We start from the raw sequence: 72,089 nt of genomic DNA, 5'->3' as shown, positions 1-72,089 counted from the left end.
TATATAAAAAATAAATGTTATATCTGTGGAAAATTGCATTTATCTGAATGTAACTAATTATGTACATAACAGTAAATGATAACAAAGATAATTATTATTTATCAATGTTACATAGACAAGTAGGAATCTGGGACACCTAGGTCGCAAAAAATGTCCCCCTTCGATACCTACCACTGTCATAACCACAAGTTGCTCTGGACCTATTAATTAAATGAAATATACATACACCAGGAATACTGGTAAATATATAAATTTGTGGACTGTATATTAAAAATAATAAATGGTTATATATATACACAATTACATAACAGAAGGAAAATATATCTTAATATCACTCACCAATCTGACTGGAGATTAATGTGTATCATTGTGAAGGCTTACTCAGCCCTCTAACAACTTCAGACAGTATTACCAAGGCTGGCTCCTCCTCAGGAAAATTAATGAATAGAAAACGAAATAATAATTCACAAAGATAAACACTTTATTATTTATTAAAGCAAACATAAAACAATAAAACATGAAAGGTATATTCTACTTGAAAGAAAAATGAAAAATTAAATGAATAAAATAACAGTTGAACTCAACGCTAATATATATAGGGGTGTCTGGTGTTGGTGACACTGCGTGTTGTTGAAATCGTAGCAGTTGCTGATGATGGGGAGGGGTCGTAGGTGTTGGTTACAACCCACGGGTTCGTTCTTCACAGTATAGCCGTGAGTATTCTATCCCGATGACAGGAAAGCAGGTTCTTTACCGCTGCAATGATGAGTGGTTATGTCCTGCAATTTCATACAGGTGCACAGGTAATTAAATCCAAAAAGGGGAAGTCTCAGGACGTTAGTCCATCTCCATCAATTCTACTCGTTGATTGGCAGGTGACCCTCTCTGTCATCCAAGCTGGAAAGATAGACAGGTTACCCACTGCTTAAGAAATCACTCTCCATGATAAGTACAATACCTAAAAGATGTGGTGATTATTACAACAGTCAACTTAGAGCAAGACTGAAAGGACTAAGTTTATTATTGGTCAAAAGTGAAGCTTTCAACCAATAAATCCACTAGAATACAAGGCAGGCATGTACTTACAGTAGTGCTGGGAGCTGTGAGTCTAGTGATTACTGTTTGGACCAGAGCCCCACACGTCACCTTTCAGGGGGGGGGGGAAGAAGGAGGGGAAGGGATAGCGAGAACTAGACTGACCCTACCTTAACAAGCAGCTGGCAATCAAACTATCACTTTCGGGGTGGGGGAAAAAAGGCGGGAATAGTGGGAGCTAGACTTACCCTACCTTAACAAGTAGCCGGCAAGCAAACTGTCACTTTTGGGGAGGGGGAAAAAGGGGGGGATAGCGGGAGCTGGACTTACCCTTATTGTTACTATATACTCCATTGCTACTCCTATCTATTGAACTTTTCCCTCACAATCATACTCAGAAAACCTCACTCTAACTAAATCTATGAAAATAATGCTGGCCAGAATTACACACAAATCTAGAGAGCTTATCTGAGGTTCCTGGAGCTGTCTTGTCCAGTCGTCTGATATCTCAAGTTATGCAGGAATACACATCCACCAATTTCGCCTCCTATTTGAGAGGTGTCAACATAATTTTAACCTCTAGAGCACGAAAAATTCTTCCCATTACACCAACGTTTGTACAAAATTCAAAAACCAAGATGGCGAGTCTCATGCCCAGACGCAGGCTTTCCGTTTTCTATGACATAAATATTATTAAATACATTATGGCCATCTATTTATATATAAATACTGAATTTCTGGAAAATATATACAGTATTTAAAAGAGTATCTTATTATAGGATAATATTTACAAAATAAATAAAAAAATAAATTTCACTTTCTTTTGCCTACGAATGAGAATGATGGTGGTATACTAGGAGGTCAAACCATAGACCCACTAAAATGTTGACTACACATCTTACACTGCAATACGAACATTAAAAAATATTGGGGCTGACAAATAACTAGGCTGACAGACCTCCTAACTGCTTCAAATCACGTTTTACACAATGCCCAGTGTCAACCTGTAAAACAAAAAACTTCAATTTGTGTTCACAGTTTGGCTGTTAGGTTTAAAACTATTTGTTCGAGGGTCTTCAAGGCTGAATTTCACCTGAATGCTACCAGTCAAAGATTACTTTAATCCCTAAAACAGCGAGTGAGGAAAAAACATGTACGGAGACTGAAATAAAATATAAATCTCCTCTCAAGATTTCAGAGATCAAAATAGTCTCTTTTTACAAATTTTTCCTACCTTCATGTGCTTTTTTTTCAACTGAACAATGATAGCAAGTCAAATCAGCGGCCAGTTCTCTACCAACTGAGCTATCTTCCCTTAATTTCCTCTTCATTCCTCGCCTAGCTGCCGGGGTGAGTGCATGTTCCTCACAACTCTCTGTCGACAGCCAAGCTAACAACCTAGTGCTCATCATGGTCTTTGGCGTATGTCGCAGAGTAAACACTGTTGGAATTGAATTAGTGCGTGGATCCATCATGCCCACGACAATCCATGAGTTGTTGCCCTTGACTATCAGGAACACCTACGGCATTGACGAAAAGGAGCTGTACGGCGTGGCTTTAAATGGCTCGTTCAGGATATTCGTGAAATTGCTCCATGCGCAGGTATATGATGGTCTTGTTGATCGTTACCAAGATCTTAGTATGGAAGTGACCCGGAAGTGAGCGTCAGACTTGTGGACGTTTCCCATCAGTATATGTGGGCGAGGGTACGGAACGTACCTTTTGAGGTGAATGAGATCGACATTTGTCAAGCTTTTGAAAGGTATGGAGTTGTACATGTTGCCCAACAAGGTAAATGGATGACGGGTGCATATGCCGGTTACTCTGAGGGAAGTTTCTCTATTAAAATGACCCTCTGTCACCCCATACCCTCATATGTTGTCTTGGAGGACTTCAGAACTCAAGTGATGGTGACGTATGGTGGGCAGAGGAGAACCTATAGGATATGTAGAGACTATGATCATGTTGCAGCTGAGTGTGGTAGGTGGGGCCGGGCCGGGTGACCGGCTGAAGCAGCGCCCACTGGCAAGAGGCAGGACGTTCCTGAGTCTGCCCAGGCGGAGGATGGAGGGTGTGGTCAACTTTGAAGTGAAATGGTTGAGGCATCAGTGGTGGAGCCGACCCTGGATGTGCTGATACCGGAGCAGCCAGCACGGCTGGTGGAGCAGCAGGTCTCTGGGGGTGCAGAGGTTTTCACTGCGACAGTTGAGACGATGATGCAGTCATTGTTCGAGTCACCTGTGATCTCAGTGGCAGGACCATTGGGTGATCAGGAGCCTGAGTCAGAGATGGATGCTAGGCATGAGGCGGCAGTGAGCGTTGCTGGGCACGGTGTGGACGGGCTGATGCCAGGTAAGGAAGACGTGCAGCTGTTAGTGGTGGAGGTGCATCGCGAGGAGGAACCCAGTTTATCAATGGAGGAGAGTGTTGTCACCAGGAAACGGGCAGCAGCGACATCTGACTCTGACGATGTCTTAACACCGGTCCAACGCCCAGGGAAGAAGGTGTGGGCGGTGGAGGCTAGCAGTGTAGGAGGGAGGAGGCACCAGCGACAGGCGGTGCAGGATGGCCAGGGTGTCCTGCATGGTGAGCGTGGTAAGGGCAGTGAGAAGGGCCCCGATGCACATGTAAAGGGGGATGTGGGCCAGAGGGGACACGAGCATTAACTGGCCTCTGGTGTATGACGGTGAACGTTAATGGCTTGTGTGAGAGAATGAAGCATAATTGGTTTTGTATGTTCTTACATAGATACCATGTGGATGTAGCATATATTTAGGAGCATAACTGGAAAGCTGGCAAGGATTTTGAGGTGGAGGGCTATCAGAGTTTTGTGATGCATTCGGAGTGCTTTAAAGGGGGGTAGCCATCTTGATCAGGGCTGCAAGCCCATTCATATTGCTAAGGAGTGAGGGGGGGTAGATGGCAGGATCTTAAGAGTGGATAGTTTGTGGGGGGTGAGAAAGTGGTTTTTGTGTGTGTGTACACACTGGCAGAGAACAAAGTGCACATTAAGAATGCTTTTGTGAGGGAAGAGCTGGTGTATTTCTTATGATTGTTACCTTCTCTTGCAAGAGTGGGAGGAGATTGGAATTGCGTTAGAAGAGCGGATGTGGCGCCGAGGGTTTTTTGTCACTTGTTTTGGGGGAGCTTCTCCGTGATGTGCAACTGTGGGATGTGTTTGCCAGGGGTTCATGGGAAGTGGACCATACATATGTGAGGGAGGGCTATGGGGCAAGGTTAGACAGACTATATGTTACACAGCGTGTTGGTATAGAATCTGTCCATACAGTAGAGCCACCTTATTCTGATAATAGGGCAGTTGTAGCAGAGGTAGGGTGGGAGGCATTAGCTAGAAAGCAGGCGAGTTACTGGAAGTTAAATACAAGGATTCTCGGGGATGAGGAGGCAGTGGCGGGCTTTGCTGCACTATGGGAGGAGCTTAGGGAGGAGGGGAGGGTAGTTGATGACATGGTGGGATGGTGGGATAGCATTGCAAAGAAAGACTAGGATAAGACATTTTTACATATGTGAAGGGAAGAGGATAAACCACATGAGATATGGGTTGTCAAATTATCTAGAGCAGCGCTTACATGCTTGCTACAGTGGGGGTGCTTTGCAGGGAAGGTACCATATGGAGGAGATGGAGGCCCTGAAGGAGAGGTTAAGGGAGTTGCAGAATGAGAGGTTTGAAGCCGTAAGGGTGCAAGTGGGTATAGAGGAAGTGCTATGGGGGGATAGGCCTTCATCCTGTGTCCTGAGGGGTCAGCAATAACGTAGGAAGGCAACGACTCTTACGCAGTTAGAGGTGTGTGACGGGGGGGGGAGAACTACCGAGTGGGGCAGGTGCTCAGGTCGACAGAAGGCATGGGTATGTATGCTGACAGGTGGTATGCTCGTTATTGGTGTAGTTGTGGGGTGGATGAAGAGCTGTTGGAGGAAATAAGTGGCTGTGTGGGTAAACCCTTGGGAGGGAGTGATAAAATGGCTTTGGGGGGATACTGAGGAGGAGAAAATTTGGAGAGTGTTGGCTGGAATGAGCAAGGGTAAGGTGCCAGGAGTGGATGGGATTCCTTGTGAATTTTATATGTTGCATTGGGACTTGTTGCGGGTTTCTTGGTCAGGCTCCTGAATGAAATGAAGCGGGGGGGGGGAGGTAGGTTAGGCGTGGGGCAAGCGACTGAGGTAGTGGTCTTAATTCCAAAGGGATCACATCAGTGTACCCTAAAGGATTATTGTGCATTGTCGTTGATGTGCACTGACTATAAGCTCTTTGCAAAGGTGCTTGGTAACCATTTAAAATGTGTGTTTGACAGGGTGGTCTCCCCGAGCCAGTTTGGTTTGCCTGGCCGATCGATGGTGATGGGTCATGGTATCCTCCGGGATTTTGTAGCTGCTTTTGGTGGGGGGAGGGGGGTTATTAGCATTGGACTGGAGGGGGGCATATGACACTATGGAAAGGGAGGCTTTAGGTTGCATTTTACTGTCTCAGGGTTTCGGGGAGGAAATAGTGGGATGGGTGAAAACATTGTATAACCAAGCGTGTGTGCGTGTGCAAGTTAACAGGCATTTGGGGAAAGCAGTAGTGATAGGGCGGGGCCTTCGACAGGGCTGCCCACTCTCACAATTGTTGTTTGCGTGCATGCAAGACCCTTTCTATAGGTTGGTGGAGGCAAGAATATGAGGGGACAGGGGTGGGGAAGGGTGGTCATGGCCAAGTCTGGTGGGGTACGTGGATGGTGTGACACTTTTGGTGGATAAGGGGACGTGGTTGGGTGGGCTGGAGGAGGAGGTGCGGGTTTATGGAGGTGCCTCGGGAATGGTGGTGAATGTAGAGAAATTGTCAATTTTAGGGTTGGGGATGTGGGAACAGAGGGTGGATTGGGGATGTCAGATGGTGCCGACCTGTGTGGATGTTTTGAAGATATGTGATATTGTATATAGGGCAAATTTAGTTAGGGCGAGGGAGGATAATTCTGCTTGTTTGGAGGACCGTGTGGTAAAGAGATTGGGAGCACTAAGACCGAATCATCTCACTCTCCTGCAGAAGGTGATTGTGATCAATGTGCTCTTGTATAGTAAGATTTGGTTCGTCACACAAGTGTTTCTATTAACGCCGCCGGTAATTCAAAGCATCCAAAGGAGGGTGTTCAGATTTTTGTGGGGTTCTAAGTGTGAGTGGTTAAAAAGGGAGGTGGTCATGTTGCCAGTGTGAAAGGGGGGTATGGGTCTTTTGGATTTACGGCAGAGGGTTAAGTGTGTTTGCATCAGGCGTGAGGTATTGCGGGGCGGGGATTTTTGGGATGGACGGTTGGGGAAAGTTCATGAGGTGTTGCGAGGATTGTATGGGGGTGGACCTGTGTGAGTGTGAGGTGGTCTTGTGGGTGTTGGCATTGGCCCGGGAACCTGAGAAGGTTAAGGTTGGGGCAGTGTACAGGGTGATAGGGTGACAGGTGGTGCACCCAGGGGAGGGATTATACCCGATTTACGATTGGGCAAACATCTGGAGAAGAGTTAGCAGGTTGAGGTTACAGCCCAGGGTGTGGGAGGTAATGTTCTGGTTTTTGCACGGTATCTTGCCATCTGGTGTGGTACTGAGGGATCAGAGGTTGGGTGGGGAGGGGCGTTGTGGGTTGTGGGGGGGAGAGGAAATGGCTTACCATATCATGTATTTTTGTGAGGGGTTGGAATCAGGAAATGGGTGGGCAGGGTGGTGCAGAGGGTGGGGGGGAGGGATGTGTCAGTATTGCAGGTGCTGAGTTTAGATGTGGGGATGGAAGAGGGTGCGGCACGGGCGCTAGCACATGTGATGGTGGACTACGTATGCATATCCTGGTGCATGAGGGGATTGGATGTGTGGGAAGTGAGGAAGCATGTGCTGGCGGCAATGGTATTCCATACTATGTGTAGGAATAGGGATCTTTATGGGACTAGGTGGGGGAAATGTTTTTCTGAGGGTTACCGTACCCTCACGGTAAGTGAAATGCTTAGTATGTAGGGGTAGGGATTAGATCAGGGGATAGATGTTGGGCTTGCCCTCCAGTGAGCAAGGGTGAATCTGTTGGCACTCTTTATATTGTCAGTCAGCGATCCAGGGTGGAGTGTGTCACTGTCACATTTGGTGCATGTTCTGGTACGAGTGGTTGTCCTGGTTCTGTTCATGGTGTGAGTGGAGGTGTACGAATATTATGCATGGTGGCTACAAGCGCCTGCGTGCGTTAAGGTATGCCGGAATGCTGGACGGTGGCAACTGCTGCCGGAGGGGAGTTTAGGGGATTTTTGTCTACAGAAAGAAGGTTTTGAGATCTGCAATCACATCATGTTTGATCCTGATATGTCATGGTCAGTGGTGGCCACTTAGTGTGTAGGCATCATGCAAGCCAAGTCACTGGCTTAGTGTGTAAAGTATTTTATTTGTACTGGTTTTTGTTCTGCAAGTATATCTTGCATTGTAGACATGCAACCAGTGGGGGTTTTGGGGATGGGGCATGAGCCATCGGGCAGGGCCATAGGTGAAGGACCTTGTTATATATTTTTTGTGCATATTATAATCATTGGTGTCACGTGGTATGGCCGTCTATACAGATAGTGAGGGATGGATCTAGCACTGTGGCGGCAGGTGACAGCCTTTTTGTTTTTAAGTAGAATGTTGTTTGTACCAGGTTTTTATTGAGTGGTATGTGGAAAATAATTTCCCAAAAATTATGCTGTGTAAATAAACCTGATTAATACATTACTATTGCTCTAATGTGTGTTTTAAAGAAGTGAACCAACAGAGAAGCTCTGCACCTGCGCTGTCGAGCAGGGGAAGAGATGCCATTGTTTTTGAATGTGGTACAGGCACGCTAATGTAATGTGCATAAATTTTCGTCGCTCTAGGGGTTATATTGGGCTTAAAACCTCTCAAATAGGAGCCGAAATTGTTGAAATTGCAGTCCTGCATAACATGAGCATTAAGCAGATGGGCAGGACAGCTTCAGAACCCCAGCTTAGTCATGTCTATTTCGTGCTGAAATTCTGGCCAGTATTTTCTTCATAAATTTTAGACAGGGGGGTTTTGAGTATGACACACCATAATCTCCAGACTAATTGGTGAGTCTTATCATTATAAATTCTCCTTCTGTTACCTAACTGTGTATATGTAATCATTTATTAATTTTAACATACAGTCCACAAATTTATATTAATGTTTACCATAATTCCTGGTAATGTATATTTCATTTGAAATTAATATAGGTCAAGAGTGACTTATGGATATGACAGTAGTAGGTATCGAAGGGTGACATTTTTTGTGACCTAGGTGTCCTAAAATTCCTGCTTGTCTCTGTAACTTTGATAAAAAATAATTATTATTGTTACCATTTACTGGTATGTATATTATGAGTTACATCCAGGTAAATTTTAATTTTCCACATGGTACATACTAAGGGTATTTTTTAGGGTAGGGGGGTTAATGTTTTGTTATTGTCGCCCAGCTGTTCTGTAATCAGTGGCGAGAGTAGGTAGTGGATAGGTGGCAATAAATCTCATGTTGTTGAGATTATATGTATATTTATTATATGCTGTACTGAATTGTTTAAAAAAAATCCTCTTGTCACTAGGATTTAAGTACTCAGGTTATATACATCGAAAGGTGTGTATTCATCCAACTAGGTATATTTATACACCATGGGGAGGTCAAGCTGGCCATCATGGGGCTGACAGGAGCTCCCCTCTGCTGGATGCCCAACTTTGTCCTCACCCTGTCCTATGTACATATTTGCTGCTAGGTGAACAGGACAACAGGTGTAAGGACAACAGGTGTAGGACTTTTTTCGTCAGTGCCAAACGAGGGAAAGATTTGAGCCTTTAAACATGGCTGACCGGCACTCAAACAGCAGCTACTGCCAGACGTACAACTAGCGAAGTGAAATTCTCATCTTTACTGACGTTCATCTGTTGACAGTAGCATCATATCTGTACCACCATCATATCACCTGTACCAGTGCTAACGAGAGGGAAACACAGGAGACATCGTCAAATCAACAGTACAAAACTCCAAGGTATAGGACGGTTATCCCTCAGTGCCAGTCGTGGGAAAGAAGTGAATAGTTAAATAGTCAAGGTTAATATTTTAGTAGCTGACCTATATTCAGCTGACCAGTGTACAGTGAGAGAATCATAGCAGAAAAAGCCAAATATATCTATAAACTCAAGGAAAGTCAGGTGGTGTTACTCCCCTCAGTGTTTTAAAAATGGCTGAGTCAGCAAAACAGGTCAGGAGACAACAACACGACACAACCCCCGATAAATGGAATTGAGGGGGATTTGGAAGGATAAAACCATTGATTAAACCTTTCTGGTCTGCCAGAATGGAAAGGAGTTAGAAGTTAATTGGGAAGCCAGACTGTGAAGTGAGGTGGGTAGGGGAGGGTGAATAAGGGTGTTGTGAAGTTAAGGGAAAAGTGAGCAGTGAAGAGGGTTTTGAAGAGGTTAACTGTAAGGGTTTTGTGAAGTTAAGGGAAAAGTGAGCAGTGAAGAGGGTTTTGAAGAGGAAATTTTACTAGTAATTCAGTGTAATTAAAGCAGATACTAAGTGTACTAGGGACTGGAAAAGAGAAATAAATATTGTATATGAGTAAAAGAGCGAAGAGTGAAAATGGCAGGCATTAGAGGGGTACAGGCTGCCATAATTATATTTATATTTCTTCTTCAATTCCATGAAGAAAGAAATCAGTCATGGGGGGTGGAAAAGATGAATGGAGTAACAGCGCCCTGGACAGTAAAAGCCCAACAGTTGCCATCCTACCAGAAAAGTAAACCTCACTATCGCCGCAAGGTATGGCAACACCGCATACCCAAACAAAAACAATGGCACACAGCTCTTATTGTAGCGCTCTTAAGTGGTGATATCCAAATTAATCCAGGACCTCAAACTATTGTGCAGAGGCAAAACAGACAGATAAATGACGGCAATAATGACGGTCTAGTAGCTAGGGATGATAACCTTAACTCCAAGGTTACAATATAAAACGCTTAGATAGGAACAGAAAGGGTGGTGGAGTATGTGCCTACATTAGAAATGACTTAGCTTACAACCCAAGACCTGATTTAAATAACAATAAACTGGAGATTCTATGGTTTGAAGTGCTGCTTCCCAAGACCAAACCCATCTTAGTAGGAACTAGTTACCGCCCTCCTACCCAGGACCAGTTCTTAGAAGACTTTTCCAGAGTCTTGTCCGGAGTTGAAAGCAATTGCGAAACAATAATACTGGGCGACTTCAATATCTGTTTTCAGCAACAAAATAACGGGCTATGCAAAAGGTATAAGCAAATTCTAGGATTAAATAGCTACACCCAACTAATTAATAAACCAACCCGGATCACACAGTTCTCAGCCACCCTGATTGACCACATACTTTGCAACCGCGCTGAGAACATTAGTCAGTCAGGCGTCATTACCACAGGTCTTAGTGATCATTTCATCATTTACTGCACCAGGAAAATCACTAGGGATAGGATAGGCCTACACAGGACAATAAAAATGAGGTCAACTAGAAACTACAGTAAAGAAACACTGGTAAATAGGCTACACAATTGTGACTGGACAGAGATAACAAGTTGCACGGACGTAAACGATGCCTGGGAAAAATTCAAAACAATGTTCACTACCATTCTTAATAATATTGCACCAGTTAAAGAGGTTAGGATTAAACGAAGAACTGAACCCTGGATGACTACTGAGATATTAGATAATATGAAATTCAGAGACCAGCTGCTAAAAAGATTTAAAGCAAACAGACAGGATATTGCAGCACTAAATGAATTCCAAAGGGTGAGGAACAGAGTACAGAGGCTTATAAAAGGAGCAAAGGCAAAGCACTATTGCTCAAAAATTGAAGAATATAAGCATAACCCCAGAAAGCTCTGGCAACAACTAAAACAGTTGGGGTATAGCCATAAGCCAGTAGATAGGTCTAACATAGTACTCACTATCGATAATGAGGTATGCCACGAAACATCTAAGGTGGCAAATTGCTTTAATTCCTACTACACATCTGTTGCATCAACACTAGTAAGTAAACTACCAGCTGCATCAAATACCTTTAACACAGACTCTGATAAGTTTCAAACATACTATACCAATAAAGGGGTAACCCCAAACAGTTGTCAACTAGTAAGTGTATCTCATGACTTCATTCAAAAAGAACTAAGCAGGTTAAACCCAACTAAGAGCACAGGCCCTGATAACATCCCGTCTAAGTTCCTAAAAGATGGTGCTTCTGAACTGTCAATCCCTATTGCTCACATAATAAATCTATCAATCACCACTAATACCGTACCGGAGGGGTTCAAGGAGGCCAGAGTTACTCCTATCTTCAAGAAAAATAATAGGTCTGATGTAAGCAACTATAGACCTGTTAGTATATTCAGTATAATATCTAAAATTCTGGAGAGGGCAGTGTATTCTCAAGTAGTTAAGTACCTTAATGACAACAGCATTCTCCATAGCTATCAATCGGGCTTTAGAAGATCCTACTCAACCGATACCTCCCTTATTAATCTGATGGATTACCTGAGAACTGAAATGTCAAAAGGGAACCTCATAGGTATGGTAACCTTAGACCTGCAAAAGGCCTTCGATACTGTCAACCACAATATATTATGTAAGAAACTTCAAGCTATAGGTATAGGTTCTGTAGACTGGTTTAAGTCCTACCTTAGCAACAGGAGACAAATAGTCAAAATCAAAAAAACGGAATCAGAACCCCTGCCGATAACATGTGGAGTTTCCCAAGGTAGTATTCTGGGTCCCTTACTATTCTTATGTTATGTCAATGATATGCCTATCAGTGTCAAGTGCAAACTCCTACTGTATGCAGATGACAGTGCTCTGTTAGTGACAGATAAAGACCCACAAGATATTGCTAATGTTTTAACACTGGAACTGGAGTCCTGCAGCAAATGGTTAGTAGACAACAAACTATCATTACACCTAGGGAAAACTGAAGCCATTCTCTTTGGAACGAAACATAAACTGAGAAGGGTAAATAATTTTAATGTTCAGTGTAATGGGGAGTCCATCACTTTGGTTTCATCAGTTAAATATCTGGGAATCCCCTTTGACCCATGCATGTCAGGAGAATTGATAGGGAACAGTGTAGTAAAGAAAGCGAATGCCAGGCTGAAGTTCCTGTATAGACAAGCACAGTGTCTACCTACTGAGGCTCGCAGGACCCTATGTCTAGCCCTTATACAATGCTCTTCTTGGTACTCTGCCTTGACAAAAAAACTGAAAGATAGACTGCAAATCACCCAGAACAAAATCGTAAGATTCATCCTGGGGCTGGTACCAAGAGAACATGTAGGCCAGGATGAATTACAGCAGTTGGATATGCTGAATGTTGAAGACAGAGTAAAACAACTGAAGCTAAATCATGTTTATAAAATTGCTCACGAACAGTGTCCAGAATATCTTGCTGTCAATTTTGTCAAGGTTGGGAACCAAAGCAATCATAGTACTAGGGGGAGAGAGCACAACTTTGTAGTACCCACAGTCAGTGGCCAGGCTTCAAACACCTTTTATTGTACAGCAATAAAGGAATGGAACAGACTACCCACAAATGTCAAGGCCAGTCATAGCTTGAACCAGTTCAAGAAGACTGCCAAAAAGTGTCTGATGAATGAAGCAACAGAAAGGGAGGGGAATGATTTTCTATTTTTTAGCTAAAATACGTGTAAATTTTACCTTATCCCTAGTAATGACCCTCGTATTGTAGATAGTCGTAATGACCCTCGGGTAGTAGATAGTCTTAATGACCCTCGTATTGTAGATAGTCTTAATGACCCTCGTGTAGTAGATAGTCTTTTTAGTATGATAATAAGATGTTATCTTCATTATAGAATAATAAGAAAATATTATAACCTCTATATTATAATAATAAGGTAAAAGGACCCCAATGGAAATAAGTCACTCTGTCTGACTTTTTTGGGTTATCCTAGGTTCTCTACACATATGCTGCTATGTATGATAATTCTATGTAACTGTATTGTGTATACCTGAATAAATTTACTTACTTACTTACTTACACTGCGACCACAAATTCTAGTTTTTTACCGATGAATCTCCACAGATGAATCCCCACCCGTAACGTGGTTAGCTACAATCACTTATTTTCATCATATTCAAATGTCCGGTTAATATACTCCGGAACAGCCTGAATACCACTGAACGTTTTACTTAATGAGGAAAAACAATGACACCCACCGCCTGTTGGACGTCTTTATCGTCCAATATTGACCTCAGTTCAAAAATCGTCCATAAACTCATTCCAGATCCCACAACACGAGGAATAAGATAAGTGTGCTACAGAATATGCATTCCTAACACTTAGAAGACAAATGTATTACCGAAATATTTTTCTTGCAACTCTTGCTTAAAACTTTCATACGGAACCGTACAATTATCGGTAAGATATTAAAAACTAGGATAGAGAACAACAATAGCTCTATTGTCTCTCCCACCTTCACTCTTCCTGAAAACTCTCCTGAACCTCACAGCCCGCGACAATGGCGTCTTCAAGAAAAATGGTAAAGCCAGAGTTTACGTCATTCCCTGCGGTGCCTTCAGCAAGGTTTGTGTTCGTAAGACAGCTCGACACGCATTGGAGAGGGTTGATGTTCTCATAGTGGGAGAGTTGATGTTCTCACAGTGGGAGAGTTGATGTTCTCACAGTGGGAGGGTTGATGTTCTCACAGTGGGAGGGTTGATGTTCTCACAGTGAGAGAGTTGATGTTCTCACAGTGGGAGGGTTGATGTTCTCACAGTGAGAGAGTTGATGTTCTCACAGTGGGAAGGTTGATGTTCTCACAGTGGGAGAGTTGATGTTCTCATAGTGGGAAGGTTGATGTTCTCACAGTGGGAGGGTTGATGTTCTTACAGTGGGAGGGTTGATGTTCTCACAGTGGGAAGGTTGATGTTCTCACAGTGGGAGGGTTTATGTTCTCACAGTGGGAGGGTTGATGTTCTCACAGTGGGAGAGTTGATGTTCTCACAGTGGGAGAGTTGATGTTCTCACAGTGGGAAGGTTGATGTTCTCACAGTGGGAAGGTTGAAGTTCTCACAGTGGGAGGGTTGATGTTCTCACAGTGGGAAGGTTGATGTTCTCACAGTGGGAGGGTTGATGTTCTTACAGCGGGAGGGTTGATGTTCTCACAGTGGGAAGGTTGATGTTCTCACAGTGGGAGGGTTGATGTTCTCACAGTGGGAGGGTTGATGTTCTCACAGTGGGAGAGTTGATGTTCTCACAGTGGGAGAGTTGATGTTCTCACAGTGGGAATGTTGATGTTCTCACAGTGGGAAGGTTGAAGTTCTCACAGTGGGAGGGTTGATGTTCTCACAGTGGGAGAGTTGATGTTCTCACAGTGGGAAGGTCGATGTTCTCACAGTGGGAAGGTTGATGTTCTCACAGTGGGAAGGTTGATGTTCTCACAGTGGGAGGGTTGATGTTCTTACAGTGGGAGGGTTGATGTTCTCACAGTGGGAGGGTTGATGTTCTCACAGTGGAAAGGTTGATGTTCTCACGGTGGGAGGGTTGATGTTCTCACAGTGGGAGCGTTGATGTTCTCACAGTGGGAGCGTTGATGTTCTCACAGTGGAAGGGTTGATTTACTTCAGCAAAGGTCACCCCTCATGGAAGGTTCCTTGATGTTGGTGAGGGGCTCTTGATTTAGGGAATTGTATCTGTGCTCCAGTTCCCCGAATTAAGCCTGAATGCCTTCCACATCCCCCCTCCCCTGGGCGCTGTATAATCCTACGGGTTTAGCGCTTCCCCCTTGATTATAATAATAATAATCAGCAAAGGTCAGCGCTGGAGTGTCACCACGGCCATGTATTTAATATCATTTCTACCCACCTGGCAAAATATAAATTGTCTGTTATCCTCCCCTTCCTTGGATCAAACTTTATTACCTTACGTTCCCCAGGCGTTGTATCACCCTTACCTGTTGTCCATGTACATAATAACTGTATATTTAAACATATATATATATTGGAAACTGCTCTCTACGAGTTGTTTTCATGCCCAAATTTGTAAGGCGTGATAATATAGCATTTTGACAAAGGAAGTTGTATTAAAATACAGTATGTAAACTCATTATACTGTATGTGTTTATTTTTCCCTCTGGTTGCTATGCTGGTCTGCTAACAGCTAGCACAATGAGCGGGTTATTTGTGTATTGTTTCGGTCACGGTATTGTGCCTTTTTATTTTTCCTTCACTAACAAAGAGTCTTGTTGATCAAGCCAACGACCAGGATACTCGGTCTGTGACCGGGCCGCGGAGGCCCAGTCCCAGACCGGGGTCATCGTCAGGTAACGTTCGGGTGTCACAAAGGATAGCAGCACACTACTAATGTATACAGTTTTGCTGAAAAATACTATTTTCAGGAGGAAGCTAGGGTATATGACCCGAGGTGTGTATCTCTGCATATATACAATTTACTACAATCCATGTTGTATATGAATGGTATACAATACCGACAAGATGAATTAGACACTTGTGCAAAGCCTGGGTATCTTTATTTAGCGTATCTTTATCTTCATTTGGGTATCTGTCTTTAGTTGGCGAAACGTCTACAAATTAATATAACCAGAAGTTGTACGTGTGTCTAATTCTTCAGCTTTCATCCATATTTTAGGGATTAAAATATTCTTGGCTGGTGGTGGAGATCTAACGTGCAGCCTTAATGATCCTCGGGAAGTCGACAGGCTTTAAATCCAATTAACACAGCAACTAGGTTACAGGTACAGGTGAGTGGTTTGGTCATGGGGTTGTTAGGAAGGGTGGGTTGGAGGGTGGTCCGGGAGAATCAGTACCGCCCAGACAGCCATCGCGAGTGTATATACGTCACCTTCCTCTGCGCCTGCTGCAGCCTCGCAAGTGATTCATTTGGCTGACGCTGTTGCTGCTCCTGGCGGCATCTTTCCTTGACTTGCACGTTACCTACCGCACTGAACTGCTGCTTCTGCCATCTAGTGCTGCACACAATAGCTGCTGCTTGTCTAGTGGTGCCTTCCACGGGCAGTTCTCCCAGCTGCTGCTGTCTGACACTAGCTCCTGGGCTTCTTTCAGTCTGCTACAGTGAGTCCTCTTTTATTATGTAAGTGTTCAGTCACTGCTGTGTTTACGTTGTCTGCAGGAAGTGAGGGCCATGTTTGCCAATTACATAATTGTGTACAGTGAACTCTTAAAATAAAATATTCTCTATATAGTGCGATTTTTCAAATGCAATTTAAAAGTACATCTAAAACTGTAAGGCTTTTAATCGTGCTCTTCAATTTTGGATACACTTTTTAACCGCAGTTGCAAAAACATCGCACTATAAAGAAAAAATGGTTATGACTATGACCATAATTCTTAAAGGAGGTGGACGGGTAAGCCAGCGGAAGGCCTCTGTCAGATGGCCAAAAGCTCCAACGGCTGGTCATCTAAGACCAGCGTCAGGAAACACTTGTCCTGTTTCCTGATGAACATTACCTAACCTATCGTACTATAAAGAGGAGCTGTATATAGTGATTAGCAGGTTAATAACGTAGTTTATATAGTGCCACCCTTCCCTTGAAGTTCTTACATGTCACAGAAAAAATTACATTTTCATTCGTAATTTGTGAGTAGACGTTTGAAAGACGACTTTACCAATATATTGTGAATAAATGATACGATAAAGCTCATGCAGCAGGGAGAGTAGACCTAGTGGCGACCAGTGAAGAGGCGGGGCCAGGAGCTGTGACTCGACCCATGTAACCACAAACGGGTAAATATATTTTTATTGTAATATCGTGCGTCATCTGAACCCCAGCTCCCCTCCTTAAAGAAAAAAAAATACACCAAGACCTGGTCTGGGAGCGGGCCGCGGGGGCGACGACCCTCGCAACAATAAAACACTAAGTTATCTACGTGTCGAAGATTTATATCGTACCTTATTTTGTACTAAAACTAATACAGTCCACCAACCTTGGTAAAATTTACATAATACAAAATATCGTAATTTGGCCAACTTAATTTTGGAAGGAGAGGGCAATGAGTACGATGGAGAGCAACATTTACCATTTACCATGATACCGCAAACCTACTCGCAGTACGAGGTTAAAATATCCAGTACTCGTCTGTATTATTTCATGTAGGTTTATTTAAGCCATATAAGGTGTTGCTGGCATTATTAGTTTTGTTTGAGTTCGGGTTCATTTTCTTGTATCAAATATTCTAATTTCTTGGATTGTACCTGATCGTCGTCTTTTCCTATGCTTCGTATGACACTTGTGGGTTTAGTGCTTTTCCTGGATTAGTAGAATATTTCAAGTCATCAGTGTGCGATGGAAGTGATGCAGGAAGCTCGAGATATTTGTGAGGAACTTTGGAGGAAGAAATGAAAATGGAAGGTTATAAATGTTGTATGGTAAAATATAACCTAGTGCATTACTGTCGAGGCCTTAAACTAGTATACTACACTTCCCTTCGTTTGTTAGTTTAATATGTTTATTATGCACCCCATACCCATCCTGTGGGCGGTAGTCAAAAGATTACAGTGGTACATAATTGGTCCAGGGACTGGACTCCAAAGTTTTGATAGCTGAGCAAGTTACAGAGGTAATCAACTCACAATTTACAAAGGTAATGAACTCACAATTTACAAAGGTAATGAACTCCAGGTAGGTCTAGTCACAATCATGACAAGTTACAAAGGTATTTACAGATTAGAGGTACGTAATGGGTCCAGGGACTGGGCCCCCAAAGTTTTGATAGCTGAACTAGGTACACAGGTAATGAACTCAAAAGTTACGAAGGTAATGAATCCTGTAAGAATGGTTACTTACGTTTATACATGGCTACAATCATGAACAAATTATAGAGTAATGAGTAATTCACACTTCCACACCCGGTCACAACTGTTTACCTGGAGTTTACCTGGAGAGAGTTCCGGGGGTCAACGCCCCCGCGGCCCGGTCTGTGACCAGGCCTCCTGGTGGATCAGAGCCTGATCAACCAGGCTGTTGCTGCTGGCTGCACGCAAACCAACGTACGAGCCACAGCCCGGCTGATCAGGAACTGACTTTAGGTGCTTGTCCAATGCCAGCTTGAAGACTGCCAGGGGTCTGTTGGTAATCCCCCTTATGTGTGCTGGGAGGCAGTTGAACAGTCTCGGGCCCCTGACACTTATTTTTTTTTATATTTTATTTAAAAAGCACAATACACATTATACATGTATGCTATACATACGTTACATAAACTAAGACATGTTATCCATTAAATATGAAACAACAAATCCACGTTCCCTATCCCAGCACTAACTTATACTTAAGAAACACTCGTTCAACTTAAAATGGTTGCATTCCCCAAAAATTCAAACATACATGTGACTACACGAAGGACAGCCCACACCTGAACATACAGGTGGGTTTAATAAATTCATAAATACAACCAGTTTCTTACACACAAAAGGCTATATAATCCAAAGAATATCACACGTATTTACATTGTACATGAAAGTTTATATACAAAGTCATACTCATATAATCCAGTTCCCTGCCCCCTCATTTTCTTACCACAAATACAAGGATGTATAAGTGATTAATAAAATAAGAACTATACTGGATATTAACAAAAATTCCTCTACCACACAATCCCAGTACTTAAATAACACTATATCCGATGGTATATTACCACCAGTTACACATCCAACAACATGACCTACCAAATCCCCCTTTTAACAATAATTATTAAAGCCAGCGCAGACAAAAAATATTTACATGCACCGTTTTGAGAAAAACCTTAAGTAACCTAACAATCAGGGTATGCCCTTACCTCATTAAAACTTTAATGAGAATTTACCAGAAATTGGTGATGCATAAACAACAAAACAAAAATATAAAAGTACATAGGAACACAGATATGTACATTATATTACTATACACACACACCTGTATAAATGGAAGAATATACACCCACAATATTTAATCTCAATAATAATGAAACATCAACCAAGAAATTCAAACTATCAGAACATCATTGTATAACATGGATTTTACACGTAAAAATTAGAGAATACACTACATGCTACCTCGACTTTAAAACAACTTATGTAAATATTTAATATAAACCAAGACTAGAATTATCATATTGAAACATATCAAATGGGTTCTCCCCACACAAGGCCGGGGCAAAAAAGGAAACCCCCTCATTGAATACCAAACAGGTACACCCCTACCACTAACTAAATCCTAGCTTAAGATCAAACTTGTTAAAGACTGGACACAAAATCCTAATCTCCCTATCTGAAACACAAATTAAACATCCTTGACATAGTCATATTCGTCACATTAACGTGTGCAAAAGTATTACAATCCTTCTTCTATAGAGAAGTACCGTTATAAAGGAAATCACTTGTTTATTATTTATATCTCAAGAAAAGCTAAGCCACAAGGGCTATAAGGAAAGTACTTGCAACTACATGTTTGAAACTACAAAATACAAACATCATCCTATACTAACGTACTCTTGACTACAGTGTTTCCTTGCTTATTTTTTATTTTAAAACCCTTCTCAATGTCATTAAAAAGGATTACTAGTATTCCCTGGCAGTATCATTTTTGCACATGTTCAGTACTGCTTGACCTAAAAAGCCATAACAGCCGCTGAAGCCACCTATCCTCGATAGTGAGTGCAATAATATACCCAACCAAAATATGTAAATGCAAGGCATTCCAGGTGTGACTGTATGTATCCAAGGTACTGATCGCCAATATCAAATATCTCTGCAGGAACATAACCATTTCATAAATATATGCTCTCACTAGCTCACCCTCTCATCACCTTCCACACTGCTAGCCTAACCTTACACCCCCCCCCTCCCAATAAAGGAGACCCTTCCCTTGGCCTCCCCCCCCTGTTCCCTTAGAAGCTGTGCTACAGTAAAATTACGATAACCTATCGAAAAACTTGATTCCCATCTTCCCCCATATATTAACCTATTCCTACACCTTGTCCTAAAAAACCTCGCTGCTAACGCTTTTATCCTCAACTGCCCTGAAATCTGCCTCATACCCCAAGAAACATGCAAATAATCTGCCATAACATACATCAAAGCCCTGCCCACTTCGCTTGCTACCCCACTAACATCCATCGACAAAGATCTAAGAAAAGACCAACTCCCCCCCCCCCCAACATCCTAATAACCCCCGCCATCCAGACTCTCACCACTCCCAAAGATGAACAAAAATATACCACATGATATGCAGTTTCCTCCTCCCCACAGAATAAACATGTTGCCTCTCTTACCAACCCCATCTTATGCAACATGTGCTTAGATGCCACCACACCCATTAGAAAACGGTACACCAACTCCCTAACCCTTGCTGGTATCCTCAGCGTCCTGAACTCCCTCCATATGACCCTCCAGTTATACATGGGGTATACTGCGACCCCCTGCAATACACCCCTTCCCCACACCACACCCACCACTGTGTTTACCTTCAACCTTTTTACCTGCCCCACTGTCAACATGAATCTTATTACATCTTCACACTTTCTCAAATCCCTACCACTCCACCAGTTTCTAGCATCCCTCATCACCCTATCCACCCTAACACCCCTCTCCCCCCCCACCCTTAGATACCTCTGCTTAATATATAATGCCATTACCCTAGGCCCTAAGGCCAACAAACCTAGTCCCCCCCTTTTCACCTCCGTCATGACCACATCTTTGGACAACCAGGCCCTCCCAAACCCCCACACAAACCTCAACACCCTCCTCTGTATTTCCTGTATATCCTGCACCCTCAAAGGGAACACCTCCGCTACACCCCAGACCTTACTATACACCACCGAGTTAATTACCAACGCCCTCTGCTGTAACGCCACTTCACTGACCCTCAAACCTTTTAACTTGCCTATAACCCTACTCGTGACTGCTTCTGAGTTAATCCGCCTACATTCCTGCAACTGCTTCATATACCATATCCCACACACCCTAATTCTGTCACAAACCGTCCATCCCATCTCCTCCCCCAATCTCCCCCCAACCCATGTTCCTACTTCCAATAACCTAGACTTTGCTAAATTAACTACCATTCCTGAAACATTCCCAAAACTCCTTATGACCTCTCCCACCCTTCTTAAAGCCTCCCCACTCGTAACTAACACAGTTGTATCATCCACATAACCTACTATGCCCCCCATACTTCCCCCCCTACCCCCCGCAATTCCTCGTCCACAGCCTCAAAGAAAGGATGTTGCACGCATGCAAAGAGCAACTGTGACAACGGGCAACCCTGCCTTAATCCCTGTTCCATCATCACCGCCCCCCCCCAGCTTACCATTAACCTGCACCCTCATGACAGCCCCCTCATACAGAGTGCGCACCCACCTCACTACCCCCCCTCCAAAACCCAATTTCTCCAAACAGCCCCACAAAAAGTCCCTCTTCACGCAGTCATATGCCTGAGCCCAATCCAAGCCAAGGACGCCCCCTCCCCGACAGTTCTCTATAAAATCCCTTATCCCACTGTGCCCATTCTTCATAGTCCGTCCCGGAATCCCATACTGTCCCTCATGTACTCTACTCCCAATTACCTTCTTTAACCTGTTCCCCAATACCTTCGCAAAAATTTTGTAATCCGTACACATTAACGACAACGGACGATAATCTCCCAAACCCTTCTCCTCCCCTCCCTTCTTTGGCACCAAGACAACGACCCCAGTTCTCTGTGTTTGCGCCATTCTGCCCCATTTCAACATATAATTCAGAACCGCCACTAGGCACTCCCTCAGAACCTCCCAATGTGCTTTGTAAAAATCATTAGATAACCCATCTATTCCCGGTGCCTTCCCCTGACTCAACCCATTCACCACTTCCCCCGCCTCTGCCCCCGTAATGCCTCCCTCCAACAACTCCCGATCCCCCTGCCCCATACCCTGCGGAACCCTTATCGCTCTAAATGTTTCTAACCCACCCACCCCTCCCCTTCTCTTCCATTTCTCCGTAAACCAATAATCAGCATACCTACTGATAGAATCTGTGTCAGAGAGGCCCTGTCCCTTCACATAACCCTCCCCACCCTCCACAACAATATGCGCCACGGTATTCCTCAACTGTCTATCCTTGAATTTTCGGAGTACATACCCGGTTGGCTTATCACCTTTTAGTACGTCCTCCAATCCTGCCCTGACCCTGAGTGCATCAAAACGTTCATTATGCATCTCCACTAAACGACTCCTAAGTTCCCCCATAACTCCTTCCACTCCCTCCCTACCCCCCCCCCCGCATAACAATCATTCAACTGACCCTCTAAATAATTCTGCAATCCAAACCTCCAGCGTGCCCGTTCCCTGCCCCTCTTCCTAAAAAATTCTACAATTTTCACCTTTGCCTGCAACTCCCACCAATCTAGCAAATCCACCTCCTCATCCCTAGCCTCCCAAAACCCTTTCCACCATGACTGAAAAGACCGACCTTGATCTTCCTCCTGTAAAAGCCTCACATTTAATTTCCAATAGCTCTGATATATTCTCGGAATACCATCCACCCTAAGGTCAGCCAACACTGCTCTGTGGTCAGATAAACCTACGTCTACCGTTCTAACTCTCTCCACTCCTATCCCCTGCCTCACATAAATCCTATCCAACCTTGCCTCATAACTCCCCTGTACATAGGTATGCTCAACCTGATACCCCCCCCTGCCGACCACATCTACCACCCCGACATCACACAATGCATCCCTTAAGACACCCAACACGCACCCCGCCCCCCTAGGTACTACGTCTACATGCCTAATCACACAATTCCAATCACCTCCAATTATCGCTATGGCAGGTAAACCCCTGAGATAGTATAACAAAACGTCCCGAACAAAATCTGATTTTATCCTCACGTTACCAATCGCAGGCATATAAACTCCCACAAAACATACCCTACTCTCCCCCCACCACCCATCCACCCGAACAACCCTCCCCCCACCCCCCTCCTCCCACCCGATGACTCGCAATGGACTGGTCTCCTTTACTAAAACAGCCACTCCACCCTTTAAAAGCGTTGCCATGCTTACAAACAACTTATATCCTCTCAATCTCAACTCACTACCTGACTTATAGTTATGTTCCTGTAGGAAACAAACATCAACGTCATACCTTTTGAGGAACCACTCCAACCACACCCTTTTTACTTCAGTCTTTAGGCCATTAGCATTTATCGTTACACACCTGAATGGTCAAGGAAAGGCGGCTTACCTCTGTGCCGCTGTGGCTTGCTCACACTTCCCTTCAAGCTGCTCACACTTTCCTTATTACTCTTTTTAATAAGACCCCCTACCCCCCCTTGTCTCTCCCCCGATTTTTTCCTGTACTCCCCCCCCTGTAGGGGACTTGCGGACCACCTCTGCCCATGCCTTCTTACCTGGTCTTTGCCCAGGTGTTAAAACATCATCTAATTCAGTCAACCCCGCTGGCCGCTTCCTAGAGCTGCCTCCCAAAGCCATCTCTTCCTCAGGTACATCCTCCCTGTGTACCTCTGCCACTACAAGTGTATCCTTTCCAGTATTCCCTGCTACTTCCGTCTTCTCACTCAGCCCTTGCAATTGCTGCTTTTCACTGGTCCGTCCATCCATGTCCTCTCCTACCAAAGCCTCCTCTAAGAATTCCTGGAGCACTGACTCCAAGGACACCTCCTGTGTCGACTCCACCACTTCCTCCACCACCACAGGCGTTGGAGTAGGATCTCCCTCCTCCACCGGGAGTGTGACACACGTCCCCATCTGTTCATCCTCCTTCTCCACCTCCTCACTCCATAGAGGAGTCCCAGTCTTCGCCGCCACCACCACACTCGTTTGCTGGACGTCCACCACCGGGGTTGACACCCCCGGGGCAACTCTACGTGCACATTGCGCCGCTATATGGTCATAAGAGCCGCAAAGACGACACGTTCTCCTTTGCCCCACATACGACACATATACCTGATTTCTGGTGCCTGTCAACATGACATACGAAGGTATAGGCGTCTTTAAGGTCATCTTGATGTTGTATGACCCTTCCGGGAGGCCCTCATATGGTCCATCCCGCCATACCCCACCTCTGGCTTCATGAATGACTCCATACTTGCTAAAAACTTCCTCTATACCAAACTTAGTTGCCTCAAAGGGTACATTCCTCACTCGTACCCACGTATAGTAAGTAGATACGTCATGCATGCACACATCCATCGTCGAGTTGAGGCACATTCGGCGTTCCTGGTACTCCTCCACCACACTGCTGTAGAAGCTAGTCCTCAGGAACTTCACAAATACTCGTTTCATCCCATTAAGGGCCACACCATACAGTTCCTCGTTAGGGATACCATATAAATCCCTAATAATTGCAGGAAGAATGACGTTCATCGTAGCAGGGCTCAGAGAACCCCTCAACAGCTCAATGCAGACTGTGTTAATCCTCCTGCCAGTGTACTCCGCCATGTCTGAACAGTGAAAACTGCGCAGAAACCAGATGTAGTGGGAGCTACTGCGCAGTGCGTCCGCACGGCCCAACAGCGATGCGAAGAATGACACACCCCACACACACACCCCACACACACACCCCACACACACACCCCACACACACACTCCACACACACACCCCACACACACACCCCACACACACACACCCCACACACACACCCCACACACACACCCCACACACACACCCCACACACACACACCCCACACACACACCCCACACACACACCCCACACACACACACCACACACACACACCACACACACACACCACACACACACACACCACACACACACACACACACACACACACACCACACACACACACACACACACACACACACCACACACACCACACCACACACCACACAACCACACAACCACACAACCACACAACCACACAACCACACACACACCACACACACACCACACACACACCACACACACACCACACACACACCACACACACACCACACACACACCACACACACACACCACACACACACACCACACACACACACCACACACACACACCACACACACACACCACACACACACCACACACACACACCACACACACACACCACACACACACACACCACACACACACACCACACACACACACCACACACACACACCACACACCACACACACACACACCACACACACCACACACACCACACACACCACACACACCACACACACCACACACACCACACACACCACACACACCACACACACCACACACACCACACACACACACCACACACACACCACACACACACACCACACACACACACCACACACACACACCACACACACACCACACACACACCACACACACACACCCCAGACACACCCCAGACACCACACACACACCCCAGACACCACACACACACCCCAGACACCACACACACACCACACACACCACACACACCACACACACCACACACACCACACACACCACACACACCACACACACCACACACACCACACACACACACCACACACACCCCACACACACACACCACACACACACACCCCACACACACACACCACACACACACACCCCACACACACACACCACACACACACACCACACACACACACACCACACACACACACACCACACACACACCACACACACACACACCACACACACACACACACACACACACCACACACACACACACCACACACACACACCACACACACACCACACACACACACCACACACACACACACACACACACACACACACACACCACACACACACACACACCACACACACACACACACCACACACACACACCACACACACACACCACACACACACACCACACACACACACACACACACACACCACACACACACACCACACACACCACACACACACACACACCACACACACTCACCACACACACACACCACACACACACCACACACACACACACCACACACACACACCACACACACACCACACACACACCACACACACACACCACACACACACACACACCACACACACACACACCACACACACACACACACACCACACACACACACACACACACACCACACACACACACCACACACACACACACACCACACACACACCACACACACACACACCACACACACACCACACACACACCCCACACACACCCCACACACACCCCACACACACACCACACACACACACCCCACACACACCCCACACACACACCCCACACACACCACACACACACCACACACACCACACACACACCACACACACACACCACACACACACACCACACACACACCACACACACACCACACACACACCACACACACACCACACACACACCACACACACACCACACACACCACACACACACCACACACACACACACACCACACACACCACACGCACCACACACACCACACACACACACCACACACACACACCACACACACCACACACACACACACACCACACACACACACACACCCCACACACCACACCACACACACATACACATACACTACACATACACATACACTACACATACACACACAGACACACACACACACATACACATACACACACACACACACACACACACACACACACAGAGGAGCTTGGACTCGACCCCTGCAGTCTCAACTAGGTGAGTGCGCGCGTGCGCGCGCACGCACGCACGCACACACACACACACACACACACACACACACACACACATGCACATATGTGGTAATGCTTTATTTACAGCTAGCAAAGTCAGGGTATTTCTCCAGAATGGTCTGCAATATACCATTGTGGATAAAATACTTTGCCATTTCTTGAACACTTCTGAGTGAGTTGTTTCTAAATTCATTAATTTTATGTAAAGTAAAAGGACACAAGTGCAACTAATGTGACATTTATTGACACTTATTAATTTTATCGCACTCCAGTACATAATGACGCAAGGTGTGACAATAGTCCATATGGCAAAGTTTACATTTCGATTGGTCTACATCTGGTGGTGGTGATTTAACCTGCCAAAGATACTTGTAACCCAGCCTGAGCCGGGCGGTAGTGACATCCAAGAGTCTGCTTATTTTGTTGGATGCACCATAGACATGGGGCTCCTCCTGCATGATAGAATGATGATAGATGGACTGACTGGTGTCAATCTCCCTGAGTCTTAAGTCAATAAAATTCAGCTGAAGTTCTTTTCGTATTATTGCTCTCAAACTACCACATGACAAGCCAAGATTGTAATCTACTCCCTCTTTGAAAGCATACAGCTTAGCCAATTTATCAGTTCTATCATGCGTCTGAAGACCAATGTGAGATGGAATCCACAGCATGTGCACCCTGACTCCACTGTCCACAATCTTACCATACTTATGTCTGGCTTCTGACACAAGCATGCCACAATTTATACTTAATGAGTTGAAAGCATTTATGGATGACAGAATCAGTTACAATTAAACTGTCAATCTTAGATACATAGATGCATATCAGTGCAAGGAGTATGGCAAACAGTTCTGTCTGAAGGGTAGAGGCCCAATTATTAATGCGCGCTCCAATTTCTTTAAAATTTTTTTTTTTTTATTTTGCCACCGAAGTGGCTAGTTTATTGTGCACCCCATGTCCATCCTGTGGACGGTAGCGCGAGAGCATATGGATACACAAAAGGCCTAGGAACTAGGCCCCAAAGGGTTAACAGGAATACATATGGATTTATATCTACATACCTATAGTTCACTTATCTGTTACAAGCAAATTTAGAAAATTTGCTTAGTATATCTGGTATCTTATTTTCATTAATAAGATATCTTGACATGTCACATAGGTTATTGTACTGTCTGTCTCTGTATTCCTCAATAACTGGACAATTAAGCACATAGTGTTCAAGAGAGTGACCATATGCCTGATCACATAATTTACATTTAGTTTGATCATCATCTGTGTCTCTCCCAAACTGCCAGAAGTACTTGTAACCAAGCCTAAGCCTGGCCACTACAACATCAGTCAGTCTGTTCACATTGCAAGTTGCTCCATAAACATACTTATCTACGTTCATGTTATCATAGTGGGTTATAGATCTACTCAGGCTTCTAACTGCATTCCTATAACAATCATTTTCATTATTTACTTCTCTCCTAATATTATTCCTAATGCTAGACACAGTTATACCAAAGTTATATTCTACATTCTCCTTCTCGATACTCTTCTTGGCTAACATATCAACTTAATCATGAAGGAGTAATCCAATGTGTGATGGGATCCATAGCAATTGTACATTAATTCCTTTGTCCCTAATTTTTGAGTATCTATACCTGGCTTCCCCAATGAACATGTTGTTGGAGTCATTATATGAGCCAAGAGCCTTCAATGATGACATAGAATCAGTAATGATGATAGAGTCAAGCTCAGTGTCATAGGTTAGCTTTAGCACCATTAGGATTGCAAACAATTCAGTTTGCAGTGTAGACGCCCAGTTGTTAATTCTTATGCCTAACTCAACAAATTTATTATCGTTCTTAACTAGGGAAGTGACAACAAGAGCAGATGCAATCCTGCCAGAAGACTCCTGTTTAGATCCATCAGTGTATATAACTTGTGATAACTTGTTACTACCAGCTAGGTGAGAAATTTCTTCTTGAGCAGTTGCTCTAACAAGAGATTTAAGGAAGGGATTACTAGCAATGAGCTTCTTGGGAGGGACTTGTAGGTATGTGATATTAAATGAACACATCTTCCATGGAGGGGTGAAATGCTCTTGTTGCCTACAGTGATACAGTTCATGCAGGTTATAAAACTTAATGCAATTGCACGTTTTCACAATCCATTTAGATCTGTGTGTATTTACCTCTAGACACTTGGTAAGATTCACTGTGACAGTGTCTGGTTCGTTTCTCAACATTCTAATACCGAGTACAGTGTTAATTTCAACAATCCTATCACTGATACTAGAAATACCAAGCTCCTTCCTCATGTTAAGAACTTTTGTAGATCTGGGACAGCCAAGAATAATCCTGAGAGCTTCATTTTGCATTAACTCCAAGGGTCGGAGAGAACTTTAGCTAATATCAACATGGGAGCAGCATAATCAATTAAGGACCTCACATAGGCTATGTACATCATTCTCACGATTCTCACATTTGCACCATAGTTGGGATTGTAGCCAGCAACAGCTTTGAGAGCATTTAGCCTAGCTTTACATTTCTTGTTTAGTTGTGGTATAGTGGATTTGTTAAAGGGTACATCTACACCAAGATATCTGTAAGTTTTAACGTAGCTAATGATTTCACCCTGCAAATAGATGGGTGGGGGATGTCGTTTGCTTGTTAATATCTTAGTTTTAGAGGAAGATATTATGAGGCTTAGTCGATTACAAATTGCTTGAACTTCATTAAGAATGGTATTCATCTTCTTATGCCCTGTTGTATGGATCATGATACCATCAGCATAGCTTATAGCTATATGTTTAGGTGAGGCAGGTAGAGCATTTAGGAGAGCATTAATCAGAATATTAAATAGCATGGGACTAAGAACTCCTCCCTGCGGTGTACCTAAAGACATTTCTTTAGAATCACTTCTGAAGCCTTGGTAAAGGACAGAGGATACTCTATTTGACAGGTATCCTATTATCCAGCAGAGTAAGCTACCACCAATATTCATTTTGGCTAGTTCATGTAGTATAACGGTTCTGTTCGCAATATCAAATGCAGATTTTAGATCAAGAAAAGTGGTAAAACTAGTAGAGGTGTGTGCAGTGAGAAAGGTGGAAATACAGTTCTGCACACTTTTACCTTTCATGAACCCATAGAGGTAGGGGGAAAGTTGATGTCTGATTCTGTAGTACAGTCTGTTAAGCATCATTCTTTCAAAAGTTTTACAAAGACAACTAGTTAAGGAGATCGGCCTAAATGTATCAGGCTGTTGGGGCTTAGGGATAGGCACAATGAGACTATTGGTCCAGGAAGTAGGAAGAACGCCCTCAATGTAACTGAGATTATACAGTGCCAACAAAGGGTTATCAGGCACGTGCCTTAGAGTTCTGAGAATATCATAGGTTATACCATCCTCTCCAGGAGCAGTTGATCGACCTTTGGTTAATGCATTATTTAATTCATACTCGGTAAAGAGGCAATCACACTCATCAATATTTTGGCTCATAAAATTAATCAGTTTCAACATTTCTTCAGAAGTACTCTCTAAATTTTTTCTAATATGAGATGGAAGGCTTTCATGCCTGGATGTTTTGGACCAGTCATTTATGAGGTCATTTGCTTTTTCAAGAGGAAAGGGATGAGCAACATTGCCAGTCTTTTTCCTGGTTATTTTATTTATACCTTTCCAAGCCAAACTCAAAGGGGTGGACCTATTTAATCCACTAACAAACTGTTCCCATTCCTGTTGCCTAAGTTCTTCCTTTCTATTCCTTGCGTTTGTTAGTGCAGCTTGGAACGTTCTGAGCAGGTCTGGGGTTCTACATTCACGGTATGCTTTACCAATCCTCCTAGCTGCATGTGTTAGATTGCGCAGCTGTGGATCATTATAGTATTTACATTGGTTTTTATTGTTATTTGTAGTGGAGGGTTTTTGTTTCCTATTCCTGCCCACTTGATCTGTGAGAACACACTCAATAGTGGTAATTAAATCATCATTAAATTTTTGTGTGCCAATGGGCTCGTAATTCTTATACCATTGATCCAAGTGGTTAATAAAGTTGTCTCTGTGTTCTGGTTTGAGAATAAGTTTCCTCCTTCTGTATTTAGCTCCTTGATTGCTGGAGATGTGATCAAGATTGACAGTTGTTAGTCTTGGGAAGTGATCAGATAGAAGATCATCAACTAGGACAGAGTCATGCATCGTATATGATGTATTAAATCCAAGACACAGATCTAGTATGCCACCATATATGAGAGTAGGCTCGGTAGTGCCCACAATTCGAACATTATCATGCTCATTTAGCAATCTCACTAGTTTAGTTCCATTGGTGTTTGTTATAGACCCACCAATATTCTTATTTCTGGCATTAAAATCTCCAAGAATGATGGTAGGTTCACTATTGATGCGATCTGGTAAAGCATCAGGTCGAAGCTGGTTCGCTGGGGCATAGAGATTAAAAATGTTTATGGAAAAATCGCCTGCATATACTTTGACACCATGATACTGCATGTTAACTCGACTCTGCAAGGAAAGGAGTGAATGTGGCAAGTTCTTTCTGACATACATCACACAACAGTTGGTTGACCTTAGGTTATAAGCTGCATATCCAGGCAAGTTTGGTGGAGGTGCTCCATCTTTCAATCTACATTCCTGCAAACAGATGACATCAATATTCTTGGTTGCACTAATATGATGTAAGTCAGGCAACCGCTTCCTGATGGAAGCAATGTTCCATGAAAAGATTTGTAATGTATCCATTGTAGTGAGTTATTACAATCTCTTGCTCATAAGATGGTAAAACTATTATGCTTTGACTACAGTGTGCAGATACTTAAGAGCAAATAGCATAGTTTGTACGTCTTTATCTTCAGGACCTTTATTTTTAAGCATTTTTCGGCATTTTGGCAGCCAGTGATAAGGCAAGTCTTGAAGGCAAGAGTTATGGGCTTCTTTCTCACAAATTGCTGGAAGCTGAACGGAGATTGCTGCACTTTTGACATCATCACCATGCTCAAGAGCATCATCCTGATTACATATATTTATTAAACTTGTCAGGATCTGTTCAAGATGCTCAATTTTTTTCTGGAAAGTTGTTATAAAATGAGGAAGGTCTAACGAATTCAATGCCTCTCCGGAGGATGGCACTTCTGGGTTAGTGCTTTCTTTAACACCTATCGCCTTAACAGGTACCATGGTTACATTAGTGTTCTCTGTTTCATCATTCATTGCAGGTAGGTCCTGTGCATCTGACTCATCTCCAATTTCCAGGGAGGTTACCTGTGTGGTGTCCGTCTGACTGTTGTAGTTGTGTGTATTGGGAGAAATGACAAACTCATCCCCATATTCAGGTGTAGCCATAGGTATCTGTAGTGGCAGACCAGTAGTTCCATATGTGCTAGCAGGGATGGCTAGCTCCTCCACAGCTGGTGTGTGTGATGGCATTCTGGTATCACCAGAATCCTTTGCAGTGAGGTGGGGTTCTTGCACACTTTGGAGAGGTTCAGTCTCAGATCTGGCTGTGGTAGACTGGATGGCCCCATCTTCAGTTACCATTAAAGAAGGAGCCATCACTCTGTACGACAACAGCAGCACTACCAGCTGCACCAGTGGATTGGTGAACAGAACCATCAACGTAAATAATTTGCGAGAGTGTGTGCTATGTGACTAAGTTATCAATACAGCTCAAGGCATCATGTTTGGCTTCAAGGCGAAGTTTTGGTTGTGATTTAAGAAGTAGTTTGGGGGTAATGGAGGAATGGTAGTTTGGAATGGGGTAATATCCCATGGAGCGGAGAAGTGCCGCTGTTGCCTTGACATAGATCATGTATCTGATTCATGCGGAGGTCGATTCCAGATTTTTCGATCCATCTGGAGGAGTGTTCACCAGTGCTGAGGAAAGTTTGGAGGGCTTCTGTGCAGGGGTTTGAATGAGCTTGCCTGAGCATATTAACCCCAATTAGGATATTTCTTTCAGTAACACGATCTCTGATGCTTGGAATATCAAGTTCTTTTTGCATATTTAAAATTTTGGCAGTACGAGGGCATCCTAAAATGATCCTCATTGCTTCGTTCTGCAGTTTTTCCAGCCCTCCAAGCTTCCAGTCAGACACAAGAGCAAGTAGTGGCGCAGCATAATCAACCAATGATCTAATATAAGCAAGATACATCATTTTCACAATTTTAACATTAGCACCATACCTGGGGTGAAGCCCTGCCACAACTCTAAGTGCTCTTAGTCTTTCTTTGTATTGGCGACAAAGTCTTGTTACAACAGGTCCAAGTAGTGGAACCTCAAAGCCTAGATACCTGTATCTGCTTACATATTCTAGAAAAGACCCATCATGCAATTGGATCTGACGAACTGTGCCCCTCTGTCGAGGAGGACGTCTATTGAGTATCTTTGTTTTATCAGTAGAGATTTATCAACCCCAGGTCCTGACACGAGGCTAGTACATGATTAAGAATGTTTTGGGTGTTGGAGAATCCGGTGGTGTGAATCATTATATCATCAGCAAAACTAATCACATAATGATGGGGCTAACTAGGCATAGCATTAAGTAATGCATTAATTAGAATATTGAACAGTGTGGGACTGAGCACACCTCCCTGTGGGGTTCCTAATTCCAAGTCTTTAGTTACACTTCTATGTCCCTGGAACAACACAAACGATTTTCTGTTGGACAGCGGAGAAGCCATCCTCCAACATCCATTCTGGCAAGTTCACTAATGATTACATGTCGGTTGGCTACATCGAAAGCGGATTTAAGGTCAAGGAAGGTAGTGTATGAGCTGTCAGTGTGCAGGGTGAGAAAGGTGGCTATGCAATGATGCACGCTCCTTCCATGCATGTAACCGGGGAGACAAAAATTGTTTGATTCTGTACATGAGACGATTAAGAATCATTCTCTCAAATGTTTTACACAAGCAGCTAGTAAGAGATATTGGGCGAAATGCATTTTGTTGATTGGGCTTAGGAATTGGAATGATGAGGCTGTTGGTCCAAGACTGAGGGAGCTCCCCAGTTACATAGCTCATGTTATATAATTCAAGTAATGGATTACCTGGTACTCGACACAGCAATCTGAGTATGTTGTAAGTAATACCATCCTCACCAGGCGACGTGGAGTTGCCCTTAGTGCTGCATCAAGTTCATAATTAGTGAAAGGAATGTTGCAATCATCTGCATAAAACAAAGTCTCTCCCTTGCATCATATTTGTCATTTAATTTTGCCTGTGTGGTACTGGGAAGATTGTCATAGCTAGATGTAGCAGCCCAAACACTGACTAACTCGTTCGTCCTATGCAAGGGATGAGGGTGCGCGATCTGCCCAGTTCTGTTACCCTTAATTCTATTTATGTCCCTCCATGCTCGGCTAAGTGGGGTGTGAGCATTAAGACCGTTGACAAACTTTTCCCAGTCTGTTTGCCGCAGCTCTGTCATACGCTCTCTGGCAGCAGCAAGGGCAGTTTGGAAGAGCCTCAGCATTCCAGGGGTACGATGTTTTCTATAGGCTAGGCCTAGTCTGCGAGCAGTACGTTTCAGTGTACGAAGTTTAGAATCATTGTAATAAGTATGGTTTTTAAGGAGGTATGATTATTATGGAAGTTTGTTGGGTTTAGAGTAGCAGGAGGTTTCAGTGGCGGCTCTAAGTAGTTCTGAATACTGTCGTTACCACTCGTTTCTACTACCTCTCGTATCCATCACTAACCCCCCCCCCCCTCTTTCCTTTCTCTTCTCAGAATGTCTACTGTTAACCACCAATCTAGAATACTCCCATACAATAGGGATTAAAGAAAACTTTAATTGCACGTATACTGAGAGATTCGCCACTCGGTGTATTTGCTTCTAATTCTTGAACTTTTAAGAGTACTGTTGTGGGGAGTGTCACTGGGATCATTGCTCTTTGTAACGGTTGTCTTTCAGAGTTTAACTTGTGGCCACCTGCACTGTTTCTAGCTCCGTAGTGTAGAACTGAGGTTGTGGTGGCCTCCAGGGCTGTAGCTCTGCTGTAAAGCTGAGGTAGCGGCCTCCAGGGTTGTACCGTTGTTGTAAAGCTGGGGTTGTGGTGGCCTCCATGGTTGTAGAGCATAGACAACCGGTGTGAAGAAACACACCCAATGTTTCTACCCTCGCTTGGGATCTAGACTGACAGTTATCGTGTCTGGTGGAAGTAGTGTTAACCAAGTTCTCTCTTAGGGGAAGGGGAAGATGATCAGGTTATGGTGTCTAGGGGAGGGAAGGGGAGATTGACCAGTTTATCGTGTATGGGTGGGGAAGCGGAGACGACCACGTTATCACTTCTAGGAGGGGAAGGAAGATAAGGTTATCGTCTGTGGTATTATTGCCCAAATGGTTGATGTTGGTAGGTACTTGAGGTAAGTGGGACAACCAGGGAGGCAGATACGAGGAGGTGGAAGAGGATGGGGTGGAGAAATAAGCAGATTACCGAAACTTAATTAGGATTATTTATCCTGAAGGCTAATAACCCTGGGTAGCCTAGTAAAATCAATCAGTGCAGCTTCTATTGAAGTAGTTTGATCTTTTCCCCATATCGCAACCCACAACAGTGGGCTACTATCTAGGTACCTACTTATTGCTAGATGAACACGATTCGCACGAGCAACCGACGTTAGAATTGCCACTTTCCTCCACCCAGGATTGAACCCAAGTCCTTAGGTTGTGAGCCGGATGCTTTACTATTGTAAACACAACTCTGGTAGTGCAAAGTTTTGTTTATCTTGAAGCAAAGCCTGGGGTAGGAAAATTATTGGCAATTCCACATGTACATAATACCAGCAGCAGTGTTTCTTACAGGGGTCAGACTAACAGAACCTAGCTACATATAATAATTAATAATATAATATTTCTTCAAGTACATGTACAATGTATATAAGCATAGCTGACATCAATGACATACTATACAGAAAGCCCCATGTTATGCAAAGTATTGTGGGAAAATTAGGTGAATTTTGTCCCCAAGATGCGACCCATACCAGTCGACAAACACCCAGGTACATATTTTACAGATAGGTGAATATTAGGCAGTAGGTATATTAACGAAACACGTCCTAATGTATCCATAGCGTAAATTACCTTGGATAATCCAAGTGTGTGTGTGTGTGTGTGTGTGTGTGTGTGTGTGTGTGTGTGTGTACACGCACACGGCGTTTCAAAAAGATGCACACGGCGTTTCAAAAAGATGGACCCAATTTCAAAGCAGACTACTTTGAAATTGAGTATCTCTTTGAAACCCCTTTATTTTGTTTCCTTTCTCCCCAGTTTCCAACCGTAGTCTCTTCCTGATGAAGATACTAATAAATATTTTTCATGCCCTTTGATCTTGTCTGTAGGTACCATGTCTCCTGTGTTATTTCATGTAGGTACCATGTCTCCCGTGTTATGATCTTGTGTGTAGGTACCATGTCTCATGTTTTCCAATCAGCCAACGAGGGAATATATGTTTTCATCTTATTGTAACTTTTGTATGAGAGACATTGCCTGTTTGTTGCACGAAGTGAACTCCAGCTCAGGGTCCCGCCACTTAACTCACAAACAACTAATGTAAGATAGTGTTATCTATTTATAACTCCCCTACATAAAGTCCTCTTCAACTATGTCACTATTCAGTTTATTCCATTTCTTAATTCCTCTATGAATAAATCTGGTGTGTTTTCAGCGATGTTCGTGGTAAGTCCTGGTAAAAAGCATATTCCTTTCTACCCTGTCTAACCCTGGGGGTATTTTGTATATCGCTATCATATCATGCTTTGCTCTTCGTGATATACCTAACTTACACGTTATATACCCACATTGCTCGTTCTCCTCAACTCAGGTCGCAGTCTTGATGCACCAAATTGTACTCCCAAGTCTTATTCTGTGCTTTACTAGGTGACGGGTTCACGTCGGCGTTGCTTACTCAAGACTGGGTGGCACGTATGTGGTAGTGATTTGAGCGTATGCTTCAGGTGACAGGTTCTGGGTAATAGTTATACAAAGATTTTTTTTATTTAATAGATTGTGAGTCTTTTCCTCCAGAGATGATACCGTCCTTGGTTTTTTTCCCATCCCTGTTTCATTACTTTGCTTTTTTTTTGTCAGTCACAATAGCTATTTATTCGAGCACTGGTAGTGTTAGTCTTCCAGCAGCCGTTTGCCACCATCTTTTTATATTCATCATTCTCATCATCCTGTAATCGGGTCATAAATATGCAGCATGGACACTGTTGGTCTCAACAGTGATCCTGGGGAACTCGAGATACTCCCAGTATGATTTTTCATTCCATAGTGAATTTTTACGTGTTAATTAATTTCCGTGACAACTAATCGCAAATCATTTTCCTCTAATAGCTAATCACAAATAGTCTTAATGTAAAAATATTCAATCTACCCATTTCTCTTCTCTGACCTCCGTTAATCAATCATACGTCGCTGGCCCGGTGGTCTGGTGGCTAAAGCTCCCGCTTCACACACGGAGGGCCCGGGTTCGATTCCCGGCGGGTGGAAATTCCGACACGTTTCCTTACACCTATTGTCCTGTTCACCTAGCAGCAAATAGGTACCTGGGTGTTAGTCGACTGGTGTGGGTCGCATCCTGGGGGACAAGATTAAGGACCCCAATGGACCATCCCCCCAATGAAAAGCAGGGGTGTCACTAGCACGTTAAGAGACCATACAATAAGTGTCAGGGGCCCGAGACTGTTCAACTGCCTCCCAGCACACATAAGGGGGATTACCAACAGACCCCTGGCAGTCTTCAAGCTGGCACTGGACAAGCACCTAAAGTCAGTTCCTGATCAGCCGGGCTGTGGCTCGTACGTTGGTTTGCGTGCAGCCAGCAGCAACAGCCTGGTTGATCAGGCGCTGATCCACCAGGAGGCCTGGTCACAGACCGGGCCGCGGGGGCGTTGACCCCCGAAACTCTCTCCAGGTAAACTCCAGGTAAATAAGTTACAGTCCTCGATGACGCACTGACTTTCTTGGGTTATCCTGGGTGGCTAACCCTCCGGGGTTAAAAATCCGAACAAAATCTTATCTCTCTAATGTTTGTAAGACTACTATTAATTTCTAAATTTATGATGGTGGCAGATCTTATAATCTCTTCAGTCAATTTACACTCGTCAGGAACGTAGGTTTATAGTTAAGGACTTGTGACCTGTCACCTTTCCTAGCACTGCCATCTGGTACTTCAGTTGTTAAAGATTTATTAAAGATCTGCGAGAGGGGTACAGTATTTCAGCTCCTCTTTAACATCTGTGATGCCATTGCGTCTTGTCATGATACTTTTAATGGTATCAACTTTCATCTCCCCATCCTCACCTCATTAGTTTCTATGAATACGTTATTTGGTTTATCCTTCCCATCTCTGGTATATACTGGCCCTTGCTCGTGTATGAATGCACGGTGAACTCTTCTGTTGAGCTCATTACATACTAACGTGTCATTTTCTCTCCGATTTTCTTAGTATTATTACTGTCTTTAACCGTCCCCTTAATTCTGGTTAGCTGTGATGTTGATAAATTAGACACATGTGCAACTCTTGGGTATCTTTATTGAGGAAACGTTTCGCCACACAGTGGCTTCATCAGTCCATACATAGGAGAAACTTGAACAGGAGGAAAATGAGGTAATCAGTCCCTCAACCTTGAGTCGATGTGTTCAGTCCATCAATCTTGAGTAGAATACGGCAGATGAGCGGAGAAGCAGCTTATAAACCGTATGGCAGGAGAGGTGCAGCAGTCATAGATGGTGTCACATTTGTGAAATGTGGAAGTAGGTTGTGCCCAAGAATTAGGCAAGCGAAGAATTCCTAAGTATTAAGATCCCATGAAGTTGCAGTGTCTGACAGGTTTGTAGATGAATGGTTCAGAGAACCATTCATCTACAAAGCTGTGATGTTCTCTTGCCTTGGCTACTGTTAATATCAAATAGTTTACCAACTTTCTTTCTCACTGGATAAGTCGGTGACTTCTTATTGCTTGATTGTTATAACATTGGTTTTGTAGTTTTTGCATGCGCTTGTGATCCTGGATTTCGTTTCTTTACATCGACAACAGAGCATTGTTCAGTGTCTTCTATTATGTTCTTATTTGTCTGTCGTTTCTTAGCAATTCTGGTTGAAAATTTTCATAAAATTTCTTGGGAGGGGAGAAAGTATACCTGGAGAGGGTTTCGGAGGATCAATGCCCCCACGGCCTAGTCTGAGACCAGACCTCGTGGTGGATCAGGGCCTGATCAGCCAGGCTGTTACTGCTGGCAGCAAGCAAACCAACATGTGAACCACAGCTCGGCTGATCAGGTACTGACTTTAGGTGCCTGTCCAGCGCCGTCTTGAAGACAGCCAAGGGTCTATTGGTAATCCCTCTTATGTATGCTGGGAGGCAGTTGAACAATCTTGGGCCCCTGACACTTGCTATATTATCTCAATATACTCGTGGCGCCCCTGCTTTTCATTGGAGGGGGATGTTGCATCTTCTGCCCAGTCTTTTGCTTTGATAGGAAGTGATTTTTGTGTGCAAATTCCCTCTAGTCCCTCTAGGATTTTCCAAGTGTAGATTATCGTGTATCTTTCTCGCCTGTGTTCCAGGGAGCACAAATAGAGATTTAACCTTTCTCAGTAGTTTAGGTGCTTTATCGTACTTATACCTGCCGTGAAGGTTCTCTGTACATTATCCAGGTCTGAAGTTTCGCCTGTTTTGAAAGGGGCTGTTAGTGTGCAGTAATATTCCAGCCTAGAAGAAAATGGTAAATCGACGCAAGATTTCATAATTTCATTTAAGCCAGAAAAGATCTTTATTTCTTAAAGTACAAAGTATACAGACCTAGCCGATATCAATGACATACTACTATATAGAAAGCCGCTTGTTGTGTAGAGCATTTCGGGCAAATTAGATCAATTTTGTCCCGGGATGCGACACACACCAGGTACCACTAACACCCAGATACCCATTTTACTGATGGGTGAACATGGGCAACAGGCGTATGGAAACGCCCAGTGTTTCTACCCTCTTCCCCCCCCCCCCCCGCCCAGGAATCGAACCGCGGACCCTCAGGATGTGAAGAGAGCTTTGCCTACCAGACCACTTTATTTAATCATGAAGCTCGCATTGTACCTCTTGTACCTCACAATTGATTTTTTCAATTTTTTGGTACATGTATTTTAATTTTCATCGGTGTAAACCTAATGGTTATAATCATAACCATGATTTTCGAAGAGGTGGACGGGTAAGCCAGCGGAAGGCCTCAGATTACCAACAGCTCCAGCAGTGAGTCATCATATGACTAAGACCCGCCTCAAGAAACACTTGTCCTGTTTTCTGACAAACTTTATATACTTGTACACAGTGACAACAGTATATATGATGGCATTACAAGTGTAAAAAATCGTTTTAAATTTCTTAAGCGAAGTAAAGCAATGAATTTTTTTTAAATAATTTATTCACAATATATGACGTGTAAAGATGGAAAACATCTCGCATAACACCGTGGCATTACGTGTATGTTCACTGTTAGGTTAGGTTTGTATCGTTTCTTTTTCTCCTGTGACCTTTGTGATTTTTTTTCCCTGGTTTCCTCATATATACAACTTCTGCACTTCCCAGGGTCTTTGGGTGGGTCTTAGTTTCCCCAGTCTATGATTAAAATTCACTACATTTTTCCAGTGTATGTAACTGATATGTTGTCGCTTTTCATTTTCATCCGAATCTTCTGATATTTGGTGGAGAGTTGTACATAACGACAGTATACTACGAGCCACTACTAGCAATGGTTTCAACTATGTAAAATAACCAGTCTGAAATGAACTTTCCTTTATTGCATTACTTTTTTTTTTTTTTTTGGTCAAGTGTTACTCATCACAGACATATATCCTTTATCTCTTTGTATGCAGTATTTACTTGGAAGGTCCTGGAGGGATTGGTACCAAACCTACACACAAAAATCACTCCATATGAAAGCAAAAGACTCGGCAGGAGATGCAACGTTGCCCCGATGAAAAGCAGGGGTGCCACGAGGAAACTGAGAGACAACACAGTAAGTGTCCGGGGCCCAAGACTGTTCAATTGCCTCCCAGCATACATAAGGGGAATTACCAATAGACCCCTGGCTGTCTTCAAGAAAGCACTGGACAGGCACCTAAAGTCAGTACCTGACCAACCGGGCTGTGGTTCGTACGTCAGCTTGCGTGCGGCCAGCAGCAACAACCTGGTTGATCAGACCCTGATCCACCATGAGGCCAGGTCTCAGACCGGGCCGCGGGGGCGTTGACCCCCAAAACCCTCTCCAGGTAAACGATATTCATATCTGTTAGTTTGGCTTCCTTAATTACAGTGTGAGCTAAGATTTCTTTTGCTCTTTTAACTCGTTTCATTTGTTAGCATGTTTGCGTTCGTGTTTTTTCCTTTGTGTGTGTGTACTCACCTAATTGTGGTTGCGGGAGTCGAGACTTAGCTCCTGGCCCCTGTGTGTGTGTGAGAGTGAAGGTGATCATGAACATATTGATACCATATTCGTTACCATGGGAAGGAAAATGTTTGGGCAGAAGAGTAACGGCCTCCCTGACCTATGAGGCTTGTCTGGCAGGAAAAGTAAGACTTAATTAAGCAGCATGAGAGAGTGAGGAAGATGAGTTAGTGCACATAACTCTGAAGGGGAGGTATCACACGCAAGCTACTGCTGCTGCTAGTGAAGGCAGGGCAGGAGAGAGAAATTGGGGAGAGAGAGGGGAGGGGAAAGAAGAATTGAGAGACAAGGGTAGTGGCAAGGGAGCTGAAGGGCTATTAAAGGGTAAAATAATATGAAAACTAGGAAAAAGGCGAGAAAGGGATGGGAGGAAAAGAGGCTGGGAATGAAGATATGGGGGGAAAAGGTGAAAATAGAAAATAGGAACATTAAGAGGGGCGGTGATAACAAGGGATAGTCGAGGATAGAGATGTATTTGTGATCAGGTGAAGAGATGGGACAAGACATTATTAGATGAATAGATTTAACAGGTGGGAGGAAATGTCGAAGGGGTTCGTATGAGTGATAAGGGATTGGAATCTGTCTGCTCTGCAACGGTGGTTTGATATTTACTGACAAGCCTGGAGCCACACATCCCGCCTCGACCTCTGTCACGACTGACTTGAGACGCTCTTCCATGGGTCAGCATTTGTGTATTTAGAAGTACCCTAACAGTCACCAATTTAACGGTTACGGGTGTGCGACCAGTATACAAACTACACAAGTATATACATTACTGAAAGATAGTAACCCACCACATGGAAGGTGGCTTACTCCTGGGGTTTATATGAAAAATAGTGGTAACATAGGTTCTTATTGCTGGAGGTGTGTAGATAACGTACAGTTAGACTGAGTGGCTTCTTCGGTCCTAATATAGAGCTAAACTAGGTATATACATATAGTGCAAGAGGTCACGTGAACGTAAACTGAAAGTGGGAGTAAAATCCTACAGGTAACATGTTGAAATTTTTTTACAAATAGGTTAAAATTATGAATGAGGCAGGCAGGTCTGTCAGTGCTTCCTGGTACAACCTGGTGTTCTCCCAAGCGGAGGCAACAGGCATGACCTTGCTGGCTGGTGTCGTTGAAATGCATGTCAAGGTTGACTAGTAATAAATGGGTTTGCCAAAATTTTGGAAATTATCTAGCTACTGGATTTTTTTTTAGGATAGTGGTAGTCTGTGTTATCATGGTGGGCTTCTAAACATTTTGACTTCGCCATTTTCGTGAGGTGGCAGTGATGAGAACCAGATTCTTAGGACAATTGGCATATTCAAGTGACCGATGACCAAGTCTGTTAAACTTTTAACGGCATAATGTAATAGCTCGGATACCTTCCAAAATCTCAGTGGCCAGCTTCAAGCGTTCAGAAAAAGTCATAAATACGACGATGGTGGAGAATTTAACTCAAAAGTGTAGGTGCAGATTTGACAGTTGTGTGTAAAATAGTGTAAAAGTTTTATTCCCATTAAATTATGTTAAATATATTTCGGTTTACCTCTTCTGGACGACTGTAATATGTAATGACTGATGCATCTCAAGGTCAGGATAGTACCCTTAAGCTTTGTTTACGTGCAGGAAAATTTGTTGATATACTAAAATAATTTAAAAAACTTGTGATCGTTGGAATCCATGCCATAACTGGAGAATGACTTGGCTGATCGGCTTCAAATTTTCACCACTGGTAGGGTTTTTGAACATGTATAACGTTCACGCTGTTGTGTAGCATTAGTCCCAATTTCTCAGTTTTAATAAATAGTGATAAGCATGTTCAATAACTGAACAATGGTTCTTCTGATGGTCTTCAAAATATTGATGATGCCTTCTGTAAGAAGAATGATGCCCCGTATGTTAAGTCTGAGTAGCTGCAAATTTTAAATTTTACTGATTTAGAAAAAAAAAAAAAACTTGGAATAGTTGCAAACAAACTATTACTCGAGAACGCCTTTTTTTTGATAGGCTTCAAACTTTGTGTTGTTGGGCTTTATTTTAAAAGGAAGCTTGAAGTTCAATCTGAACTGCAAATTTCAATTTGCCAATTTTATTAATTAAATTGGTTTCCCTTGTAAAAACTAAAGAATGCCTCTTCTGATCGGCTTCAAACCCTAAATGCTGGTGTATCTTAATTGGAAGTAATTTTTGTATTGATTGTGGTCTGTGGGTTCCAGTTTACCATTTTTAAAAGTTTTATTAAGCAGGATTTTTTTAGAAAATGAACTTTTATGGGTTTGTAGAGAATTTGAAAACCCATATTTAGTGCGTTTTTATATTTAGGGAAGCTTGACAGTCCTATTTTCAGAATATAGGTGTCTGGCATAACAGAGTGCCCCTTCAATTTAGCCTCATAGCTTGTTTCATGATGGAAGGTTTGAATTAATTTGCTTTGTGGATGTCCTAATTTGCTATTTTTTTTTTGGGGGGGGGGATAACTGTGATATTAATTTCCATGTGATTGACCCCTGAATGCCTCTTCTGATTCGCTTCAAATCTTCATCATTAATATTTAACTGCATTACAAACTTAGGCCGCACTCTGCACTATTCCAATCACCTGCACTAAGTTACAGGGGGCTGGGTTATGCAATATCGGGGATAACTTTCTCGGGTCGTGCAGCCACTGAATGCATCTTAGTTCTGTTCAGTTTCATTCCTCTTTGGTAGCGGCGAAATTATAGGTAAATTTGCCTTGAAAATAATGACATTCTCGACCTTATTAGCTCGTGAATGGTTCGAGCAGAAAATTCTAAGCGACAGCCGATACTCAGACATACCTCAACACTCGGGCAGTGGGAGCCCGGGATTCGTGCACCTCCGCCACTGCTACTTAGGAATCAGTTCTTAAATTGGTGTTTACTGAGTTTATGCAGGCAGCACCTCGTATATATACATATACATGTATAGTGGTGGTTGGTGGGAAGGGGAATTAATGCGATGGTGATAGAATTAACATGTTGATGTTTGGAAGGTTAATGTTGGTGATATGAGTGTGGGGGAGGAGGAGGAGGGGCGTGTTGGTGGTTGGAGATAACTGGTGGTGATGGTGGATGTGTGGAGGAAGGCTGGGGAGGATTTTTGGCATGTTGCTGATGGTGGTAGAAATCGGTTGTGGTGGTAGAGGTAGCCTATAATTAAGTCGCCTGAGAGGTCTTCCAGGTGAGTGACGGAGGCTTCTTGTCTTGACTTGCATCATCTAGTACAGCATATAGGTATATAACTTGTGCCTCCTGTAATACAAGCAGGAAACTTGGCACGGTCTGAGAATATACCTGAATAAATATTTTTTTTTCTATAGGGCTATTTAATATTTGCTCTCCGAAGTCCGCCATTTTGGAAATATGGCAGTTGAAAATGTTTTTCAGTCATACCTTGTCAACGGTGAGTAGTATAAAAATTTAGTAATTACAAAAAAAATGAAATTATCTAAAGAGTTTTATTACTTTAGTTACCTGGAGTTTACCTGGAGGTAAACTCCAGGTAACTACAGGTAACTGTTGTCATAAATAAAGGATTTGCTGAATATTTTTATAAATACTAAGGTGATTACACTCGCTGATGGAAGTTCATAAAGTTTACTACAGTTATGTCATTACTAGGTCAATTAAGCATTAAATATTGTTTTAAACCCTTCTGGCAGTCACATCGTATTAATTCCCTACAGGCTTGTGTAGCTTCTGAAGTCGCCCAGTAAATGTGCCAGTCACCTCCGACCCTATCCACTCTCGTTTACTTGGCGAGGGAACTCGAGTGGCGATCATTTCAAACCCAACAATGACTAGCCTAGTAGTCGGCGATATTGATAAAGTGAACTAGTGTAGCCTGAGCAGGAGGCAGACCATCAGCTCCTCTACCTAGACGCTGTGTGATCTTTGTGGGTTTATCTTCCCATGATTCTAATGTGTGTGAAAAGTTTTTTCATTGTTTAATTAACACCTTCCTCACTGCTGGTTCGGTCATATAGCAAGACTACAAATCGCTCCAGTGGCTGCAGCCTCTTCCTCCAAAAAGTCACTCTGGAAACTCGTGGAATATTTACCAGGCAATAGTCCGATCAGGACCCAGAGTTCTTCCTTTCTCATTCCACACCACTCTTCCAGCATCTGCGCTGCTATTTACAAATGCTTTGCAGTACTCGGTATACGTGAGATATTTCTATTTTTATTAATGAATCCGCTTCTCCAGATAACACCAGCCTGAACAAATACTCCCGCTTTCATCCAGATTTTTAAGTACCTCGAGAACTGTTATTTCAGGGTTTGGGCTGCCAAACTCTGCAACAAATTAGACCTCACCGTGAGTTGTCCTGACACCGTCCAATGTTGGGAAATCATGGCTACTGTGATTGCATGTTCCAGAAGCAGGAAGCAGTGACGTGATCATCACATCGCAATGTAATGCAGGTACTTCTTGACGGCACAGGAAATGATTTCATTCCCTTGGAGGCAGTCACTTTGTGACACATGCTTCAAATGCTGGAGTCGACTATATCTTTTTCAAAGCCTGTGGTACGAGTTGACAAGCCTCTTTGTTCGACTCTTCTTGCTGTGGCACAGGTTGATGTCTGACAAGAGCAGCACGAGGAACACTAGTGTAGGCCTCAGTCGGTTGTCATATCCTGGCTACGATTATCACGATGTCTGGTGACAGTCCGAACTGTTCCTCTGAAGTTTTTATCTAGGTGTTAAAACAGGAATATCCCTCTTCACTGGAATGAATCATTAGCCAAGAATTCTATTTTTCCATAAACCCTTTTTTGAGTGAGCATACCTTGGTGAGTACACCCAATTTTAGGGATAAGCACGGGCAAAATTAAGGAGGCAAAGTGAGAGATGAAGGGCAGAGAGTAAAAAGTAGGGGAGAGCACCCTCAAGGATGTTTCTAATGACGCCGTTGTGGTCCCAATACATGTAAATGACCTACACGAAAAAATAACTGTGTGGGTGTTTTCTGAGGATGTAACAATGAGAAGGGTAAAGAGAGAGGGAGGGGGCGGGGCTTCAGAAAGTTGAGGACGCCATGTATGTTGTGTAACATGTGACTACTGGAATTCAGTTTAAAACATGCCAGGCCGTGAGCAGAGATTGAAACTGAACCTGAACCTGAAGATCTTGACTAAGAACTAGGGGAGACATGGTAACGACGTAATTATCCGGACACTTAGGTACACATGCTTTGAATTAAGTTCTCTGGATACATAGCTTTAAGATGAAGACACGCATTAACTATAAAAATGTGGTGGTTGTTGTGGTTATTCTAAAGTCAGTTCCTGATCAGCCGGGCTGTGGCTCGTACGTTGGTTTGCGTGCAGCCAGCAGCAACAGCCTGGTTGATCAGGGGCTGATCCACCAGGAGGCCTGGTCACAGACCGGGCCGCGGGGGCGTTGACCCCCGAAACTCTCTCCAGGTAAACTCCAGGTAATTGTTCCTGCAGTTGTGGTTGTTGCTGAAATTGTGGTTATTGTTACTGCTGATGTACAGGGTTTGAACAAAATAACACCTTGTTCTATAACGTGTATTATTTTCAGTATGGGGGTTGGTCTTCCATTTGAAGCTAAAACATCACTAATTCGTCGATGAATTGATTCATATAGCATTTGAACAGTAACCGGGGATATTTTGAGCCTATCCTCAAGCAAAACCTGCTCTAACTTTTCCAAAGACGACGGTGGAGGAAATATGTTCCTGACTTGCTGTTCCAGTCGACTCCACAGATGCTCCATAATACTTAGATCCGGTGATTATGGGCTAATCCAAGTGGTTGACGTCACTTTCGTGTTCATACCAGTGAATTGGTGCATTATCGTCTTGGAAGACGTGTTAAAAGGGTACCTGTAACACATTTAAATTGATTATTCAGTCACTTAACAATTTGAAAGTTCAGTCAGCAGGTGTTCATGCTATTTTGTCCAACCCTGTAGCTGTTGTTACTTTACTGTTCGTTTGTTGACGAATTGGTTGGCTACATACATGTAGATATAAGTATTGTATATACAGCGTGGAGGCTGGGTGAAGACCAGTATTGATAGTGTTGCGCTTATAAGGCGAGGCGAGGATTATATTGATTTTGTATGATCATTGACTTGGATGTGCGTGCTGGCTGGTTGACATGATCAGTGACTGGTGAATGTTCGCCTTGGTTGGTTAACATGATCCGTGACTAGTGGATGTGTACTGGCAGCTCCTGGAACTCTGGAGTGTGCTAGTCTTCGTCTCCTGGACCTTAAAATTTATTAAATTACAAGACCTATAGCTCCTGGACCTCTTGAAGGTGTTGATCTTCAACCCTTGGACCTCTTAAGTGAGCTTAGTTATAGCTCCTGGTTCTCTTAAGAGTTGATCTGCAGATCCTCTTGTGTTTTTCAAGGTACATCTACTAGACGTTTTGCCTGGGTCGACGTAGTGACTGGTAGACTAGTAAGACTGTAATTGCCCTCTCTTTGTTTAAATATAAAAAAAAGTAAAAACAGCAAAATCATGTTCTATTCTTATAATCTACACAACATGGTTCGATCCATTTACTAATAAAAATACAGAATTTACTTAAGTTGAATGATTCTTATGCCTTTACATCACTTGTCCTGTATTTAGACAATCTGAAGCATGACAAGCTACGTTGAAGTTATGGTTGATGCAGCTTCTTGATTAGCTCTGAGATGAGATGTTACTTTGTCACAACTAGCGCATGTCGCAGCTCAGGTGTGAGATTAATTTATTTATTTGCCTTGATTTTAATGTTAATAACTGTAGAAAAACTCCATGGGTAAGTGGGAAAAGTCCTTCCATAAGCATGCGTGTCGTAAGAGATGACTGAAATGTCGGAAGGGGGCTAGTAACCCCTTCTGTATACATTACTAAATGTAAAAAAATCTTTTGTTTCTTCCTTTTCGGGTCGCGCTGCCTCGGTGAGAAACGGCCAGTGTGCTAAAAAAAAAAAAAAAAAAAAAAGAAAAAAAAAGTCATCCTCACAGCGATACGTTGCGGTAAATGGGATAAGGACTTTGAGAGCTTTGTCAGACACTGGTACTCACCATGAGCATTTTACCTAAAGGTTGCCAGGTCAGAACCATGAAAATTTATCTTCTCTCAGACCAAGGAACTCAATTTTCACCTTGACATCTACGTCTGTGACGACTCCATCAACTAACAAGTCTCACAATTCAAGCATTTATTTCGATAGTTTCCAGATGAGAGTATCCACTGATACTAATCGCGAACACACTTTTGTTACTATTAAAAAGACTGACCATCTCTCCCTATCCCCTTCCCGCTGAGGTAGGGTTATCCAATGTTAGTTAGTTTAATATGTTTATTATGCACCCCATACCCATCCTGTGGGCGGTAGTCAAAAGATTACAGAGGTACATAATGGGTCCAGGGACTGGGCCTCAAAGTTTTGATAGCTGAGCAAGTTACAGAGGTAATGAATTCACAATTTACAAAGGTAATGAACTCACAATTTACAAAGGTAATGAACTCCAGGTAGGTCTAGTCACAATCATTACAAGTTACAAAGGTATTTACAGATTACAGAGGTACACAATGGGTCCAGGGACATGAAAAACGTATACATCATCATTAATTTAAGAGATCTCTTGCCAAAAGTGCGCATACATCAGTTTAGATAACCGTCCTAACTGGCATACCCATCCTCTTGAGTGCAGGCACTGTATTTTCCACATCTAGGACTCGAGTCCGGGTAACTTCTGTCATTGAATCCTTTCATAAATATTGTCTTGCTCACACGCCAACGGCAAGGTATCGTTTTTTGAAGGAGTGGGGGAAACTGTTCAAATGCTATCAGTAAAAATTCGATCCCCGGCACGAGCGTGTTTCCTTAAACCTGCTGCCCCTGTTCACCTAGCAGTAAGTAGGTACCTGGGTGTTAGTAGACTGTTGAGGGTCGCATCCCAGGGGGTGGTAGTATACCTTAGATAGAGCTGGTCTTTGAAATGAGCTAAGGTAGGATAACAGTTCTGTCTGGATGTGTGTAAAAAAAAAAAAAAACTTTGGTCACCTCAAGTAGTGTTGTCAGTTCTGAGAACATGGATACTCTCAGCCTCAACCCTACCTTGAGAAAGCTTGCAAACGAGGTTGATAACCTTGTCTTGAGCTCTGTTTTCCCCTGAAGTGAGAAATTTTAGCTGATTGATCTCGGCCAAAAAATATGCAAGATAGACCAACATACCAATTTTAGAATGAATATATTCATTTTATGCAGAAATCGGGAACAAGCGATATAAGATGTAAAACATCCACGGGGTGAGTTGAATGATAGCTCTAGGCCTTTTGTGTTGCAATCAACACATCAGGAGCGTGCAGTGTTGCAGAAGAGAGGACAGGCCAAGCAAACATGTTCATAGGGAGCGTTTTTGCTAGCAAGAACGCTTCCTATCAACATGTTTGCTGGGACTAAATTAATCCTCTTCTGCAACAGTGCAAGCTCCTGATGTGTTGATTGCAACACGAAAGGCCTAGTTATTACTCAGCCCCCTCCGTGGTTGTTCTGAATATTTATTTTCATATGAAATTCTTGCATTTAGCAGCTCTCCCTCTCTACACCCCTCAAGGAAGGTTCCTTGATGTTGGTGAGGGGCTCTTGATTTAGGGAATTGGATCTGTGCTCCAGTTCCCCAAATTAAGCCTGAATGCCTTCCACATCCCCCCCCCAGGCGCTGTATAATCCTCCGGGTTTAGCGCTTCCCCCTTGATTGTAATAATAATAATAATCCCTACAGGAATACGACTGTCTCTTCTTAGTTCCAACACGGTGGAAGACTTTACCCATAACCAGTGAAACTGTGTGGAACACGGGTATATTTGGAGCATTATGAAATTTGTAGGACCTGATCGGTTATAGTTAAAAATATTTCCAACCTCCGAGAACACGTTTATGAAATCTGGGGAAAGTTTCTTCAGGGGGGCGTCGGGCTAGAAATTGTAGCTCTTTTGTTTACCGTCCGATTTCCTCCAGTTTTGGTGCACAAGACAGTGTTTTCACTCTTTCTTGAAAATATTTATCAAAAATATACCTCAAACAACTGAGAAAAGACTGAAAAAGGACTATTTACTGAAAATGCCCTTGTGGCCAAATTTATTCCTATATGGGGCTACGTAAGGTTGTTTGGACACTTGGTGCCGAGAGAACAATGCTTATACGTATTTACTTCAAAATCTTGCCTCTAAATAACTTATCTTTATTTCACAAAAAAATAAAGTTTGTTAGTTCCTGGAATGTTGCAAAAAAAATCTGCCCTTTACTCCCACATAACTCCGAAAGTATTTGGAATATTTCCAAAAATAAAATGGGGCAAAATAGAGAAATCATTATTCTACAATTTCTGTGAATATTATTCCATTTAATTAAGTAATAAAGGAAGAATTATGGAATTTAGGTGAATAAGTTACTTGCGAGATATCGGCCTGGAGCGCCCCCCCCCCCACGTATAAAAAAAAAACGAAAATCGCGTTCGTTTGGGTGTATTTCTTAGTAAACTGATGTTCTAGTGCAGTTAGCCTCTTCAAAACACCGTTTTCTCTTACTCAAAGACGACATGGAGAGGAGTAACTCATTTATATCGAAATATTCCCGATGGTCTCTCGCCATATTATGGCCTGTTTTATTCAGTCTAGAGTATATAGCATGTTTGTTATTTATAGTGTTTATTATATCATATTAGATCAATTCTGATAGATAAATAAGCCGTAGAGTTGATATATATAAGCTGATATAAGCGTAATAATGAAGTGATTTTTCCTGGCACACTCTGGAGCGGTGGTAGGCCTGGTAGGCTCAGTCTACGGATAAGCTCCGCCTACTGTTTTATGATGCCAAATAGTCAGTTATTATATTAGAATAATGCAAGAAAGAGATAAACAAGGAAAAAATTCCAAAAAATATATGGGCTGTGAGCAGACTCGCTACCCACATCGCCGTCACCATACCTGATATAAATGATTATAATTTCTTGTAGAAACGTCGTAGATTAGATTTTGCCACCGAAGTGGCTAGTTTATTGTGCACCCCATATCCATCCTGTGGACGGTAGCGCAAGAGCATATGGATACACAAAAGGCCCCAAAGGGTTAACAGGAATACATATGGATTTATATCTACATATCTATAGTTCACTTATCTGTTGCAAGCAAATTTAGGAAATTTGCTTAGTATATCTGGTATCTTATTTTCATTAATAAGATATCTTGACATGTCACATAGGTTATTATACTGTCTGTCTCTGTATTCTTCAGTAAGTGGACAATTAAGCACATAGTGTTCAAGACAGTGACCATATGCCTGATCACATAATTTACATTTAGTTTGATCATCATCTCTCTCTCTCCCAAACTGCCAGAAGTACTTGTAACCAAGCCTAAGCCTGGCCACTATAACATCAGTCACTGTTCACATTGCAAGTTGCTCCATAAACATACTTATCTACGTTCATGTTATCATAGTGGGTTATAGATCTACTCAGGCTTCTAACTGCATTCCTATAACAATCATTTTCATTATTTACTTCTCTCCTAATATTATTCCTAATGCTAGACACAGTTATACCAAAGTTATATTCTACATTCTCCTTCTGGGTACTCTTCTTGGCTAACACATCAACTTTATAATGAAGGAGTAATCCAATGTGTGATGGGATCCATAGCAATTGTACATTAATTCCTTTGTCCCTAATTTTTGAGTATCTATACCTGGCTTCTCCAATGAGCATGTTGTTGGAGTCATTATATGAGTCAAGAGCCTTCAATGATGACATAGAATCAGTAATGATGATAGTCAAGCTCAGTGTTATAGGTTAGCTTTAGCGCCATTAGGATTGCAAACAATTCAGTTTGCAGTGTAGACGCCCAGTTGTTAATTCTTATGCCTAACTCAACAAATTTATTATCGTTTTTAACAAGGGATGTGGCAACAAGAGCAGATGCAGCCCTGCCAGAAGACTCCTGTTTAGATCCATCAGTGTATATAACTTGTGATAACTTATTACTACCAGCTAGGTGAGAAATTTCTTCTTGAGCAGTTGCTCTAACAAGAGATTTAAGGACTAAGGATTACTAACAATGAGCTTCTTGGGAGGGACTTGCAGCTATGTGATATTAAATGAGCATATCTTCCACGGAGGGGTGAAATGCTCTTGTTGCCTACAGTGATACAGTTCATGCAGGTTATAAAACTTGATATAATTGCACGTTTTCACAATCCATTTAGATCTGTGTGCATTTACCTCTAGACACTTGGCCTCTTCAAGGGGGGCTCCTTGGCGTGGTGAAGAGGCTCTTGGTCTGAGGAATTAGACCTATCGGTCTTCTTCCTCAGACCGAACCTAATTACCCCCCAATCTCCCCTCCCCTACCCCATCCTCCCCTTTTTCCTTTCCTCCTCCTCCTCCCCACTCCTCCCTTTTGCCCTTCCTCTTTTTGTCCTTTGGGATTTCTCCCACAGGCGCGCTAGTTCCTGGGTAGGAGAAAGGATACCGGGGTCCATCCCATTCCGTTGAGGTTCTTAGCGGTGGCGTAGTTTGCCATGGAATCTGGATCGCCTGGGGATGTCCCGATCCCTCTCCGGTATCCAGGAGTAGCTTTGGGTGTCTTTCGGGCGACGAGTGTATCTCTGGAAGCCACCTTTCGGATTCCGGGGGTGGTGGCCGAAGGAGGTATGCTTTGTGGCGGATATCCGGCCGCCCTCTCTTTTGTCCACCGAGGTAGCTCGGCAGATGTGAGGTTGCTATCCCGGATTGTTAGTTTACTAGCATGATGGGTAGGGTATGGCACGGGTTCCATGCTGCATCTGCGCTACTTGCGGTGCTGAGGTCCTCTTGGGCGCGGAGGGAGATTTCTGGCCCTTTCATTCCTCCTAGGAACTATCCCTCCCCGGTCCCCCCTTTTTTTTTCTTTTTTTTATTTTTATTTTCTTTTCTTCTTTCTTTTTTTTTCTTAAAAACAAAAAGAAAGAAGTAACCTAACCATGGCAGCCCTAGTCCATGAACCTGGTACCCCCGGGCCCCTTCTTGATACCGCACCCCGTTCTGACCCCGCCTCGTCTTTGGACCACTCTTCAGACATTCCTCATGCCTCTGTACCTATTGCCGGTGCTGTTTCCTCACCCGCTTCAGGTACTGAGGCCTCGACTGACTCCTTCGATTTATCAGACCTTCGCTCTCCTCTGACTATGCTTCCGGCCTCTCCCTCTACGGTGCGGCAATTTTCAAATCGCCGACCCGTTCCACGTCGGACCAACTCTGGTCCCACGCCTAAACGTCAACGACAATTACCTGCTGATGATACTTCTCCACCTTCACCTTCTCGTTCTTCTCAGAAACGATCGACACGTCCTTCACTACCTTTCCACGCTCAGTTTCAGACTGAACAGTGGACTAAATTCTTCACTTTACAACCAACTTCCTCTACTGCCTATCTTTCTGACCATAGTATTGGCAAGGCACTCCTACGCCATGTTGGTAAAGATATTTCTTTTCATGCTCTTAAGAGCGGTACGCGCATCATTACCGTACAGAATGCTACCCAGGCTCGTGAGCTCTCTCGTCTTTCCCATATAGATACTGTTCCTGTCACCCTTGAAAAACATCATTCCCTCAATTCTTGTAGTGGTACCGTCATTCTGCCCCATACCATAGTTCAACAAAATTTCCAGACATGTGGCACCGACATTCTAGAACAGCTGGAACTCCAAGATCTCCCAATCCTCAAGGTAGACACTTACGTTCTTCCTGCCCGTGGGCGGAGACGATACCCTAGCAATGTGGCTCGTTTAACTTTTGACAGCCGAGAACTCCCATCCTCAGTTTATATAGCAGGACATCGGTTACAAGTTCGAAAGGTGATCCCTACACCACAACAGTGTAGAAATTGCTGGCGATTTGGCCATCCAGCGAAATATTGCAGATCTATCGCCGAATGCCCAGTCTGTGGTGCCGATGACCATTCTAATACGTCTTGCAATCGATCTCCCTCTTGCCTTAACTGTCATGAGGCTCACCCTTCGTACTCTCGCCGTTGTCAGGTCTATTTAAACGAGCGGGAAATCCGTTACCTCAAAGAGACAGAAGGTCTCCCTTATGCCATGGCAGTTTCTCATCTCCGCCTCCAAGGGAGACTCCCACGTGTTTCTTATTCCCGTGTTTCAAAACGTCCCCCCACTTCTGGTATCCCATCTTCTACACCCACCTCTGTGGTTACCTCTCCCATAATCACTCCTGTATCTAATCCTTTTGCTGTCCTCGGCTCAGACGTCCCTACTTCAACGCCTCAGTCTAATCTCGCTTCTTCGAGTTCTCTCTTACAAGCCTCAGTATCGACGAGACCTCGTACGACACCTCTTCCCAATCGTCCCTCTACTTCTCAAAAGTCAAAAAAAGGTCCGGTAACACCTCCTACCCATCTTCCACCTCCTCATTTTACCCTCCCTGTCTCTGTCCCTAGTTCTTCCCCTCTCACTGGCTCAGTTACAAGTGCAGAGGTTCACCCTCCTCCTCGTAATGTACCTTCCTCCCCTGTTCCCTCCCAAGTTTCTTCCTCTTCTGCCACCTCCCAGGTTCCTGTCTCTTCTGTCCCCTGCCACGCTTCTCCAGTTCCCTCCACCCTTTCGCCCCCCCCTACCTTGGTACAGTCCAATACAGTTCCAATCTTTACTCATCCTCCCCCTACCATTCCCAATATTGTCTCCCATACGACATCTCTGAATTCCGAAACACTTGAAGCAATCTCTGAATATATTGCAGAGACCAAACCATCAATGGACACTGATCCACCTTCCGCTCTTTCTCTCTCCTCTGCTCCATCTGCGCAACTCCTTTCTTCACAGCGCACCGTTCCTTCGCTGCTTGAACATTTTCCACTGCCTCCGCATGTGGACTTTTCTAACCCTTCTAGTCCGTAGGAACCCTTACCTGCGGATTTCAAGTATCTTTATCATTGCCAATCATGGCCTTTTTACAGTGGAATATACGCGGCCTCAGGGGTAATCGGGGTGAGCTTCAGATGTTACTCTCCCAGTTTGCCCCTGTTGGTGTTTGCTTACAGGAACCAAAATTACACTCTGCTGTTATTTCTCACATCTCAGGCTATAATTTATTGTATTCTTCAGATCCTTTTCCTGATGGGACCTTTAATGAAAGTGCCCTTCTTCTCCGCACTGATATTCCGTACCATCAGCTATTTGTTCATACTTCGCTGCATTACACAGCAGCCCGTATCCACTTACATAGGTGGTATACGCTCTGTTCTTTATATCTCTCTCCTTCTCGGGCATTATCTATTCCGGATTTTGCCTTCCTTGTTTCGTCATTACCGCCACCGATTCTGTTACTTGGTGATTTTAATGCCCACCATTTCCTCTGGGGGGGGTCTCACTGTGATTCCCGTGGAATTCAGTTAGAGGCTTTTCTTGCCACCCACCCCCTCCATGTTTTAAATACAGGTACTCACACCCATTTTGATCCTCGGACTCATACTCTCTCTTGCATCGATCTCTCAGTTTGCTCTTCCTCTGCCGCATTAGACTTCACTTGGTCTGTTCTCCCGGACTTACATGACAGTGATCATTTCCCAATCATTCTTACTTCCCCTTCATATTCGCCACCTCTTCGCACCCCACGCTGGCAATTTAATCGGGCAAATTGGAACCTTTACTCACACCTGACTGTTTTTAAAGAGGTTCCTTCTTCGTCCTCCATCGATGAGCTTTTACACCTCTTCTCGTCCTCCGTTTTCACCGCAGCTTCTCATTCTATACCCCAAACTTTGGGCAGGCATTCTCAGAAATGCGTGCCTTGGTGGTCTCCTGCTTGTGCTCGTGCAGTACGTTTGAAACGCGCTGCATGGGGCAGGTACCGGTACAATAGAACCACAGAGCGACTCCTTGATTTTAAACAGAAGCGTGCGATCGCTCGCCGTGTCATCCGTGACGCTAAACGCACTTGCTGGCGAGATTATGTCTCCACCATCACCTCTGCTTCCTCTATGAGTGCAGTCTGGAAAAAAGTACGAAAACTGAGTGGTAAATATTCTCCTGACCCGGCTCCTGTTCTGCGGGTTGCCGGTGTTGATATAGCAAACCCACTAGATGTTGCCAATGAAATTGGCAATCATCTGGTCTGTATTTCTCAGGGACTCCATCTATGCCCCTCATTTCTTTCCTCAAAGTCTGCCAGAGAGTTAGCACCCTTGGACTTTTCTTCTCTCAGAGAAGAACAGTATAATGTGCCTTTTACACTTCAAGAACTGGAGGCAACACTCTCAGCTTGTCGATCATCGGCAGCTGGGCCCGACGACATTCATATTCGTATGCTACAACATTTACATCAGTCAGCCCTTGCAGTCCTATTACGCCTTTACAATCTTATTTGGTCACAAGGAGTTCTTCCACAGCTGTGGAAATCCGCCATTGTTCTCCCTTTCCGCAAACCAGGCACTACGGGACATGAAACCTCCCACTATCGTCCCATTGCTCTTACCAGTGCAGTTTGCAAAGTAATGGAACGTCTAGTAAATAGACGTTTAGTGTGGTATTTAGAGACACACAACAGTCTCTCCACTCGTCAATATGGCTTTCGTAAGGGACGTTCTACCATAGACCCCTTACTGCGCTTGGATACGTATGTTCGTAATGCCTTTGCGAATAACCACTCAGTTATTGCCATATTTTTTGACCTTGAGAAGGCATATGACACAACTTGGAGGTATAATATTTTAGCCCAAGCCCACTCCTTAGGCCTTCGAGGCAATCTACCATCCTTCCTTAAGAACTTTTTAACTGACAGGCATTTCCGTGTTCGGGTTAATAATGTGCTCTCCCCGGACTTTATCCAAGCTGAAGGTGTCCCCCAGGGATGTGTTCTGAGCACAACACTTTTTCTCCTTGCTATTAATGATTTGGCCTCTAGTCTTCCATCAAATATTTGGTCATCACTCTATGTTGATGACTTCGCTATTGCCTGTGCAGGCGCTGACTGTCACCTCCTTACAGTTTCTCTCCAGCATGCAGTCGACCGTGTTTCCAATTGGGCCACCACACATGGGTTTAAATTTTCCAGCACTAAAACCCACCAAATCACTTTCACTAGACGCTCTGTCATCTCCGATCATCCTTTGTACCTCTATGGCTCCCGTATCCCTGAACGTGATACAGTCAAGTTTCTGGGCCTCCTCTTTGATCGTAGGTTATCCTGGAAACCTCACATTACCTCTCTGAAGGCAACTTGTCACAGCCGGCTGAACCTTCTTAAAACCCTTGCTCATCTTTCATGGGGAGCTGATCGTCGAACCCTCCTTCACCTACATTCCACCCTTATTTTATCGAAACTTGATTATGGTGACCAGATCTATTCAGCGGCATCTCCTGCTACTCTCTCTAGCCTTAACCCCATTCATCACCAAGGATTACGTTTATGCCTTGGTGCTTTTCGCTCTTCCCCTGTCGAAAGCCTCTATGCAGAAGCGAACGTTCCATCCTTATCCGATCGCCGTGATGCCCATTGCCTGCGCTACTATGTACGCTCTCATGATCTCCGCAATCCTTCCATTTATAGAATGGTCACTGATATTAGTAGACATTCTTTATTTGTTCGCCGCCCCTGCTTACTCCGTCCCTTCTCTCTTCGCCTTCATTCGCTCTTGTCTTCTCTTCAACTACCACCTTTCTATGTACATGTAGCATCTCACTTTTCCCTACCCCCCTGGGAAGTTCCAGCTGTTCGAGTCTGTTCTTTCTCCCTCCCTTGCTCGAAAGCCCAACTGTCTACGGTCGCTTCCCGCTCTCTTTTTCTTGACCACTTTCACTCTCATTCTCATGCCATTGCTGTGTACACAGATGGCTCTAAGTCTTCTGACGGCGTAGGATTCGCAGCAGTGTTTCCGGACAGCGTCGTACAAGGGCATTTACTATCTTCAGCTAGTATTTTTACTGCTGAATTATATGCCATCCTTACAGCACTTATCCGTATTGCATCTATGCCTGTGTCATCATTTGTGGTTGTCTCAGACTCCCTTAGTGCTTTACAGGCTATACAAAAATTTGATACACCTCACCCCTTAGTCCTCCGTATCCAACTTTGGCTACGCCGCATCTTTACTAAGCATAAAGATATTGTTTTTTGTTGGGTCCCTGGTCATGTTGACGTACAGGGCAATGAACAGGCAGACACTGCTGCGCGGTCAGCAGTACATGACCTACCAGTTTCTTATAGAGGTATTCCATGTACGGACTATTTTGCTGTAATATCTTCCCACCTTCACACCCGTTGGCAACAACGTTGGTCTACTATGCTTGGCAACAAACTTCAGTCTATTAAACCGAGTATAGGTTACTGGCCGTCTTCTTATCACCAGTGTCGAGGTTGGGAGACTACTCTCTCCCGTCTTCGCATTGGCCATACTCGTCTTACTCATGGATATCTCATGGAGAGGCGTCTTGCTCCTCTCTGTGAGAATTGCCAAGCTCCATTATCAGTCAGCCACATTCTGTTGGACTGCCCACTTTATCAACGAGCACGCAGAATTTACCTCTGTCGTCGTCTTCGCCCCGCTGCTCTCTCTTTACCTTCCCTTCTCGCTGATGGACCCACCTTTCATCCGGACTCTCTCATTGACTTTTTGACAACGACTGACTTACTTCACAGATTCTGATACTTTCAGCCCTTTCTACTTGAATCTCTTGCTACCCTCTACCCCCGTACTATCCCCTGCCCCGCTGTTTTCTGTAACCTGCTGATCATCCCCCCTCCCTTCTGCCATCCAATTCCCTTGCTTCCTTCCCTACCCTGCAGCGCTGTATAGCCCTTGTGGCTTAGCGCTTCTTTTTGATTATAATAATAATAATCTAGACACTTGGTAAGGTTCATGGTGACAGTGTCTGGTTCGTTTCTCAACATTCCAATACCGAGTACAGTGTTAATCTCAATAATCCTATCACTGATACTAGAAATACCAAGCTCCTTCCTCATGTTAAGAACTTTTGTAGATCTGGGACAGCCAAGAATAATCCTGAGAGCTTCATTTTGCATTAACTCCAAGGGTCGGAGAGAACTTTCTCTAGCTAATATCAACATGGGAGCAGCATAATCAATTAAGGACCTAACATAGGCTAAGTACATCATTCTTACGATTCTCACATTAGCACCATAATAATAATAATAATAATAATATCTTTATTTACTACAAGTACATGTACAAGGCATACAGTCCTAGCTGACAACAATGACATACTACTATGTAGAAAGTCCCTTGTTATGCTCCGCATTTCGGGCAAATTAGGTCAGTGTCCCAGGATGCGACCCACACCAGTCGACTAACACCCAGGTACCCATTTTACTGATGGGGAACATAGACAACAGGTGGAAAGAAACACGTCCAATGTTTCTACGCTGGCTGGGAATCGAACCCAGGCCCTCGCCGTGTGAAGCGAGAGCGTTAACCACCAGGCCACCAGGTTGTAGCCAGCAACAGCTTTGAGAGCATTTAGCCTAGCTTTGCATTTTTTGTTTAGTTGTGGTATAGTGGATTTGTTAAAGGGTACATCTACACCAAGATATCTGTAAGTTTTAACGTAGCTAATGATTTCACCCTGCAAATAGATGGGTGGGGGATGTCGTTTGCTTGTTAATATCTTAGTTTTAGAGGAAGATATTATGAGGCCTAGTCGATTACAAATTGCTTGAACTTCATTAAGAATGGTATTCATCTTCTTATGCCCTGTTGTATGGATCATGATATCATCAGCATAGCTTATAGCTATATGACTTAAGAAATCGTAATGACACGATTGCAAATAAACCATACCCCCGGCCGGGATTGAACCCGCGGTCATAGAGTCTCAAAACTCCAGCCCGTCGCGCTAGCCACTAGACCAGCTAGCCACAATAAGATTCATCCAACTAGGTATATTTCTACACCATAGGAAAGTTAGCACAGGCACCTCTGTGACCACAAATGCAAGTTTTTACAGACGAATCTCCAGCTAGCGTGGCCGTGACGAACTCTAGCTCAAGTCCCTTCACTGCCGTCAACATGACTTAAGAAATCGTAATGACACGATTGCAAATAAACCATACCCCCGGCCGGTTAGCTGGTCTAGTGGCTAGCGCGACGGGCTGGAGTTTTGAGACTCTATGACCGCGGGTTCAATCCCGGCCGGGGGTATGGTTTATTTGCAATCGTGTCATTACGATTTCTTAAGTCATGTTGACGGCAGTGAAGGGACTTGAGCTAGAGTTCGTCACGGCCACGCTAGCTGGAGATTCGTCTGTAAAAACTTGCATTTGTGGTCACAGAGGTGCCTGTGCTAACTTTCCTATGGTGTAGAAATATACCTAGTTGGATGAATCTTATTGTGGCTAGCTGGTCTAGTGGCTAGCGCGACGGGCTGGAGTTTTGAGACTCTATGACCGCGGGTTCAATCCCGGCCGGGGGTATGGTTTATAGCTATATGTTTAGGTGTCGCTTCACACACGGAGGGCCCGGGTTCGATTCCCGGCGGGTGGAAACATTCCGACACGTTTCCTTACACCTGTTGTCCTGTTCACCTAGCAGCAAATAGGTACCTGGGTGTTAGTCGACTGGTGTGGGTCGCATCCTGGGGGACAAGATTAAGGACCCCAATGGAAATAAGTTAGACAGTCCTCGATGACGCACTGACTTTCTTGGGTTATCCTGGGTGGCTAACCCTCCGGGGTTAAAAATCCGAACGAAATCTTATCTTAACTCCTCCCTGCGGTGTACCTAAAGACATTTCTTTAGAATCACTTCTGAAGCCTTGGTAAAGGACAGAGGATACTCTATTTGACAGGTATCCTATTATCCAGCAGAGTAAGCTACCACCAATATTCATTTTGGCTAGTTCATGTAGTATAACGGTTCTGTTCGCAATATCAAATGCAGATTTTAGATCAAGGAAAGTGGTAAAACTAGTAGAGGTGTGTGCAGTGAGAAAGGTGGAAATACAGTTCTGCACACTTTTACCTTTCATGAACCTATAGAGGTAGGGGGAAAGTTGGTGTCTGATTCTGTAGTACAGTCTGTTAAGTATCGTTCTTTCAAAAGTTTTACAAACACAACTAGTTAAGGAGATCGGCCTAAATGTATCAGGCTGTTGGGGCTTAGGGATAGGCACAATGAGACTATTGGTCCAGGAAGTAGGAAGAAAGCCCTCAATGTAACTGAGATTATACAGTGCCAACAAAGGGTTATCAGGCACGTGCCTTAGAGTTCTGAGAATATCATAGGTTATACCATCCTCTTAATTCATACTCTGTAAAGAGGCAATCACTCTCATCAATATTTTGGCTCGTAAAATTAATCAGTTTCAACATTTCTTCAGAAGTACCTGGAGAGAGTTTCGGGGGTCAATGCCCCCGCGGCCCGGTCTGTGACCAGGCCTCCTGGTGGATCAGCGCCTGATCAACCAGGCTGTTGCTGCTGGCTGCACGCAAACCAACGTACGAGCCACAGCCCGGCTGATCAGGAACTGACTTTAGGTGCTTGTCCAGTGCCAGCTTGAAGACTGCCAGGGGTCTGTTGGTAATCCCCCTTATGTGTGCTGGGAGGCAGTTGAACAGTCTCGGGCCCTGACACTTATTGTATGGTCTCTTAACGTGCTAGTGACACCCCTGCTTTTCATTGGGGGGATGGTGCATCGTCTGCCAAGTCTTTTGCTTTCGTAGTGAGTGATTTTCGTGTGCAAGTTCGGTACTAGTCCCTCTAGGATTTTCCAGGTGTATATAATCATGTATGTATCCCTCCTGCGTTCCAGGGAATACAGGTTTAGAAACCTAGAGGGACTAGTACCGAACTTGCACACGAAAATCACTCATTACGAAAGCAAAAGACTTGGCAGACGATGCACCATCCCCCCAATGAAAAGCAGGGGTGTCACTAGCACGTTAAGAGACCATACAATAAGTGTCAGGGGCCCGAGACTGTTCAACTGCCTCCCAGCACACATAAGGGGGATTACCAACAGACCCCTGGCAGTCTTCAAGCTGGCACTGGACAAGCACCTAAAGTCAATCAGCCGGGCTGTGGCTCGTATGTTGGTTTGCGTGCAGCCAGCAGCAACAGCCTGGTTGATCAGGCTCTGATCCACCAGGAGGCCTGGTCTCAGACCGGGCCGCGGGGGCGTTGACCCCCGGAACTCTCTCCAGGTAAACTCCAGGTAAACTCAAGCGCTCCCAGTAATTGAGGTGTTTTATCTCCGTTATGCGCGCCGTGAAAGTTCTCTGTACATTTTCTAGGTCGGCAATTTCACCTGCCTTGAAAGGTGCTGTTAGAGTGCAGCAATATTCCAGCCTAGATTTTTTCTAATATGAGATGGAAATTTTTTCTAATATGAGATGGAAGGTTTTCATGCCTGGATGTTTTGGACCAGTCATTTATGAGGTCATTTGCTTTTTCAAGAGGAAAGGGATGAGCAACATTGTCGGTCTTTTTCCTGGTTATTTTATTTATACCTTTCCAAGCCAAACTTAAAGGGGTGGATCTATTTAATCCACTAACAAACTGTTCCCATTCCTGTTGCCTAAAACCTCGTAGAACATTCATTCTGGTACCATTGTGTTGCCAAAGAGTTAAGCTATTTTTCGGTATATATAATTCAATTTCCATAATTTTTCGATTTTTGGTTGTGCGCGTTCGGAAATTTGCCCTACAGCCCCTTCACTGCCAAACATATCTGTGAAGTATATGGTGGTGAATGTGCCACAGATGTCCATCAGTAACAATGTCCCATCAGAGCACATGCTCTGATGAGACTTCGCTCACTCTGGCTGCTTGTTGGCGATAAAATTCTGCAGTGTCTTCAACGCATCTTCACCACAGGCAGTGAACGAATATTCCTTTTCAAAAGTCACTTTTCAGGTACCGGACATCAACAAGCAGTTATGCACAAGACGGAACATGTTATTCATCCAGCTGAAGCGCGAAGTAGGGGCATGCTTTCATGTCTGAAACTACCTGATCTAAAATGTCCTTTCATCTCAGAGATGTTGCCTCTCACGGTGATGACAGTGAAATTAGGTTCATCTCTTGTATGTTGCTTCCCAAGGACAAGCATCACTGCAGCTAGACATCTTGAGATCCTCTCCCAGCAATGCAATAGAAAGTTTGAGTAGTTTCACTTGTCTGAGCAAAGTGACCTGTTGAACCCACACGGGAAGATTTCAGAATGCGCTCTTTCCTTTTAAAATTTCATGTCTTTGCCTGAGAACTGTGGTGTAGACAAGGTTCCAAGACTGAACCGTATCTGTAATAGTGTTTGTTCAGGTGTTTTTAGCCCCAACACACACACACACACACACACACACACACACACACACACACACACAGAAGACAAGAAGAGTAAGACAAGAGAGAGAGGGGTGGGTTGATTGCATCTTCTTGGACTGCAAGAAGGCCTTTGACACAGTTCCTCACAAGAGATTAGTGCAGAAGCTAGAGCATCAGGCGCATATAACAGGAAGGGCACTGCAATGGATCAGAGAATACCTGACAGGGAGGCAACAACGAGTCATGGTACGTAATGATGTATCACAGTGGGCACCTGTGACGAGCGGGGTCCCACAGGGGTCGGTCCTAGGACCAGTGCTATTTTTGGTATATGTGAACGACATGACGGAAGGGTTAGACTCAGAAGTGTCCCTGTTTGCAGATGATGTGAAGTTAATGAGGAGAATTAAATCTGATGAGGACCAGGCAGGACTTCAGAGACACCTGGACAGACTGGACACCTGGTCCAGCAAATGGCTTCTCGAATTTAATCCTGCCAAATGCAAAGTCGTGAAGATAGGGGAAGGGCACAGAAGACCACAGACAGAGTATAGGCTAGGTGGCCAAAGACTGCAAACCTCACTCAAGGAGAAAGATCTTGGGGTGAGTATAACACCGAGCATGTCTCCGGAAGCACACATCAATCAGATAACTGCTGCAGCATATGGGCGCCTGGCAAACCTGAGAACAGCATTCCGACACCTTAGTAAGGAATCATTCAAGACACTGTACACCGTGTATGTCAGGCCCATACTGGAGTATGCAGCACCTGTTTGGAACCCGCACTTGATAAAGCACGTCAAGAAACTAGAGAAAGTACAAAGGTTTGCAACAAGGTTAGTTCCAGAGCTAAGGGGAATGTCCTATGAAGAAAGATTAAGGGAAATCGGCCTGACGACACTGGAGGACAGGAGGGTCAGGGGAGACATGATAACGACATATAAAATACTGCGTGGAATAGACAAGGTGGACAAGGACAGGATGTTCCAGGGAGGGGACACAGAAACAAGAGGCCACAATTGGAAGTTGAAGACACAAATGAGTCAGAGAGATAGTAGGAAGTATTTCTTCAGTCATAGAGTTGTAAGGCAGTGGAATAGCCTAGAAAATGACGTAGTGGAGGCAGGAACCATACACAGTTTTAAGACGAGGTTTGATAAAGCTCATGGAGCGGGGAGAGAGAGGGCCTAGTAGCAACCGGTGAAGAGGCGGGGCCAGGAGCTAGGACTCGACCCCTGCAACCATAAATAGGTGAATACAAATAGGTAAGTACACACACACACACACACACCAGTGACTTCGTTCAAACTGGTCCTTTGTGTTTCATATTCTCAGTATTAAGAATTTTATTGCAAGAAACTCATTGGAAGCTTTTTAATTAGCTTTTCAACAATTCTAGTGAAACCACATTAAAAACTCTTTGTAGAACCAACTTCTTCTGAAGCCATAATCTACAAATCTGCGATCAGAAAAGTATTCAGTATTTACTAACGTCAAAATAATCTGTATTTTCTTTAAACGTGATATGTTTCACTGACGTAACTTTATAAGATTAAAAATAAGTTTTCTGAGACAAACCATAATGGCTGTTTATAGATCTAAAATCAAAGGAGAGCATAAATTACCATAAGTAATCTTATTAAACGGAAAAACTGACTGAACGCTGCCAACACTAAACTCACTGAACCCTCCTTGATGGGTTAATAGGGTTCAAAGCCTATTACATTAGGGTCATTAAAACTGCAAGTAACCTGTTTTCTTTAATCCTTAAAATAGGGATTAAAGACACTTAGCATATATACACTGAAATACACCTTTGCGTATATCTGTGTTTCTTTGGGAATGTGAGTGATTTTATGAAGGTGATCGGTAGCAAGACTGAACATGTCTCCTGAATCACGTCCAACATCGCGTTGCTGCAAGTTAAAACCTATTATTGTACAAATGGTTTAAAAAATCGACAAGTTGATGAATGAGAAACTTGTGCAACATTTAGGTATCTTTATTGTGGAGGAAACTTTTCGCCAACCAGTGGGTTTAGTCCAATACAGGAGGAAAACTGTGGAAGACGAGGATTAATTTGAAATAATCAGTCCCTCAGCCTGGAGATGTGTTCGGTCCATCAGTCTTGATAAGTTGTTATACGTGTCACCCAGTATGTGTACATTAAGCTTCTGTCAGTCGTGTAGGGTTCATTGCGGGGATTATACAATAATGTAATGTATTACATACTCCGAGTGGATTTAAGATTAGAAGAAAATATCAGATGTTTTGTGTGCATTTAGGTAAAACAATCTCAGAAAAGTTTGAAATGATGAAAAATGCACTTAAATGTTTCTTGCCAGCTCATTACCCCGAAAAATACATCGAGTTACTTCTCAGGTTAAGATTGTGTTCTTTACTATTCTCTGCCCCTCTTATTTTCAGATGAGTGTTAATGACGAGAGAAGAGTGACCAGTTCTGCCGCTCACACACTCGCCCGCAGTATACCGCTTCTAGTAGTATCACCAACACCCAAGTTATCCTTTCTACCCAGACCTGTGACAAGGTTAGAGATTAACATAACACGATGGTGAGTGTATCACGAATATAACTGATTCTAAACAAGTAAGTGAAGTCAGATAATGAGAACTAGCACATTATCTGCCTCAGTGCTGAGGGAAATATTGGGAAGGGCAGGACACAAGAGGTGCTCGGTGAGTGCAGGATAACTAAGATTTAGTTAGATCCATGGGATCCCTCCCGATCATGTGTGGCATTTTGTCTAAAGAGAAGCAATGAATGGGGTGTCTAGGGCAATTAGTGCAAATTCCTACCTAGACAAGTACTACAAAGAGCTTGAAATCCTATTCGTTGACAGTTCAAATAATTTCTGTGCAAATATGTTACGTATACAAGAGACAGGGTTCAACTTTCTGGGGGCATAGGTGGTAGTCTGTTAACTCTGATGAGGGGACCATTGCTGAGTTGTATAGGACTTTAAAATGAGAGTTGTAGGACTTGACTGTCATGGGTTCGAGCTCAACCCTTTCTGTGATTAAAAGGTAGAGGTGTGTGTGGGGGTGCTGGCAGAGTTACATCGCTAGGGATGAAAGAACAAAAATTGTCAAGATACCTCAGGAAAAGCATGATGCATGATCAACAGAGGCAGTGGAGGAAGATGAGTGACTAACTCCCTCAGGGTCTACTATGGAGTGCTAGAAATATGATAGAGCTGAGATGAATTTCATAGATATTGAAATAACAAGAGACCTGGTTCACTCTGAGTCATACCTAATGAGTACCAGAGACAAGGGCATAAGTTATTCCAGTGTCAACAGGAAGGGTGGTGGAGCAGCGATGTATGTCAGGGATAATCTAATTCATTGTAAAAGACAAGTTAGACAAGTGGAAGCGAGAACACCGATTCAGTCTGGCTACAGTTTGTCGAGGGGCGTGTAACGCACCCTCTAACCTAGACAAAGAACACGGCAAACTTCTTTGGGACGAAATTACCAAGGCATTTAGAAAAAAAAAGTTTTAATTAATTGGAGATTTTAACTTAAGCCAAATTGACTTTAGGATTTTGACAGGAAATACTGAGTCTAGCGACTTTCTGGATACGGTCCAGGTTTGTTTTTGTGAAACAGTTTGTGACAACGAAGTAGAGGTAACAACTTGCTGGACTTGGTTTTGAAAAGAAATCACTGATAAATAATCTGGGGGTTAATGATGAACTTAGGGAAAAGCGATCACTAATCACTTTCAATTTTCATGGAATTACAACTTTAACTCTAATAAAGTCAAGGTCCCTGATATCCGTGCAGCCTATTTTATGGGACTGAGATAATCTCGATAGAGTAGACTAGGGTAATGTGACGGAATTATTCTGTGGATCAGGACGGTGATTGTTGCCAGTGACATTCTTCAAAGCATAGTACAAGCTACCCAACCAACATATGTTCCAAATAGGGAAATAAGATCATACAAAATGACTCTAAATGGATGAATAATAGATTAAAAAATCTCATAGGTCAAGATAGGCATTGGCAGGCGAATCAGAAGAGGGACACTTAATGAACCAATATATTAAAGATAAGTAAAAAAAAAAAAAAAAAAAAAAGGAAAGCCAAAAGAGGCTACAAAATTAAATTCGCAAGGGAATCAAGATTCAATCCAAAATATTCTTTCAGGTATATAAGAGTAAGATTAGGGATAAGATAAAGGAGAGGTAGAGAGCAGTGTGTTTACAGCACGAGACCGAGAGGCAGTAAGGAGCAGCGGGTGGCGCCCCTGGTCAACTGTTCCTCCTGGCTCCACCCACACGTCCACGAAGCCGACACGCCCACTACACACGCCCACCCTTCAGGCTTCAAGGGCTCCCGGATCCCCGTCAGGTAGGTGTTTGAAGGAAGCACGTTTGATGAATGCTAGTACGTGAATTATTGACTTGGGTACTGTGTATACACTAACCTGTTCGTATTAACTTGACTTAAGAAATCGTAGTGACACGATTGCAAATAAACCATACCCCCGGCCGGGATTGAACCCGCGGTCATAGAGTCTCAAAACTCCAGCGCGACGGGCTGGAGTTTTGAGACTATGACCGCGGGTTCAATCCCGGCCGGGGGTATGGTTTCTGTTCGTATTCTTTTGGCCTTACCTCTCAACTTGCTGTTTGCCATATTTACTCTAGCCTCCTGGGCCCTGTCACACTTACTCTTAAAACTCTGTATGGGGTCTGTCTCCATTACTTAATCCAGGCCATTCCACTCCCTGACAAGCCTGAAGCTCCATAAATACTTCTTGACATCCCTGCCACTCACCAGAGTCTTTGTCTCGTGTACCTTATCACTTTCTCAAACATTCTGTCCGTCATCCTTATCAATTCCTGTGTTTTATGTGATAAATTGTGCATGAAATTTACAGGCAAAGTTCTGAATTATTGCTTGCGCGCGCGCACACAGTTTTCTTACCAAAAAATAGTGCAAAATTCTGGCAACATGTTGATGCAATCAGCTTTTCTATCATATTTCTAAGTATGTTTTTTTCAAAAACGTAATTTTTGTCTTTGCTGTCAAGAGGACATGTTGGCAATTAGTTTTTTTTTTTACTCCAAAAATTACTATTATGATTGTCTAAATACTCAACATGGCAACTTCTGTGAGGACTAAAGTGAAGAGAATGGAGTGGTTGCTGCTCAGTTGCCTCAGGGTTGTAAACACGGTGTCAACACAGCCTGGTTGATCAGGCTCTGATCCACCAGGAGGCCTGGTCACAGACGGGGGCGCGGGGGCGTTGACCCCCGGAACACACTCTCCAGGTAACATAGGGGTTTGCAACACGCTGAGATTTGGCGCGCAATATCCATAGAGTTTTATAAAAACGAAAATATGAATAACTCGGGAATAAATTTTTGACATTTGGTTTTCATTTTTTGCAAAGGGTAATAATGGGAGTGTCATGATTTTTCCACACACTATTGATGAATGATAGTTCTATTAAATTTCGCGGTTGATTTGCAATATGTTTTACCGTTTTGTTTTTATTGACTTATTCTCCCAAAAAAATCTTTAAAAAAAATACAAACTTCAAAATTTTTATAATGCAATCTACTGACATTTCTCGAAAAAAAAAATTTAGATAATCTAACTCTATCTTTCATCTGATGTTGACTAGAGCATTGTACATCTTACCAGTTTTGTAGGCCTGGGAAGCAAACAAAATTGCAATACCTTGCAATAAGTCAATACAGTGTGTAGGATGCAAACTGCCTTTTAAATCACAGGATACTTTCATTGAAATTGGACCAAAAAACGTGTGTACGCCCTCATACCTCACCATACCTCGGAGGAAGGGGGACCATACTCTGGCAGTATGCAGCCTACACTACCCGTTTTGAATTTTCCATCGATAGTATATGGATGTGGAATTTTGTTGGTGCCCAGGCCATAATGGTTCGGGAAATGAACAGATGCCAAGGTAAAGCTTAATTTAACGAGTTTGCGCTGTAGCAAACTTTCGCATTGCTGCAAGTTCATGGACCACCACACAGATATTTCCTGGGGAAGTGGCAGGGTTTGGCAGAACATGTCTGGTCCTCTTTCAGTAATAATCATCTATTTCAGACTAATGTCTAGAACCTCTTTCGATTTAGGATCGCAGGCACACATTTCAGTCATAGCTTCCTGCTTGCGGGGATGCTCTCCCTTTCTGTAGCTTGTGGTGTTTACCTGGAGTTTACCTGGAGAGAGTTTCGGGGGTCAACGCCCCCGCGGCCCGGTCTGTGACCAGGCCTCCTGGTGGATCAGCGCCTGATCAACCAGGCTGTTGCTGCTGGCTGCACGCAAACCAACGTACGAGCCACAGCCCGGCTGATCAGGAACTGACTTTGGGTGCTTGTCCAGTGCCAGCTTGAAGACTGCCAGGGGTCTGTTGGTAATCCCCCTTATGTGTGCTGGGAGGCAGTTGAACAGTCTCGGGCCCCTGACACTTATTGTATGGTCTCTTAACGTGCTAGTGACACCCCTGCTTTTCATTGGGGGGATGGTGCATCGTCTGCCAAGTCTTTTGCTTTCGTAGTGAGTGATTTTCGTGTGCAAGTTCGGTACTAGTCCCTCTAGGATTTTCCAGGTGTATATAATCATGTATCTCTCCCTCCTGCGTTCCAGGGAATACAGGTTTGGAAACCTCAAGCGCTCCCAGTAATTGAGGTGTGAAAGTTCGCTGTACATTTTCTAGGTCGGCAATTTCACCTGCCTTGAAAGGTGCTGTTAGAGTGCAGCAATATTCCAGCCTAGATAGAACAAGTGACCTGAAGAGTGTCATCATGGGCTTGGCCTCCCTAGTTTTGAAGGTTCTCATTATCCATCCTGTCATTTTTCTAGCAGATGCGATTGATACAATGTTATTGTCCTTGAAGGTGAGATCCTCCGACATAATCACTCCCAGGTCTTTGACGTTGGTGTTTCGCTCTATTTTGTGGCCAGAATTTGTTTTGTACTCTGATGAAGATTTAATTTCCTCATGTTTACCATATCTAAGTAATTGAAATTTCTCATCGTTGAACTTCATATTGTTTTCTGCAGCCCACTGAAAGATTTGGTTGATGTCCGCCTGGAGCCTTGCAGTGTCTGCAATGGAAGACACTGTCATGCAGATTCGGGTGTCATCTGCAAAGGAAGACACGGTGCTGTGGCTGACATCCTTGTCTATGTCGGATATGAGGATGAGGAACAAGATGGGAGCTAGTACTGTGCCTTGTGGAACAGAGCTTTTCACCGTAGCTGCCTCGGACTTTACTCTGTTGACGACTACTCTGTGTTCTGTTAGTGAGGAAATTATAGATCCATCGACCGACTTTTCCTGTTATGCCTTTAGCGCGCATTTTGTGCGCTATTACGCCATGGTCACACTTGTCGAAGGCTTTTGCAAAGTCTGTATATATTACATCTGCATTCTTTTTGTCTTCTAGTGCATTTAGGACCTTGTCGTAGTGATCCAGTAGTTGAGACAGACAGGAGCGACCTGTTCTAAACCCATGTTGCCCTGGGTTGTGTAACTGATGGGTTTCTAGATGGGTGGTGATCTTGCTTCTTAGGACCCTTTCAAAGATTTTTATGATATGGGATGTTAGTGCTATTGGTCTGTAGTTCTTTGCTGTTGGTTTACTGCCCCCTTTGTGGAGTGGGGCTATGTCTGTTGTTTTTAGTAACTGAGGGACGACCCCCGTGTCCATGCTCCCTCTCCATAGGATGGAAAAGGCTCGTGATAGGGGCTTCTTGCAGTTCTTGATGAACACAGAGTTCCATGAGTCTGGCCCTGGGGCAGAGTGCATGGGCATGTCATTTATCGCCTGTTCGAAGTCATTTGGCGTCAGGATAACATCGGATAGGCTTGTGTTAATCAAATTTTGTGGCTCTCTCATAAAAAATTCATTTTGATCTTCGACTCTCAGTCTGGTTAGCGGCTTGCTAAAAACTGAGTCATATTGGGACTTGAGTAGCTCACTCATTTCCTTGCTGTCATCTGTGTAGGACCCATCTTGTTTAAGTAAGGGCCCAATACTGGACGTTGTTCTCGACTTTGATTTGGCATAGGAGAAGAAATACTTTGGGTTTCTTTCGATTTCATTTATGGCTTTTAGTTCTTCCCGCGATTCCTGACTCCTAAAGGATTCTTTTAGCTTAAGTTCGATGCTTGCTATTTCTCTGACCAGTGTCTCCCTGCGCATTTCAGATATATTGACCTCTTTTAGCCGCTCTGTTATTCTTTTCCGTCGCCTGTAAAGGGAGCGCCTGTCTCTTTCTATTTTACATCTACTCCTCCTTTTTCTTAGAGGAATAAGCCTTGTGCATACATCGAGTGCCACCGAGTTAATCTGTTCTAGGCATAAGTTTGGGTCTGTGTTGCTTAGTATATCTTCCCAGCTTATATCGGTTAGGACTTGGTTTACTTGGTCCCACTTTGTTTTTGAAGTTGAATTTGGTGAAGGCTCCCTCGTGACTAATCTCATTTTGTCGGTCTGGGGCTCTGCGCATACATGTCTGAACCTCAATTATGTTGTGATCTGAGTATATTGTTTTTGATATGGTGACATTTATCAGATCATCATTGTTAGTGAAGATGAG

General features: G+C 43.6%; 1 long non-coding RNA gene across 2 annotated transcripts; it reads left to right on the top strand.

The window, feature by feature from the left end:
- Nucleotides 1-15,851: 15,851 nt before the first annotated feature.
- LOC138854359 (uncharacterized) lies at nucleotides 15,852-67,853 on the top strand. 2 transcript variants are annotated; one of them, XR_011393552.1, is made up of 3 exons: nucleotides 15,852-16,174; nucleotides 65,907-66,028; nucleotides 67,653-67,853. It is a non-coding gene; the product is annotated as an uncharacterized lncRNA (long non-coding RNA). The 2 variants fall into 2 exon arrangements; XR_011393551.1 differs by having other exon boundaries at nucleotides 15,857-16,155.
- Nucleotides 67,854-72,089: the final 4,236 nt, after the last annotated feature.

Source organism: Cherax quadricarinatus, chromosome 56 (assembly GCF_038502225.1).
Source record: "Cherax quadricarinatus isolate ZL_2023a chromosome 56, ASM3850222v1, whole genome shotgun sequence".
NCBI classification, from domain to species: domain Eukaryota; kingdom Metazoa; phylum Arthropoda; class Malacostraca; order Decapoda; family Parastacidae; genus Cherax; species Cherax quadricarinatus.
The sequence above is the reverse complement of the archived record's forward strand: the minus strand, read 5'-3'. Positions and strand labels throughout refer to the sequence as shown.